This window comes from Pleurodeles waltl, chromosome 11, assembly GCF_031143425.1.
Source record: "Pleurodeles waltl isolate 20211129_DDA chromosome 11, aPleWal1.hap1.20221129, whole genome shotgun sequence".
NCBI classification, from domain to species: domain Eukaryota; kingdom Metazoa; phylum Chordata; class Amphibia; order Caudata; family Salamandridae; genus Pleurodeles; species Pleurodeles waltl.
In genome coordinates, this window is record NC_090450.1 from 982,145,449 (window position 1) to 982,217,537 (window position 72,089).

Here is a 72,089-nt window from a genome sequence, read left to right on the forward strand (position 1 = left end):
ATTGTGTCCTGACACCCGTTCTATTTTTACTATATATAAATGACCTAGAAAGGACCCTGGTGTCCACTGGGGCTGACGTGCCTCACATTGATAATAAAGCACTTTGCGCAAAGGAGGTAGAAAATTGGAAAAAACCTGTTGCACCGATTCTAGAAATTTATAAAAGAAAATGCCTCCCCACTGTTCCTTATGGTGTGGAGGTTTGGGGCCATAGAGAAGCTGGGGCTATCCAAGTGGAAGAGAATATCTTATGTCAACGTCTGTTGGGGGTTACCCATTTGACCCCACATTTTTCTTTGCATTTGGATTTAGGTTTAGAATATGTTCAAGATCTCATAAATGCAGCCCCACTGGTACTTTGGTGCTCGATTTGGATGAACAAGGAAGCAGAACTTAACCGGGCAGTTATTAGAGATGACCTTTCCTGTAAATATGGGCTGAATATACCTTGCTTAAAATATTTAAGAGAAACACCTATAGCCTTGGGATGTGCATGTCTGTATGAAAATCCAGAGGCCATCACCAAAAAAAGATAAAGATTGGGTTAGGAATTGCTTTGTTAAGCACAGACAAGCCACAAGGGAGGCCGCAGAAGTAATGAAACCATCTGTGAGAGAATATTGTCTGATCCAGATGTCAGCTGTGGCTGCTCCTTGTTTGCTTTGTGTGCAGAATGTCTGGGAGTGAACGTTATTATCTCGGTTCAGATTAGAGTTCATTCATTACCTGCTATGCTTCCCGCAAAGGCAATTTTCTAACGCAGCTATATGCATTTGCCCATGCGACGAGCAGTCACTCCAGACTCTTATGCACTTTTTTGCAAATACTCCCTCCCTTTTGCCAGAAGATTCTTATTACCTGGGTTACAAAGGCATGCGTTTACCAAATGTAGGGTTGCCTTGCTCTTCCTCCAACAGCTTGAAGGCTATGACACCTGTTACTCAGTTGGCTGCTTTTTTATGAATGTTTTAGTTGTTTTAAATGATGTACAGCACATGATTCTGTATCTTATATCTTGGTTTTAATTGATTTAACTTGTCTCTTTGACATAAATGTATTTTGGTATATTTATTGATGATATTGTTTTTAAATAGACGTGCACTGTGATATGCTTTTAACTGAATTAGTGAACGTTGTGGTAATGTTTGAAACTTTAAAAACCTTAAATACTCTATTTTTTATACTGGTTAATCTTTCATGATCTACTTATTGAATTGAATTGTTTTGGAAAGAAAGCTGCTGTTTTAAACTGTCTCCAATCCTATACTTACTTTTACAGCAGATAAAGAACTTAATACAGAGGAACATGGCAGAATATTATATCAATTATTTTGAAACTGATCCCAATTTATAAGATAAATTAAATTTGAACGTGGCAAGTACGCATTACAAAAAAATTGATCTCTGCTAGGAAACCACTAATATGTAATTCTATGTATATGAAATGTTGGTGGTAAATTGCATCTTATTTAATCTATTTCATTGGGCTTATCTTTTGGAATTAATAGATCAATTATACCTAATTGATATGGGAGAAAACACTGGCTGATTTTAAAAGATGCCATTTTACTTGAGGGATACAGTTTTATTTAAAGTGATTGGGAATGCAGTCAGATATCTTCAGTACTGTAACAATGAAACCTGACAGGTTTGTAAATGGTTTGGCTGATTGAACAAAGAATAGTAGTTTAACCAATAAGCTGTAATCTCAAAGGTGGTGTGTCTCCATTCCAGGAGTAAAAGAACACATGTCAGCTCCTCATTCCTATACACAGCACATTTTAAACTCTTTTTGTTTCCAATTGAGGGCCTCGTTAGGAGGCTGATGATCGGACCTCCGCAACTATGGCGGTCTGAACGCCACATTACAAACCTGGCGGGCAGACCCGCCAGGAGACCGCCACGGGGACATTGTTCCCGACGGGGTGACGGTGGTCCGAGTCGTTCTCAGCCAGGGCGGCGCTGAACTCTGCACCGCCTGGCTGATTATAACTCACCTTACCGCCAGCCTTTTCATTACGTTCACCCCACCATGGAAAGGCTGGCGGTAAAGGTGTGCTAGGGGCTACGGGGGCCCCTGCACTGCCCATGGCATATCCATGGCATGGGCAATGCAGGGGCCCCCCTACCCAGCACCCTCGGAAGGCGCACTGTCTGCTTTTCAGACAGTGCGCATTCCGAGGGTGCTGTGTGCTACGATATTGGCCTCGGCTCCCATAATGAGCAAAGGCCAATATAGTAGCTCTGTTCCCTCTGGTCACCCCAGCGGGAATGAGTATTACAATGTTCCCGCCGGTAAGACCTGCGGGAACACTGTAATACTTTTGGAGAGGGGGTGTGTAGTTTCACCGCCATGGCGGTAGCATCCTCCCAGCGAGTTTGGCAGTCCTACGTTGGGACAGCCAAACTCATAATTAGGCCCTAAGTCCTTTTTAGTTCCTGGTTGGTTAGCGGTTATTCCATTTATCTTCTTACACTTCATTAATTATGGTGAACAAAATATTTCATTGTATTTCCTTTATCAGCATAAGTTAGTATATAAGTGTTGTCTTTATTTTGAATAGCTGTCTCATGTGATTAAATGTGCATAGGCCTAAACTGATTTAGTTTAACCAGGAATCTAGGCACTTTGATTTTGGGTTGTTTCAAAAAATACCCCTCTTACTTTTTTGAAATATCACATTTAGGCCCATGTATATAAAAAAAATTGCGCCGCATTTGCACCGCTTTTTGACGCAAAAGTGACGCAAACTTACAAAATACAATTGTATTTTGTAACTTTGCGCCACTTTTGCGTCAAAAAATGACGCAAATGCGGTGCTAAAAAAGTATAAATATGGGCCTTACTCTCTTTACTTAAATTTTCACAAATGCTCTTTTATTTTAATTAATCTAGTGCCAATCTATTTCCAGTTCTCTGATTTTTGTATGCATCTGTGTGTATGTAAACCACAAAATGTGGAAGTACTGATAGTAATTTATAAAACAATCTCCAAATGAAAGGATTCGCAAAACCCGGTCCATAAATCAGGGGGTGTCTACAATATAAAATAATTAGAATAAGTAATTAAGAGACTGATTTAGATCTCAACGGATGTGTTACTCCATCACAATTGTGTCAGATATCCCGTTCGCCGAAATATAAATCCCATTATCTCCTAAGGGATTTATTTTTCTGCGGATGGATATCCATCACCGTTGTGACGGAATAACCCATCCGCCCAGATCCAAATCGGCTCCTAGATATTTGTGAGAAATTTTAAGATAATCTTGTGCAATTTTTAGCATCCCAGCTCTTGACACTATGCTTTTTTTTGTTTGTTTTTTTTTTGTTTTTTTTAGTAAGTCTCCTGCCTAATTAAGAATCCAGGCACCAGCATTACTTTGGACAGTTCTTCGTTCCTGGGTTCAGGATTTTGGGCTAGTGCAATATTATGAGAACGACACACATCTTTGTTCATTATTATTATTCCTCCTAGAAGAGTTTTCGGAAGCACGTTGATTTTGATGTGCTATTTCACATTTTCCAGCGGGTTATTAGCTTAAAACTAACATAAAATGGTTCTTTTTCGTGGCGATTACTAAAATCGCCTAGTTCATGGCACAAATGCTTTCTCTAGTTTGATTGTCATATCTGCTTCTGCACCAGGAGGTTGCCAAAGGCACCGTTGAGATGAGGTTACGTTCTCCTAACACTTTTCTCGACCTGTATGAAGGTTCTTGACTGACAACAAGCTGCATCATCCAATATGGCTGCCAACGTGATCTCAGTTCTTCAACCTACCATTGTGCAAGGGTGCATGCGTTGTAAGATTGTGTTGCGTGAAAAGTGACACCTTCCTGCACAAAAACAATCCCCTGAGGCATATTTCTCTTATTCCATATTCTTCTGTGCAGAATGCAGCACACGTAGAAAGAGGAAATCACAAGGAAGAATAAGGATATTTCTCCTAATTACGCCTGACCTGGGGAGGCATAGCATTTTGAAGCATTCCCAGGTTTACCAGAGATGGTAAATCTGGGAATGCGCCAAAATCCATAAGTGGATCCATGGGAACACCCATGCTCCACCCATGGAACGCCTGCCCAGGGCAGAGTAATGCAATGCAGCAATTTGCACTGTGTTGTATTACTCTAGATTTATCAAGCCAGGCAAGGCCATAAAAGGTGGTCTTGCCTGGCTTGATCAATCTAAAGAAAGAGTTGCGTAGTTCTTGCACCACGTTGCGTGGTGCATGGGTGACGCAACTATTACATAAATATGACCCCGATTTATTTCAAAACACACTCTGGGCTATCAATGAGGACTCCATTTTAGGAAGAATACCATTTCCAGTGAATCCAACCAGTGCATCGGCTGAAAAGCTTATCTTGCCACTTGGTCATGTCATGGCAGTTACATGTATATAGCACCTCCGTTCAGCCACTTTAAGGTGCTAAACCCCTAATTAAGAGAGCTTAGAGAGGCAACAAGGAGTATGATGTTATGTCATGTTGAGTAGGTACTTCTGCAACAGCAGGCCATGTAAAAGTGCTGTAGGAACAAAGGAGATGGGCAGGAGGGGAATCGAGAGGGAAGTCTCTCTGAGATGGAGAGGAGATCTGGCCAAGAGAACACTGTTTGTTGTTGACGACAGTTCCTATACAAAGCAGAGCGTTGCAGTGTCATATTAAGGATGTTGGGGGCCGCAGGCAAGACACATTTTAGGGGCCCCGGTATGGGACAAATTTGATCTCTTTTGACCACTCCCCTGATAATTCAGGTCCCCATGATTCCAAACAATTCTAAATAACATATTAAACTTCAACAGGGGCCACACAAAAACAGTTGAAATATGCCTTGCCCAGGACCCTAGAATCCTTAAAATGACACTGGCATGAACAACGGAGTCACAGGAAGCTGACATCAGAGAGGGAGAGACGTGTAAATAGAGAATTAGAATAGACAGATGTAAAATGGAGAGAAAACTCATTTCCCTTGGAGGCCCTTTGATAGATGGGCGCCCTGGGCAATAGTCCACTTTGCCCATGCGTAAAAAAGTCCCTGTGGGTTTGGAATGTATGCCCTGGGACGACGAGAAATGGAGTCACTCCATTACTGAATTACACCTCATCATTTTAAGCTGTCCACCCCTTCCTCTAGGGCCTGGGACTGGTGTAAAGCTCCAGAGAGGGTGGGGGCTGCCTGCAGCGAGCCCCCCGGTTTCCATAGATGCAGGCACCACCTGCCCACAGACAAAGGATGAGAGAAACAGAAGGCGGACTTCAGCCAAGACCCGCTCCCGACAGCGAGGGCGCAGAGTGTCTGGGGAGCAGATGGAAGATTGCTTTAATTACCTGAAGAGGGACCCTTATCGAGCCAGAGATAAGCTGTCCGATTAAACCCTTGTCTGGCTGGGCTCGCATGCTTCCCAAGCTGCACTTCTCGTACTGCGGATGGGGCTCTGTGACCGAGTCAAGGAGGAATGAAGTCATCCGGAGGGGATGTGGGTACCACCAAATCCAGTGACGCCAGGCAAGGGGATTAGGTGACCTGGGCCCAGGTTTGGGGTGGCGTTGAATGATGCACAATAGTGGAAGCGGCTGCTCTGATCTTTCCACAGCTACAGGCGCAAATTTATGAGCGACACTCTTGTAGGACGCCATGTGGGCGTTTCTGGGACTGCAGAAAATATTTTGGGGGGCACGGCCTCCCAGCAAAGACATATCCCCTCATTATTATGACAGCGGGATACCCTGCCGCCAACCGTGCAGACGGTCGACAGAAGACCGCCAGCGCAACGTAGCCTCCGCTGGCCCTATAATGATGTTCGCGCCGGCCCAGCGGGAAACAGGGCCTTTACATTGACACCAGTGCCAATGTGGCAATGCAGCAGGTGCAGCAGCACCCGTCGTGCATTTCACTGCCCGTAATTCGGGCAGTAAAATGCACGACGGGGCTGTGCATGGGGGTCCTGTACTGCCCATACCATGCATGGGCAATGCAGGGGGCCCCAGGACTCCCCGAGTCACCCATTCCACCAGCCTGGTGTAAGCCGCCAGGAAAAGGCTGGCGGAATGGGACTCAGCCCTGTCGGATCTGAAACGCCACGGCCATCCGGGTGCCTGGTAGCAGGAGCCAGGGGATGGAGGCGTTTCGCCGCGGTCATAATAGGGCGGGCGGACCGCCACTACAGCGGTGGTTTGACCACCACCGTGAGTCTGGCGGTCCATGGACCGCCAGATTCATAATGAGGGCAATAGAAGTGTATGTGAAGAGCAGAGGCAGGCTGGAAGTGGTAGTGTTTGGAACACTGCTATATTGACGAGATATTTTAAAGCACAAAATTATTTTTAATGCCGTTCTTTCTTCTCAGAAGTGAAAAAGAGTGACAAATGGCACATTTTGAAGAATGTTAGTCAAAACTGAACATAGTTCAAAAACATCCATACAGGAGAGGTAGAACGTACCCTCATGGAACAGGTGGGAACCTTAGTCTCAAGTGCTGCACACCGGGCCTGTAAACTTGGTCAAAACTTGATGAGATTTAAATGTATGGCGGTTTGGAGTTTCTCCTGCAATTGACTCTTATCATGCGTTAGCAAATCAAATGGAATCAATTATATTAGTCAAATTGGGACCCAATTTAAATACAGTTTTGTAGAGGATTTGGTGATTCTCCCCTCAAGGATAGTTTGAGAAAATTGGTGCCAATGACACATTTCAAAGTATAATTATCAGCAACATTAATATTAAAGAAAACTGGGTAGCATTAACAAAACCTTCACAGGTCTGGGTTAGAGTTAGAACTTTAAGGTATCAGAGGGTAACGTAGATGTAAAATTGTGTGGGTTAAGGTAATTGAGGACAAAACCTTCATTGTTAAGTACAGTGTTTGCGATTCCTAATTGGGTTGCAAACGGCCTACCTCATCAATATTCATGAGGTAGGTCGCAATTTGCGACCCCATTGGGAATGGCCGCACTCACAGGGATGGTGGCCTGCTGAGGTCAGAAGACCACCATGTTTGTGACCGTTTTTTCAAATCAAATAAAATCATAAACATTTATAAAGCGCGCTACTCACCCGTGAGGGTCTCAAGGCGCTCGGGGGAAGGGGGTTACTGCTGCTCGAAGAGCCAGGTCTTGAGTCGTTTCCGGAATGCGGAGTGGTCCTGGGTGGTCCTGAGGTTGGTGGGGAGGGAGTTCCATGTCTTGGCCGCCAGGTAGGAGAAGGACCTCCCACCCGCCGTGGTGCGGCAGATGCGAGGGACTGCGGCGAGAGCGAGGTTGGCGGAGCGAAGATGACGGGTGGGTGTGTAGAAACTGAGGCGGCGGTTGAGGTATTCGGGTCCCTTGTTGTGGAGGGCTTTGTGTGCGTGGGTGAGGAGTCGGAAGGTGATCCTTTTGTTGACGGGAAGCCAGTGTAGGTGTCTCAGGTGGGCGGAGATGTGGCTTTTGCGGGGTATGTCGAGGATGAGGCGGGCGGAGGCGTTTTGAATTCGCTGCAGACGTTTCTGGAGTTTAGCGGTGGTTCCTGCGTAAAGGGTGTTGCCGTAGTCCAGGCGGCTCGTGATGAGGGCGTGGGTCACGGTCTTTCTGGTGTCGGCGGGATCCAACGGAAGATCTTTCGGAGCATGCGGAGGGTGAGGAAGCAGGAGGGGGAGGAAGCAGGAGGATGATACGGCGTTGACTTGTTTGGTCCTGGTGAGAAGTGGGTCCAGGATGAATCCGAGGTTGCGTGCGTGGTCTGAGGGGGTTGGTGCGGTGCCAAGGGCCGTGGGACACCAGGAGTCGTCCCAGGCGGTCGGAGTGTTTCCGAGGATGAGGACTTCCGTTTTGTCTGAGTTTAGTTTCAGACGGCTGTGTTTCATCCAATCTGCGACGTCTTTCATTCCATCTTGCAGGTTGGTCTTGGCGTTGGTGGGGTCCTTGGTGAGGGAAAGTATCAGCTGAGTGTCGTCAGCGTAGGAGGTGATGATGATGCTGTGTTTGCGTACGATGTCGGCGAGGGGGCTCATGTAGACATTGAAGAGAGTCGGGCTGAGCGAGGAGCCTTGTGGGACGCCGCAGATGATCTCGGTGGGGTCTGAGCGGAAAGGTGGGAGGTATACTCTTTGGGAGTGGTTGGAGAGGAAGGAGGTGATCTAGTCCAGGGCCTGTCCTTGGATCCCGATGGAGCGGAGGCGGGTTATTAGGGTGCGGTGGCAGACGGTGTCGAAGGCAGCCGAGAGGAGGATGAGGGAGACTGTTTCTCCGTTGTCCATCAGGGTTCTGATGTCATCTGTGACTGAGATGAGGGCGGTTTCTGTGCTGTGATTGGCTCGGAATCCGGACTGAGAGGGGTCGAGTAGGTTGTTGTCTTCAAGGAAGTTGGTAAGTTGCTTGTTGACGGTCTTCTCTATGACTTTGGCCGGGAAGGGGAGGAGCGAGATGGGGCGGAAGTTCTTCAGGTCGCTTGGGTCCGCCGTGGGTTTCTTCAGTAGGGCGTTGACTTCAGCGTGTTTCCAGCTCTCGGGGAAGGTAGCAGAAGAAAACGAGCTGTTGATGATGGTCTGGAGGTGCGGGGCGATGATGTCGCCGGCTTTGTTGAAGATGAAGTGTGGGCAGGAGTCCGAGGGGGCACCGGAGTGGATGGAGTTCATGGTGGCTTTGGTCTCTTCGGTGTTGATGTGAGTCCAGGCGTTGAGGGTGATGGTTGGGGTTGGAGGTTCTGTGGTGGTTGGCTGGGTCTGGTGTCCGAAGCTGTCGTGTAGGTCGGTGATCTTACGATGGAAGAAGGTGGCGAGGGAGTTGCAGAGGTCTTGTGAGGGTGTGATGGCGTTGGCGTTGGGGTTGGAGAGCTCTTTGACGATGTTGAAGAGTTCTTTGCTGTTGTGAGTGTTCTTGTCCAGTCTGTCTGTGAAGGAATTTCTTTTGGCGGCGCGGATCAGTTGGTGGTGTTCGCGGGTAGCGTTCTTGAGGGCAGTCATGTTATCTGCGGTGTGGTCCTTGCGCCAGGCTTTCTCGAGGGTGCGGCAGTTTTTTTTTTATTCCTTAAGGGTGTCAGTGAACCAGAGAGGCTTTTTGGTGCTGGTCTGTCTTGGGAAGCGTCTGAGGGGAGCGAGGTTGTCTGCGCAGTTGCTGATCCAATTTGTGAGGCTGAGGGCTGCGTCGTTGGGGTCGGAGGAGAAGGTGGGTTGGTTGTCACTGAGAGTGGAGAGAAGCTGTTCCTCCGGGATTTTGTTCCACTGTCGGCGTGGGATGGGTTGTGTGCGGATGTGGCGAGTCTCGCGTTGGAAGGTGAAGTGGACACATCTGTGGTCGGTCCAGTGTATAGCGGAGGAGTGGCTGAAGGATACGTGGTTGCTGGCGGAGAAGATGTGGTCGAGCGTGTGTCCGGCGATGTGGGTGGGGGTGTTCACCAGTTGCTTGAGACCGAGGTTGGCGAGGTTGTCGAGCAGGGCGGTGGTGTTGGGGTCGTTGTTCTGTTCCAGGTGGAAGTTGAGGTCACTGAGGAGGATGTAGTCCGGCGAGGCAAGGGCGTGCGGGGAGATGAAGTCAGTGATAGAGTCGCTGAAGAGGGTGCGTGGTCCAGGGGGTCGGTAGATGAGAGTTCCTCTGAGGGTGGACATGGGGTCGGTGTGGATCTGGAAGTGCAGGTGTTCGGCGGCGAGGGGGTGTCTTCGGTGGAGGTGGTGACGTTGATGGAGTCCTTGAAGACGGTGGCGATACCTCCACCTACTTGGTTGGTGCGGTCTCTCCTGGAAATCTTGTAGCCGTCGGGGATGGCTATGGCGATGTCGGGGGCCGAGGAGGCGTTCATCCAGGTCTCAGTGATGAAGGCGACGTCCGGTGCTGTGGAGTCCAGGAGGTCCCATAGTTCAGCGGCGTGCTTGTGGACGGAGCGTGCGTTGATCAGGATGCATTTGAGGTGGTTGTTTGCGCATGGGCTGGCGGGCGTGGTAGTTTCGCGGTGGAAGGTGAGTTTGCAGGTGCGACATACGAAGGGTCCGTGGGTACGTTTCGGGTTGGCTTGGAAGCAGGTGCTGGAGCGCCCTGGGTTGAGGGCGTGGAGGGTGGTGGGGTCATAGCGGTGTTGCGGGGTTTAGGAGTGCTGTGGGCCAGGGGTCGTGGTGCTGGGCGCGGTCCAGGCGCGGACGGGCACAGACGGGCTTGCCTTTGGCGCGCCTTCGACGCGCCAGCGGCGTGGCCGCACAGCAGCCGCCATAAGAGGGAGGAGGGGGAGAGGAGGGGTCAGCTGGGAGTGGGGGGTGGGAGGGGGGCGACGAATGGGAGCAGGGGGGGTGGGGCGAGCAGGAGGTGGCGGCGGGAAAGCGGAGGGTGGGGGGGTCAGGTAGAGGGGAGGGGAGAAAAGATAGGGGAGGGGGGTTAAAGGTGGCGGGGAGTAAGGAAGAAAGATAGGAAGATAGGGGAGGGGGGGGTTACAGAGGTGGAGGGGAGTGAGGCAGGTCAAAGAGAAGAGTCAGGAGCAGAAGAAACGAAGAGAGAAGAGCCAAGAAGAAGGTAAAGAAGAAGAGGAGCAAGGAGTCAGGAGCAGAAGAACCGAAGAGAGAAGAGCCAAGACGAAGGTAAAGAGGAAGAGGAGCCAGGAGTCAAGAGCAGAAGAGAGAAGAGCCAAGAAGAAAGGTAAAGAAGAAGAGGAGCGAAGAGTCAAGGAAGAGGAGTCAGGCAGAAGAGGAGAGACCTGAGAAGCAGAGGATACGAAGAACACAGATGAAGAACACAGATGAAGAAAGAAGAAAGCACACGCAGGTCGCGGTGCAGAAGAGAAGGAAGAAACACAGATGAAATACACAGAAGAAGAACACAGATGAAGAACACAGATGAAGAATACAGATGAAGAACACAGAAGAAGGACAGAGAAGAAGAAAGAACACGCAGGACGGGGTGCAGGGAAGAAAGAAGAGCACAGAAGAAGAACACAGATGAAGACAGAAGAGAGAACACGCAGGACGGGGTGCAGGGAAGAAAGAAGAGCACAGAAGAAGAACACAGATGAAGACAGAAGAAAGAACACGCAGGACGGGGTGCAGGGAAGAAAGAAGAACACAGATGAAGAATACAGATGGGGAGCACAGAGGAAGATCAAAGATGAAGAAAGAAGCAGGAGAAGAGGTGAGTAGCGCGGGGCAGGGCGAGGGGCTGGGCGGGGGGAGTACTTACTGCAGTTCCGCAGGACTTGCTTGGAGGTTTCAGGAGCCTGGGCTGGTGGAGCTGCAGCAGCAGGGGGAGCGACCTACCCTTGCTATATATTTTTTAAATATAGCAGTGTTTTTTAAAATGCACCCCATTTTCTTTAAAGGAAAACAGGATGCATTTCAAACAAAAAAAATGAAAATATTTTTTTTCATTTTTTCAGAGTAGGCAGTGGTCCTCAGAACCACTGCCTACTCTGAAAAAAAAATTGTGTTTCCATTCACAAAGATGAAGGGGTCCCTTGGGACCCCTTCCCGTTGTGAATGGGTTAACACCAATTTGAAATTGGTTTTAACTTTGATTCTTTTGCAGCCGCATTCACAGTCACAAAACAGTTATACACACCATTCAGATTCGGTGTTAGGAAGGGACACCCTGAACATGCCCCTTCATAATACCTAATCGCAAAACCCAAATTGCAATTTGGTAACAAATTACCTATTTGCAATTTGGGCTTTGTACATCCCAAAAAGCAGTTTTCTAGTCGCAAATGGGCCGATTCTGCAAATCAGCCCTTTTGCGACTAGAAAAATGCTGTGTACCTGTGGCCCTAAGATTGATAGACACAAATGTTTGGAAGTGATGCTCAGTAGTGCCAACACCAACTGAGGGCTCCACTGTAATTATTATAACCTAGTCAGCCACCATGCATTCCTACACAGATGATAAGCTCATGCTTGGGGGTGAAACGAACCTGGGTGATGGTTTGAACTACGAGGGCATTTCAATGTGGAAAGGATCAACAATGATAGATGGGGGAATCAATGCACGCATCTGTTTCCACATTTAGATATTTTGGGAGAGGGAGACACTGGATTGGAAACATTCTCAACTGCAAAAAGAATATTTGCCTGTGTGATATTCGGTTTTCTACCCTTTATATTACAGATAACCCAAAGTGTGTATATGAACAGGGACAAATGTACCTGGATACGCAGAGTAATACAAACCCTGATCCATGACAGGTAGGGGATAGAAATAACGGGGATCCGTTGAGGCCCTGATGAAGGCCGATTGACCCTGAGGGGCAGCAGAAAACGGTCGAAACATGTTGACTGGTGAATAGGTACTGGGGTGAACAGGTAATGGTATCCTGTAAGTCACCACCAGGGGTCCATTTTTAATCCTCTCCAAGGGGTCCTTTAATAAAATTGAGGAAGGGGACACCCTTGAGACAGTTTTATGTTCTGTTGTTTGTTCAGATCCCTGTTTTTGTTTGTGTTGTTGCGTAGTGTTTTCTGTTCCCCACCCTTACTGCTCCACTCCAATGTGGGTTTATATAGGAGTGTGGTAGCAGAAGCCCAATGATGAAGCATGCCACAATGAGTGGGTGAGGGCAGTTTTTCTTACTCGTAGTCGCCCGCCCACAGGGGTGGGGGACGTACTGGTTTTTCTTGTCCCTTTTGTGATAGTGGTAGATATATTGGGAGGTTGGACAAGGAGAGATTTTTCCTCTCACCCTTTGATAGGTGTATTGTTCCTACACAGATTGGCATATCTATGCCAGTACCCTTCACCAACATTTGTTATTTGTCTCAAGAGAGATGCACTTAATACATTACAGATCTAAATTTCCCCACGTCAGCACAGAATAGTTTCAACGTTGGTGAAAGTATACAAACCCAAATCATGAAGCCTGCTTCAAAATGTGCACAAACCTGGCAGAAGTCTCACATTTCACCTTGCAGATCTGCCCCAGTCTGACCACAATGATCAGTGCATCCCAAACTGGTAAACAAACTCCTTCACTGCACTAGATATAACAAGCTTCTGGACAAGATAGAATGAAGATTTAAGAGGCAGCTAAGCGAAACAAAATACCAAAAAACAGTAAATGTTGACATTCAAAATGCTAGATATGTGGCAACTGCTTATCTTCTAAACCATCGTGGTGTAAATAGTCTTGCCTTAGATAGCTCAGAGCGAGGGATGATGCCCAACACCCCCTCCTTGATCTCCCAATCCTGATGTGACCAAATAGCGCATTTTATAGATGCTTTACATGTAGTCCTAGGCTCTGAAGGAGAGCTCATGAAATATTATAATTATTCCATGGTGTGCTAAGCAAGCCTGGCCCCCCACCTGGGTGTTTTTAGTTTACTTGCACCAAAAAAACATGTAGAAAATGGAGGGAAACACATGCATTTTCCTGTCCAGTTTACATAACAAATTTCCAGAATGCTGCAAGGGGTAGATGCACTTTAGAAGCTGCACATTTAAACAGCATATTCATTGTTATAACATTATTCTTTGCTTCTGTTTTTCACTTACTTTCATTTTTTCATCTGCCCCGTCCACATCTACTACACAAATCTCACAACCTCATGCTGTAAAAAGCAGTTACACATGTGACACATGTTACAGAGTCAACCACACAACAGAGCTGCCGCTTAAGGCTACAGTGCACATATTACACCAATCATGCAAGCCACTGTCTCAAAAAGCAGTTATGGTTATTAATCTAATAAAAGTTGTAAATATATATTTAGATAATAAAACCTACATCTAAGCAGTGTATTTTATCATCAAGTAGACATATGTACTACTATAAAAACAAAAATATATTCTACTTTGCATGCCAATCTATCACTCCTCATGCAATGGATAACAATAATATATCAGGTTCAATATTATTCTAGATGGAGGAACTGTCATGCGTGCCCATAGTATAGCAAACATAATCATTACTATTCCAGGGTCATCATTGCATTAGAAGATGGCACCATCTTGCCGTCGAGGTCCACAGTAAATCAGGGTTAGCCAGCAGTATTATATGCCCAGAAATGTACAAGTAGCCATAATATGCCAGCAACAACTAACTTTGTTAGAGTCAGCTTTTTAACAGCAGCAGGCATCTTGAGGCCAAGGAGGATGGAACACCTCGCCAGATCTGATCCATGCACGCACACATGTGCAGACACACCAGGGTGTATTCACAAACTGCATTTTTTGTAGCACACTTATTAGTACTACAATAGAACTACTAACATCCTAGAAAATAATATTCAGTAACCTACATGCAGAGGTGAACGCCTCAGTCTCTCCTATCTTTTTGTGGGGAGATCTCTGCATGCGTAGGTATACATTTTAGTAGTAAATGTGGGAGAGACAGGTGGGAGTGGTTGGACAATGAGGAATAGTATTAGAGGGGAGTGGGTTTGGAAATGAGTGAGGAGGGATTCAGGAGAACTTGGAAGGAGTTTAGGGAGGGAATATCACTGCCACAAAAGGGTAGGCTAGTGGTATTCACAAACTGCACATCTATAGATACAATAGTCAAAAAGGACCCAAAACAGAAGTAAATGTACCCCAGCTCCGAGTTGGAATAAGTCCCGCACTACACATGGCCAGTCACTAGTACTCCAACACCCTCCCATAGAAAATAATGCAATCAGGGACATAAGATAAAAGCCTCCTCTCTGCCTCTTTGGCAGAGATCTCTGCCTATGGTTAAAAATACTAAAGTAGTAACTTTGCACTCATAAATTATGCTTCACCCTCGAATTCATGCCCTAGCAGGTCTCATCAAGGGCCATAAGAATTATGATCACATCGCCCCCATACTGATTGAACTCTAATAGTTTCCCATGCTGGCCCGCACCATCTTCAGCACCACCTGCTTAATATATGCAAAGCCATCATGTCCAGCACCCCTGCTTATCTTGCAGACAAGCTCACAATCTCTGGAAGCTCTTGGCAGATCCTCAGCTAGGACACCAAACTGCAGACTAAGAAGTGTAAAAAAGCAAAGGACAAAGCAGCAGGTATTTTCTATTTATGCAGACTGGATTTTGAGCAGTTTCCCTATAAACATAAGGCCATCCCAGCCCTGCTCCAATTCAGGGAAGAGCTGAAGATGTCCCTCTTTAAGAACAGTCCATCCTGTAACAAAGCACTAACTAGCTACCTCTTATCACTCGACTGTGTGGTCACGTTTGACTGTAAAATGTCCCGCTGTCTTTTTGGCTAAGTTATACATATTCATATATACATACATTCATACATATACACACACAAGTTGTGCTATTGGCTGTGGAGCCTTGTGAGAGCAGTGAAGCGTGTTTTTAGGCTCCTTGCCTTTTACCAGGAAGTCAGTGTTTAAGCAATGTCTCCTTTGGTTCTTTGTAATTTAGGAAGAAATCACAAAACATGAACATCAGTACTTGTTCAGAACACAGTGGCCTGTGGCGGGAATTGTTGGAGTGGTAGGGGATATTCAATTTTTTATTAATTGGTGATCTGTTTTGTAGGACACGGCTTGCCTTATGTTCACAGGGTCAGACTGACACCTTCCTTCCATATCAAAGGTCAGTAGTAAGGGCCAGATTTAAAGAAAAGTGGCGTAGCGCGATGATGTGCCAAAATTGGCAGCGCCGAGCTGTGTTACTTCAGAAACGCAGGGATGCGCCGTATTTAAGGGAATACGGCGCACCCTGTGTTGTCCCCTGCGCTGGCGCTAAATTTAGCTGCCAGCACCAACGCACGCATCCTTGCACCATCGTGCAAGGATGACTGTGTTGAGGGGTGTGATTGTTTTATGTGCAGGAAGGTTTACCTTCCTGCACATAAACAATCACTAATGGCACTTTGGCACTTCTGTGTGTGCTACACAATGCAGCAAACACGAAAGTGCCAAAGCGTCATTTTCAAATGATGTTTATGTGCATGAAGGGACACCTTCCTGCACATAAACTATAATTTCTGGCATTTTGCTTTTTCTATGCGTGTGGCAGAATGCAGCACGCATAGAAAAAGCATAAAAAGAGGAGGAATAAAAGTATTCCTCCTCATTGCACCCTGCTAACGCCACCCCTGGGGGTGGCGTTAGATTTTGTCGCTGACTCAGGTTTACGAAATTTCATAAATCTGAGGCAGCGTTAAAATGCAATGGGTGTTGCTGTGGCACGCCCACAACAAGACCCACTGCACGCCCCTTCCACGCACAGTGCTGTGTGGGAAGGGGTTGTGTTTAGAAGGTGGCATTGAGCCACAAAAGGTGGCTTAACGCCACCTTGTAAATACGGCGCAGTGCTTAGCGCCACAGGAGCGTCACAAAAAGTGATGCTCCTCTGGTGCTAGGGGCCTATAAATACGCCCCTAAATTCCAAAATGGGTTAATTTAAACAAGGGTTTTCGGACATTAAATTGGACACATATTTTGTGATAATGTTTCAGCATCGCTTACTCCTCCCCTATGAGTGGTGTACAATTTGTTTAAAAATTTAAAAAGAAGTGCCTGGGCTCAAAAATTTTGTAATGAGCCTGTCCATAGACCTGCCTGACACTGAGGTTGTCTAATGCCAAGAATGCGTAGTTTTGATTACACCTCACGCGCCTCCTTCTTCCACCACTCTATGCTCCCTGCCTCTTTATCTCACACTTTCAGGTTCTTTTCAACCTACGTTTTCCCTCTCCTTCTTCTCTCCCTTGCTCTGGGTTAAATTCTGAGGATGGAAAATAAGCCCCAATCCCCAAAACGTAATGCTGGTTATCACCAGTAGCATTAGTTAGGCGCTACTATCAGTAGTTGTCTTTAAAGGTTCTGCTGGTCCAAGAACATTGCTCAATGTAACACACATAAACAGCGGAACCATGTTCACGGGCTGGTCCCCCATGCTTAATACTGGGATTAATCAAAGAGGATATGTAGAGGGCGAGGAATAAAACAGACCATAGCCAGACTCAAAGACTCACAAGCACATCAAAGCTGGTAGTAAACAGTGAGACTTTACTTCACAGACCTCTCATTCCAGCTCCACCGGGCCTGGCTGTGGGAGCAGTTACTAGGCCATTTCATGCACTACATGGTGGCTCTGACTTCAGTCCAGGTGTACTGGCTGTTTCAGCTCCAGTCTCAATGCACAGATTCTGCTGAAAGCAGGGTGGGCAAGCCGTGGGAGTGAGAAGCCCCCTCCTGGGAGGTGGTGTTCAGGATCCATGAGCAGCCTGACTGCAGGCCCTTTGGTGTGTCCTTTCATGCTGTGTGGCTGGACAGCTGACAAGCAGATCAAGAAGGCCTGTTGCTGTGACAATTGGACTAGACTTGCTGCAGAGTGCAGATGGTCTGGCGGGGACGGCTGGCAGCACCAGGTCCCACAAGTGGGTGGCACTGGTCTATCACTGGGTACTAGACAAGCACAAACAAGCTTCTAGAGCAGCTGTGTAGCTGATTGGTTTTAGCATTAGGTGTTGCACCACCATCCTGCAGTGCAGAACAGTCTACAGAGGGCACCAAAGGCAGACCAGAAGCTGATGATGCCCCAGCATGGCATGCACGTAGCTGGCAACAGTGGCAAACTACACATGCACGTATACCCCACATTTCTGTGCCAGGGAGGGCAAGGGTGGCTCTTCTGGTGGGGAATGATCAAAACTGTCTGCAGATGCAAAGCCAGGCTGGGCCATGCTTGGACAGACACCTGCCTTAGCATCTAACCTCCACCTCTCTCTCTTGTCATTTATTTTCCAGATTGAAGGGTGCCCTTGGCTGACATGGCTTTCATAACATCATGTCTTGGCAGTCAGCTAGGCAAGGGAACCCAAATGTTTCCAGTGCATTTGGGAAGTCACCTCCAATCATACATTTGGTTCTGAAGATGGGATCCTTAAATTGACCAGCACTTTCATGGTGTGACAACCAAGGCTGACTCGCCCAATGGTTATCAGTGTTCAGTAGCCTCAAAGCATTTAGACAAAATGGTGGCAGAGTAGTGGGTTTTCCAGGATAAACTCTCTAATAAGGTCTAAGGTGCTATACGCACTTAAGGCAGCAGGGAAATTGACTGTCACATAACCCACCATTGTCTTATCATCTTTCATCACTTTTCCATTTGTATTAGTTCATGACATTTTGCCAACCTGCCCTTTTGGAGAGATTCTTAGTCACTTGTTATGACTGAAAAACTGATGTGAAGGTACAGACCACAGTACAACCAGAAATATACAAATCTCTCAATCTAAAGGCAGAGGGAAGAGCTACAGACATCAGTGGTCATTATTACACAAATTCTAGTTTTATATATATTTGTGTAAACATGTTAGGTTTTTGCCCAAACATCAGCTTTCAGTCTAAAAGAATGCATGAATGAATGTTGCTATTTAAAACAAGCTTTTCACTTTAGAATAATACACTTAACCTGATAAATGAGCAGGTTTCATGAAACAAAATGCAAATTTGTCATGCAATACCAGCTTTTCATTTCAATAAATGTTTGTTTGGTGTCTACATATCAGTTTGCCATTTTTATCAAATATCCACACGTACTACTGCTGCACATGGGATGGTTCTGTGTGCATCCCATGTACCACCACTGCACGCTATGGTAAAAAATATATGCCATAGATTACAAACGTTACATCAAGGCCATCATTGTATTGTGGTTTGTACATCAACCTTCCACACAAAGCAGGTTTTAATTAGGGTCCTCGTCTGACAATAAAATGTTTTTGTGCAGTGCTACAATTCTGCCACCTCTAAGCACTGCCCACATCAGCTGGCATATTAACTCAATTGATAGCTGCTCCTTGTACCGACCTCAGAAGGATATTTGGTGTGGTTAGCAGCCTGAGATTGCAATTTATGACTCTGAGCGCTTTAACAGATGTCAGAGTGAGCATTTAACTCACTAAGCTACGTTTAAAGCATGTGCACATTTTTTATAAAACTCTATTTCTGACGCACATAAACACTATGGCCCGTATTTATACTTTTTTTGCGCCGCATTTGCGTCGTTTTTTGGCGCAAACTTGCAAAATACCATTGTATTTTGTAGGTTTGCGCCGTTTTGCGTCAAAAAGCGGCGCAAATGCGTTGCTAAAAAAAGTATAAATACGGGCCTATGTATGGTTTTCCGTCACTGTGGACTTTTTGTGAAGTTAACCATTCTCATGTTTCATGAAGAATTGGTTTAAGTATTCTTTTACACAAAGTTCATCTATTTCTGTCATGAAATACGAAAACGGCAACCTTCTGAGAAACTGTATTACACTTCTGCAAAGCATCAGAAATACTGCTTCATTTAATGCGCACAGTGTGGTAAGACAGAAATCTGCAACCTGGTGCAGAGGTCTTCACTTGGCGTCAGACCACGCGCACCTGAGGCAAAATTGTTGCTTTCATCTCTTTCAAGACAAATATTTTCATTCTTGTGTTTTTGTAGCAGACAACATTTAAATCCAATGAGCATTACTTAACTTGGGTGTGCAGGTGACCGTATTTATTAGCGGAATGAACACATACGTCTCCCCAAGTTTGGAGACTCGTCACCCCAGCCCACTAAAAGCCCTGCTCCGCCCTTTCTGCCCCAGAAGCAATGCCTCACTGCCCCCCCTGTTGTTCAAAATGTAATTGCCAAGGCAGGGCTGTTGAGTGGAAGAGAGCTCAACCAATGTTGAATAGTATCCTCTGCCAACCGCGATGGGGGGGCTCGAAAGGGCAAGACAGAGAACAACACACAACAGGCACCTCCCAGTGTTATCCAGTAATTCTCCTCTCCACACACGGGGGAAGTAGCCTTCCACCTGCTCTCGGGGCCCACACCAGTGTGGTGTGTCGCCAGTGCTTAATTTGTAAATAAAAATGTGCCGGTGCCCAAAGCTCTCCTCTGAAACACGCGGCTGCTGCAATTAAATGTGCGAGCATGGAATACTGAGGCAGCGTAGTCCTGAAGCCATCTCGGGCCTCTTCAAATCATTTACAGCCACTCCCTGCCCATTCAGCTCAATCTTGCAGCTTTCTGCTTTCTCCCATTGTGACACGTTTTCGTTTTCCTCTTCCTCCGTCTTTCCCATATGGGTATTTTGCTCGCAGTAAATGATTGAGGCAGAAAAATAAGTGGCGGTGCGGTGCTCAGCACCGGAAACAACAAGCACAAATTAAGCGCTGGAGTGTCAAACGCTTACTCGTCAGGAGGGCCTGACTCTTGAATGGGCTGTTTATTGTGGGCATGGTACACATGCGCAACAATAGTATAAGAATCCAAAAGTAACATGCACAAAAAAATGCTGCAGAGGCCTGTTGTGATATAATACAGAGCCTCACTGTAACATTTTAATTGCTTGTTTTTTATGACCCTTTGGAGAGGGTGAGAGGAGCCGAAATCAGCATCTGTGCCTCTATTCAGCCAAGAAACCCCCTGATTTGGAAAGTGACAATCTGGCCCTGCTATTTAAATTCAAAAACATGACGTCTGTCATTTTTATTGGGGGGCACACACAAATACAGAGCGGCCCGGCCCCTCTGGGCCTCCCTGTGGCTACAACCCTGGGTGTTGCATGGGGCAAGAGCATGCAAGCCCAAAATCAGATTTATGAAGCCACACAAGGCCACTTTTCGTGGCCCTGCGTGGCTTCATAAATCTGGAGTAACACAGCACATATCGCTGCGTTGCGTAACTCTTCCCTGGGAAGGCATTCCATGGGCATTGTATGAGTGTTCCCACACAACTCCCATGGATTTTGCACCGAAACCTTATGCCTTCTCAGAAAAGGCGTAACCAGGGGAAGTATCTTTATTCTCCTAGTTACTTCCTCTTTCTATGAGTGCTGCAGACTGTTCTTGAGCAGGAAGGTGGCCCCTCCTGCACAAAAAAATAATCTTGCCAGCAACGCAGGAAGCCTTGGTGTAAGTAAGGGTGCCTGTTTGGCACTAGGCTGTCCATTGTCCGCCAGCGCAGGGGGAAAGGACAGGAATGCACCATATGCCATAGATACAGCACATTCCGGTCTTTTCTCAATGACGCATTCAAGGTACTTGCTGTGCTGCACAGCACCACTTTCTCGTAAATCTGCCCAGTGCTTAATTTGTAATTAATAACGTGCTGGTGCCCAAAGCCCTCCTCTTAAACACTCGGCTGCTGCAATTAAATGTGTAAACACGGAATCCTGAGGCAGCGTAAGCCTGAAGCCATCTCAGGCCTCTTTAATCCATTTACAGCCACTCCCTGCCCCTTGAGCTCACTCTTGCAGCTTTCTGCTTTCTCCCATTGTGACGCTTTTTCGTGTTTCTCTTCCTCCGTCTTTTCCATGTGTCTTTTGCTCACAGTAAATGCTTGAGGCAGAAAAATAAGTGCCGTCGGGAACAACAAGCACAAATTAAGCACTGAATCTGCCCCATCACCATCATGTTCAGCAGTGATGGTTGACCCAAGCACAGTACCAAAAACGTTCTGCACCACAAAGGGCAAATCCCCTGGTAATGTATACAGAGGGGGCATGCAATGCTCAATTTGTAATATAAAAAGTGCCGGTGCCCAACGTTTTGTTTAGAAACCCGCGGCCAGAGCTATTGGAGGTCGGGGTGCCGAATACCCAGGCTGCTTTTTTGATCCCAACTTATGCCTTTTTCATCCACCACCAGACACCCTCTTCCACTTTATCTCACTCTTTCAGGTTCCTTTTCACTGTCACTGTTTTTCTGTGTTTCTCTTCCTAATTATTTCCCGTGTGTGTTTTTCACTCTCTCGCTCTACGTGAAAGTTTGATGAGGAAAAATAAGTGCCAGTCCCCAAAAACAAGTGCTGGTGGCCCCCACTGGCAGCCACTGGGTCAAATTAAGCATTGGGGGCTTGTCTGTGGCTCAACAGCGCTAACACCCCTTGGCACTGCTTTATTTGTAGAATAAGAAGTGCCGGCGTCCAAAGCGCTGCTCAGACACCCGCGGTGCTTTAAAATGTCACAGCGCCAATAGCAAGGATGTGCAGTCCTGAATCCACTACGGGGCTCTTTAATTCACTGCCGGCACCCCCTGCCCCCTCACCTCACTCTTACAGATGTCTGCTTTCTCCCTTGGTGACGGTTTTTCCGTCGTTTCGTTTTTGTTCGTTTTTCCGTCTGTTGTTCTCAGGAAATGTCTGATGTGGAGAAATAGGTGCCAGTCCCCAAAAATATGAGCCAGTGCCCACCACCGGCAACCACCGGCTCAAATTAAGCACTGCCCCTAGGTTTTGGCAGAAGGCAGGATCAACTAAAAGAACCTTACCTATTTTTGCATCACAACCTTATGTCAAGTGAAATCAGGCGCAAACAAGAGGTGAAGCACTACATCACATGATGTACGTATGTGTAATGTGTGCTTTACATGAAGTCAGATATATTACACGGATGACCCTGAGTGGTTGGCTTTGTGTCTGAATTTGTATTCGAGGGTGTGCTTCAAGTACACATCCTCGCTAGACACCTCTGGCTTGCTATCACACCATAGCAAAAGGCTGAGAATCACACACAACAGCCTTTTGGGGGGCGAGCACAGCCGAGGGTGTAATCAGCAGACGAGTCTTTGTAAACCTGGCACTGCTAAGTCTTCTATCATTTGTGCAACACATGAAAACGAGTAGATCTGGACCATGGAAAGCAAACCTACTGTTGCCACAGTTTGTAGTTTTGTGGCTCTGACCCAGTGAAAGTTAAGACTAAGGGTGAAAGAGAAGTCTCACTGAATCTCAGTGTCACCTAACTGGGCAGTGTCTGGGCTCATTGATTTTTCACCAGACAAGCCCATGTATTACTAGCAGGTTTGATTAAATTGCCCGGATCTCAGTCACTGAACTCTAATGGAGTGATGAATTTGTGAACAACAACTGCTGTAGTTGCTTGAAAGTTGAATTTCATCTCCATGCTATCCTGTATTTTAGAGTCCCTCTATAATCCAATATCATCACTAAACAGACGCCACAGATCTTTGTCCAGTCTCAGTAAGTGGGAAGGCGGGTCAAGAGTCATGGACTTCAATTCAGCCAGTGGCAGTTGTAGGGGAAGTGACATCATGCACACCTTGAATCTTGAAGGTATCACCAGGTTCATCTCTTGTCCCATCCCGAGGGACTCCACAGCCACCTATCTGCTGCAGGGAGGGCAGAGGAGGACCAGGCAGAGGGAAAAACAGAATTTAAACAAAGTTTTTCGAGCCACTCTACTTTCTGTTTCTACCCATGAAATGACCCCGATGCCAAGGGTGGAGTGAGATTAACCTAAAGGTGTTGGTCTGCTTATGAAGACCATAGACCCTGTATTTTTCTCACAAGGTGGTTTTTATCTAGGGTGTTCAGGCCAGTCTTTCACTGTCTTTAGTGGGGAACAGTCAGCTCAAGTGCCCGACACTGCTGGAGACATTTGAATGAGAGAAAATTACATTTATTGTGCTGTGCTTGGTGCACGGTCCCTAGTGGGTATGCTACTATAGATGAGGGTAATCCTGGAGGACAGTATCCTCATTTCTACTCATTTTAGGGGCATATTTACAAACGCCTAGCGCCACCAGAGTGTCACAAAAAGTGACAAGTATACAGTGTGCCGTATTTACAAGTCAGTGTTATCCCACTTTTTGTGGCTTACCACCACCTTGCAAATATGGCCCCTTAACACGTAGCACTTTGCGTTGAAGGGGCGTGCGATGGGTGTTGCAGTGGGCGTGCCACAGCAACACCGATTGCATTTTGACATTGTCCCAGATTCACGAGATTTCGTAAACCTGACACAGCGCCAAATTCTACTGCCACCCCATGGTTGACGTTAGCATTGCACAGCGAGGAGAAGTGCTTTCATTTCTTGTCATTTTTTGCTCTTTTAATGCATGCTGTATTCTGCAGTACACATAGAAGGAGCAAATCGTCATTAAAGATAGTTTTTGTGCAGGAAGGTGTGCCTTCCTGCACAAAAACAATCTCCTCCTCAACGCAGCAATCCTTGCACCCTGGCGCAAGGTGGCTGTGTTGGCGCTCGGCTGCTAATTTAGTGCCAGCGCAGGGAGAAACACAGCGCATCTCTGCATTTTAGAAGTGAAGCGCTGCCGATTTTGTCGCAGCGGCCGCACTGCACCACTTCTAGTAAATATCTCCCTGAGTACTTCATCTGTAGTCAGGTTAGTGCCAGGTACCGCCAGAGGACAAACATGCTGCCATTCCTGGCAACCCCTAAATGATGCCTGTGAGAATTGCATGCCACTCAGGTGCAGGCGCTTCCCTAGCAGTATGTATGGCTCAAAGCTCCTACTCTGTAACTAACAAGGTAACTGAATTAAGTACAGCAAGAACAGTGAACAAGCACAAGAAACAAGAAGCAGTAACTAAGGCCCATATTTATACTTTTCTAGCACTGCATTTACGCAATTTTTTTAGGCAAAAGCGGCGCAAACTTTCAAAATACAATTATGGCCCATATTTATGCTTTTTTAGCGCCACATTTACGCCACTTTTTGATGCAAAAGCGACGCAAACTTACAAATTACAATTGTATATTGTAAATTTGCACTACTTTTGCATTAAAAAAATACGCAAATGCAGGACTAAAAAAGTATAAATATGGGCCTATATTTTGTACATTTGCGCAAAAAAAATTACACAAATGCGGCACTAAAAAAGTATAAATATGGGCCTATATTTTGTACATTTGCGCCGCTTTTGTGTAAAAAAATGACGCAAATGCGGCACTAAAAAAGTATAAATATGGGCCTAAGTCTTCCGTTCCAAAATGAAGAAAAAACTTTTATCAGACTTAACATCTTAAAATTCAGTCAAATGCCTAACTAGGGTGCCTTAAAACTTAGAATAAACGAAAGTAGGCCTTTCCATGACTCCACACAGGCAGGGGACCTGGGATGAGTGTACCACTGGTAGAAAGAGGGAGGACGTGTATAAGGCTGAATGAGGATGTGAACTGGTACAATCTGCAGGCCCCTGACCTGCCTCTGTCTGGCAGATAAGAGTCTCTCTCCTCTTACAGAGTCTGCCTAAGTGAGTAGACGGTGTTGACTCCAAAGCCCTCGCCTTTTCCTAGAGTCCTCTTTCCGTGTAAATGTTCGCAGTCAGTGTAAGTTAGATTTGTCATTCACTTTCTAGTTACAACTGGTCAACTGGTTTGCTGCACATGAAGAGTCTCCATGATGCACTAGATGAGATAACTGGGGAATAGTCGACACTGGCCCTTTTGTAGAACAAAACACACAAGGATTGGTAGGGGCACCCTCTGTCTATTTGCAAGTCCTGCACTACGCAAGCATGCTAACCTCTGCAGCACATGGATCCCAGGTACTCCCCAGCACATGCAGGGCCAGCACCTGTGAGCCTTAGGCCATCTCTGTGGCAGGTATACCACGGCCCTCCCCAGCACCGCCACGTCCAGTAGCTGTTAGTCTTGGAACCTCTGTGGCACAGGGTTGACACACACCTCTCCAGCACATGCAGGATGAATAATTGTGAGCCTTTCAAGCTCTCCGGCGCAGAGATCTTTGGACCATCCCCAGCACTGGAGGGGCCAGCAGATGTTAGCCTTAGAACCTCTGTGGCACAGGGATTCCGGGGCCCTCCCCAGCAGTGGTAGGTACAGCAGATGTGAGCCTGAGAACCTCTGTGGCACAGGGATTCCGGGGCCCTCCCCAGCAGTGGTAGGTACAGCAGATGTGAGCCTGAGAACCTCTGTGGCCCAGGGATTCCACGGCCCTCCCCAGCAGTGGTAGGTACAGCAGATGTGAGCCTGAGAACCTCTGTGGCACAGGGATTCCACGGCCCTCCCCAGCAGTGGTAGGTACAGCAGATGTGAGCCTTAGAACCTCTGTGGCACAGGGATTCCGGGGCCCTCCCCAGCAGTGGTAGGTACAGCTGATGTGAGCCTTAGAACCTCTGGGGCACAGGGATTCCAGCTCCCCCCCAGCAGTGGTAGGTACAGCAGATGTGAGCCTTAGAATCTCTGTGGCACAGGGATTCTGGGGCCCTCCCCAGCAGTGGTAGGTACAGCAGATGTGAGCCTTAGAACCTCTGTGGCATAGGGATTCCGGGGCCCTCCCCAGCAGTGGTAGGTACAGCAGATGTGAGCCTTAGAACCTCTCTGGCACAGGGGTTCCAGCCCCCCCCCAGCACTGGAGGGGCCAGCAGATGTGAGCCTTAGAACCTCTGTGGCACAGGGATTCCGGGGCCCTCCCCAGCAGTGGTAGGTACAGCAGATGTGAGCCTGAGAACCTCTGTGCACAGGGATTCCACGGCCCTCCCCAGCAGTGGTAGGTACAGCAGATGTGAGCCTGAGAACCTCTCACCACACAGGTGTCCCGTGGCCATCCCCAGCACTGGAGGGGACAGCAGATGTGAGCCTTAGAACCTCTGTGGCACAGGGATTCCGTGGCCCTCCCCAGCAGTGGTAGGTACAGCTGATGTGAGCCTTAGAACCTCTGGGGCACAGGGATTCCAGGCCCCCCCCAGCAGTGGTAGGTACAGCAGATGTGAGCCTTAGAACCTCTGTGGCACAGGGATTCCACGGCCCTCCCCAGCAGTGGTAGGTACAGCAGATGTGAGCCTTAGAACCTCTGTGGCACAGGGATTCCGGGGCCCTCCCCAGCAGTGGTAGGTACAGCAGATGTGAGCCTTAGAACCTCTGTTGCACGGGGATTCCACGGCCCTCCCCAGCAGTGGTAGGTACAGCAGATGTGATTCTGAGAACCTCTCACCACACAGGTGTCCCGTGGCCATCCCCAGCACTGGGAGGGCCAGCAGATGTGAGCCTTAGAACCTCTGTGGCACGGGGATTCCGAGGCCCTCCCCAGCAGTGGTAGGTACAGCAGATGTGAGCTTTAGAGCCTCTGTGGCACAGGGATTCCACGGCCCTCCCCAGCAGTGGTAGGTACAGCAGATGTGAGCCTGAGAACCTCTGTGGCACAGGGATTCCAGCCCCCCCCCCCAGCAGTGGTAGGTACTGCAGATGTGAGCCTTAGAACCTCTGTGGCACAGGGATTCCGGGGCCCTCCCCAGCAGTGGTAGGTACAGCAGATGTGAGCCTTAGAACCTCTGTGGCACAGGGATACCGGGGCCCTCCCCAGCAGTGGTAGGTACTGCAGATGTGAGCCTTAGAACCTCTGTTGCACGGGGATTCCACGGCCCTCCCCAGCAGTGGTAGGTACAGCAGATGTGATTCTGAGAACCTCTCACCACACAGGTGTCCCGTGGCCCTCCCCAGCAGTGGTAGGTACAGCAGATGTGAGCCTTAGAACCTCTGGGGTACGGGGATTCCGGGGCCCTCCCCAGCAGTGGTAGGTCAGCAGATGTGAGCTTTAGAGCCTCTGTGGCACAGGGATTCCACGGCCCTCCCCAGCAGTGGTAGGTACAGCAGATGTGAGCCTTAGAACCTCTGTGGCACAGGGATTCCGGGGCCCCCCCCAGCAGTGGTAGGTCAGCAGATGTGAGCCTGAGAACCTCTGTGGCACAGGGATTCCGGGCCCCCCCCCAGCAGTGGTAGGTCAGCAGATGTGAGCCTGAGAACCTCTGTGGCACAGGGATTCCAGCCCCCCCCCCCCCAGCAGTGGTAGGTACAGCAGATGTGAGCCTTAGAACCTCTCAGGTACAGGAATCCCAGGACCCTTTGTTGTGTTTTAATTAAAATAATGTCTGTTAAGAATAAGAGCGGATAGAAATTCCAGGGAGTGAGAGTTGCAGCTCTCCCCTCGGAGTGGCTTGACGCCAGCTCGTGTTCCTGAAATAAACTTAGTGTGATTAACACTACAACGGTGTTGATTATACTTACAACACTTTGGCAACGAGTTCCAGTTCACACATGACCTGGGTCATCCGTGTGAGCGCGCTGCCGGCATGTTGCTGCAGGGGGCCATCGGGGGTCACTGAGTTTTTCAGCCTGTGCACTCGGCTTAGGGAGGAGAGATTCTGCGTTGCTGTCCAGGTGTTGGTTTCCGTCCCCTGCGGAGACCTGTCGGAGCATTGGGGGACGGAGTATGGATCCTTTATGCTGCAAGGGGTCATTTTGAGGCACTGGATTTTCCCGGCCCGCTCGGACATCCTGCATTCAATTTTGAGGAGAGATTTTGCGTTGCTGTCTGGGTGTGTTTCCGCGTCCCTGTCGAGGAGTGCAGACCGTGCGCGTAACTTCGCAGAAGAGGCTTACGCGTCACTGACAGGCAGCGTACTGGGAGTGTCAGTGTGGCACATCTTTACGCAGCGTTGGGGAGGTCCGCTGCATGTCTGCACTTGTGACGCTGCGAGGATCAAGCAAACATGCAATGTGTGAAGCAACATGGCAAAGTGCAGGCAGGGCGGTGATCTGCACACCAACAAGGAACGTGGTAGAAATTGAAAATACAATGAGTCCTGTTTTTTGGGTGAACGTTTAAAAAGAAAAAACATATTTTATTTGTCTAATTTTGTGTTTTACTTTGTGGCTGTCATTAGTCGTTAGTGTGTTCCATTCATGCTCACGGCGGCTCCAGGTAATATTTCGCCACCACCCTTGTTTTTATCGCAACCTGGGCCACCTGTTATTCCCTGGGAAGATTGGGTAGAAATGTTGGAAAATTATTTATTAGCTGTTAATAGCCAAAATATTTCTTCATTACGCAAAAAAAGCTATTTTATTGAATGCACTGGGCTGTGAGGGTCAAAGTGTTTTTTTTAATCTTTACCCACTGTTTTAGGTCCCAATGGTCAACCGATGGATGATGTATTCAAAGAGGCCATCAAAAGGTTGGACAATAGATTTGCTAAAGAGACCAATTTAGTAATGGGCAGATATAGGTTTTACACTCAGCCTCAAAACACCATGAAACTATTGATGAATTTGTAGCGAGATTAACAGAGTTTTCTGTCAAATGTCGGTTTGGGACTTTGACGGAAGAGTTGATACGTGATCAACTTACTGTACAGTGTCGGGATAGAAAAATTTAGGAGAGGTTATGGGCAGCCAAAGATCCTACACTAAGAGAGGCCATAGAAATGGTGAAAGTTATTGAGGAATCACAGCGTTGTATTAAAGAACATGGAAGGAAAGATAAGTCAAGTGATGGCAATGATTGATAACAATCCCATTGTTGAACAAGAGGTTAATGTGTTATCCAGAAGGCTGGGAAATGCTGCCGTCCCATCCAAGTCTAAACGAAGAGAATGTGCCCTGTGTGGAAGTATGCATCATGTGGCTGATTCAAAGAAGTGTTTCTCAATGAATAAAGAGTGTAGGAAATGTGGTCACAGGAATCATTATACGCGAATGTGTAAGGCAAACGGCAAAATTAGCCAAGATGTTAGATCCAGTCAACATGGTTGAGGAGGTTAATGACAGTTCTAGTGATTATAGGATATTAGTTGTTAATCTAGAGGAATTAGCAGCTGCAGCAGGAGGGAAGAACTTCTAGGCCCACAGCTGTCTTCAAAATAAATGATCACAAAGTCAAGTTTATGGTTGATTCCGGTTCGTTGTATACAATAATCCCTGAAACATTATTCAAAAATCATTGGAAAGATGTAACTTTGTTTTAAAAAGATATCACTCCAGGTGGATACGAAGGAGAAAAGATTCACTTACTAGGGTATATGCTGGGACATATACAATTTGGGGACAGATGTATTGAAGGGAAAGTTTATGTGGCGTCAGATGGGCCTCCTAGTTTGTGGCGGATGCATCAATTTGATCTAGACATTGCAATCAATCCCAGGGCACCTAATCAAATATTAGTAGTGGAAGATCCACAACTACAAGAGATACTAAAGGGTGCCCAATATGCGTGTAAAGAGACATTGGGATGCTTGAAGGGATATGTGCACAAAATTGTACTTAAAGAGGATGGCTTGCCAAGGCAACATACATTGTGAAAGGTTCCCTTTGTGGTGAGAGATGAAGTGAAAACAGTAGTTGAGAATATGTTGTCTGAAGGTATCATTGAACCGGTGGAGGTGTCTTCATGGATATCTCCAGTGGTAATTACTCGGAAATCCGATGGTCGTGTGAGGTTGTGTGTTGATTTGACATCATTAAACCAGAACATCGTGGTTGACACCTATCCTCTTCCTAACATCAATGAATTACTTTGTTCTGTTAAACGGGGAAGGTATTTCTCAAAACTTGACTTGAGAAGTACTTACCATCAGGTTAAGTTACATGTAGATTGTAAACATTTGATGGCATTTGTGACCTCTGAGGGCACTTTTCAGTTCACTTGCATGCCGTTTGGACTAGCGTCGGCTGCAAGTGTATTTCAACGAATGATGACAAATATTTTCGCCAATATGAAGAATGTAATATTTTTTCAGGATGACATATTGGTCATGGGTGAAACTGTGCAGGAGCATAATGTCATCTTAAAAGATGTACTAAAAGATAGATTTAGGAGAAGCTGGTTTGTGCTTAAATCAGGAAAAATTTACATTTTTAACAGAGGAAATTGAGTACTTGGGGTGTACTATATCCAAAGGAAATATTAAACCAAAGAGAAGTTTGTTGGAGGCGATTAGATCGACGCCTTCACCTACTGATAAGGATCAGTTAAGATCCTTCCTTGGTTTAATAGAATATTACTCTGAATTTGTTAATAGATTTGCTGACAAAACTGAGAATGTAAGAAAACTATTGTGGCGGGGGAGTACATTTATATGGGAAAAGGAACAACTGGATTGTTTTGTTAATAACAAGGAAGAAATTTGTAATACAGACATTATTACTGCTTTTGACATTAAGTTACAATCTGTATTGACAGTTGACGCCAGTGCGGCTGGATTGGGAGCCGTTCTGTCTCAAATGCATGGGAGCAAAAAAGGACGGTAGCGTTTGCTTCTCGCACTTTGACCCAAGCCGAGTGAAATTATTCAGTAATAGAGCGTGAAGCTTTAGCTGCGGTTTGCGGAGCTGAGTATTTCAGGGTATATTTGTGGGGGTTGCAATTTGTTTTACGCAGTGATCACAAACCTTTGTCGTGGATCTTATCATGGGGGGGCAGGCAAGGGGTCAGCGAGATTGGCTAGGTTGGCGTCAAGATTAAAAGAGTATCTTTACAGAGTTGAGTTTGTCCAAGGTTGGAAGGATGTACAAGCGGGCTGTTCGTCCAGACTGTCTCTTGATTGGGAAACCTTTGATGCGCAATCTGTTAAAAATTGTGACACAGAAGGAGCCGTAGCTTCGGTTATAGCTGTTGTTCGAGGCGGTTTGGGTGCTTTTACAAGGGATGAGTGGGAAAAAGAGACGAATACTGATAATCGTCTTAAGGAAGTTATGAAATTAATTTGAAGGGGAGCTAGGAGAGTGAGCCCACTACCTGTGTCAATGAGGCCTTATTGGAATGTTTTGGATGAGTTGTCGGTTTGTGGTGAGAATGTAATAATGAGGGGTGACCAGTATGTTTCACCTGTTGGATTAAGGTTTAGATTGTTCAATCTGGCACAAGAGGGTCATTTAGGTCAAGGACTAACTAGTAGGAGGTTAAAAGAGGTGTTTTGGTGGCCAGGTTTGGATGGACGTGTCAAAGAATGGGTGGAGTGATGCAGTTTATGCAAGGAGAGTGAGAAGAGATTAAAGGTAGGTGACAAGAGACGTTGTGGTCATTTAGAGGATCCGGGAAAACCATGGCATACCCTCTGTCTTGATTTTATTGGACCTATTTCTGAAGTACCATTTGAGTTGAGGTTTGCTGCAGTAACTGTTGATGTGCATTCAAGGTGGCTCATATTAAAGTTCAAGCGAGATATCACTACTAATACAGCAATAAAGGTGTTGGAGGAAGTCTTTGTGCAAGATGGTCTATCTTTGGTACCGGTTACAGATAATGGGACTCAGTTGACCTCTAATGAAATGGTTTCTTTTTTGAGGCGTTGTGGTGTGAGACATTCTCGTACTTCTTTATACAACCCACAAGGAAATGGTATTGTGGAGAGGGCCAACAGATTGGTCAAGGGAACTATTCAATTGGCTTTGAGCAATAATTATAATGTAACAATCTCTGAAATGGTTTGGGCCTATCATACTACAATACATAGTACCTCTAATAAGTGTCCCTTTCAGTTGATGAGAGGGCGTTCTCCAGGCTCTAAGTTAGTTCCTTCTTGGCTTAGAGAGTGGATTGTGTCTGGTGGAGAGAAGGTAGTGAAACCAATAGAAGTGTCTAGAATGAGAGTCGGTGATTGGGTTAAAATAAACTATTGAAGAATAAGAGGAGGTATTTCTAAGTTTAGAGGTCCTGTTCATGTTTGGAAAGTTAGTAAGTACTATGTGGTGGTGGAAGCTGGTGAGAGGTGGAGTGTTAGAAATGTGGCCCTGTATCAGAGGGGTGGTGAATGTGAAAAGAAAGATGATGAGTGATGTTCTGGAGCGATGTTGGTTGCGAATGAGAGAGACAAGGAGCTAACACATTCTACAAGTTTAGGTGAACATGGGAGACATTTGAAGGGCGCTCAGAACATTCTGGGAAAGGGTATGGGTGTGGATGTTTCCGAGGTTAACAGAAGTTCAAGAGTACATGGACCACCTGCCTATTTAAATGATTATGTTAGGTCTTGAAGTTTTATTTTCTGGTTGTTAAGTTTTTGTATTTCTCTTTTTATTCCTCTCTCACAGAGTTCTTCAATGTAGTTTTGTTCTTATGCTTTTATTAGGTTTTGGAAAACAGCTGTTTTTTATTTTACATGATGAAGGGGAAAGGATGTGTTGTGTTTTAATTAAAAGAATGTTCGGTTAAGAATGTGAGTGGAGAGAAATTCTTGGGAGTGACAGTTGCTGCTCTCTCCTCGGAGTGGATAGATGCCAGGTTGTGTTCCTGAAATAAACTTAGGCCCTCATTACAACCTCGACTGCCTTCTCAGAAGACCGCCGAGGCTGCGTGCCCCAGAATACCGCTGGTGCTGGCGGTATTTCTGGCCCCCTATTCAGACTTTTCCACTGGGCCAGCGGACGGTAACAGTGTTACCGTCCGCTGGCCCAGCGGAAAAGTCACATCAACATTGCTGCCGGCTCGTAATAGAGCTGGCGGCAATGCTGATGTGCAGCGGGTGCAGTAGCACACGTCGCGCATTGGCAGTGAAATGCGCGATAGGGCTATGCCTGGGGGCCCTTGCACTGCCCATGCCAAGTGCATGGGCAGTGCAGGGCACCCCAAGTCCCCCTTACCGCCAGCCTTTCCATGGCGGTGTTTACTGCCGTGGCCAGGCTGGCGGTCGGGGACTCATAATCTCCAGGGCAGCGGTGCTTGCACCGCTGCCCTGGGGATAGTGGAGGGGCCGGCAGTATGGTCGTGGCTATTGCGCCACGGTCATAATAGCTGGCGGAACACTGCTAGCCTGTTGGCGTGTTACCGTCAGCTTACCGCCGGCCGCCAGGGTCGTAAGGAGGCCCTTTGTGTGATTAACACTACACCTGTGTCGATTATACTTACAACATCCTTCCTAGCACTAGTAGGGCCAGCAGATGTGAGACCTATAACCTCCATGGTACAGGAATGCAAAAGCCCTCCCCATCACATGCAAGCCCTTCAAATGTGAAACTTAGAACCTCTTCACCACAGCCCTCCCAGCACATGTATGTGAGCTTTAGCAGCTCTCCTATAGAGGGATTTCAGGGATCACCCCAGTACATGCAAGACTGTGCTTCCAAGCATCTCCAGCAGGCAGGTGTGATATGTCTGCTCCTAGACAGGGCCGGCTTTAGGAGGTGCAAGAGGTGCAGCTGCACTGGGCGCCGACCTGGAGAGGGGGCACTGACCTCAGGGAGGGGGCAGTGTTTAACAATAATTTATGATTTAAAAGCAGCTGCTGCAGAGTTCTTTGTGTGTCCAGCTTCCAGGCAGCAATAAAAATGTCAAGATAACTCTTGTGACTAATGTTCTGCTAGATCGAGAGATGGATGTTTTCTGTAGAGGCAGTTGTGTCTCACCATAAGGTAGCGCAGAGTGTTAATACACCTGTTGCAAAGAACAGATCTGTATTTTATGTGGACAGTTGAGTGGATTAGTAAAGCCAACCTTTACCAGAGCAACTTAAATGCATGCGAGCGAGGGGGCTATGGAGAGGTGAGGGAATCATTTGCTAAGCATAGTGAGGAAATCCGAGGAGTAGGTCATAGGGGGAGGCAAAAAATATTGTCGCACCAGAGGCCACCAGCGCTAAATCCGGTCCTGCCCAAGCTGGGCTCCGTGATTGCCTGTGCTCTCCCCCAGTGCTTCATTTGTGCTTGTTGTTTCGGGTGTTGCCCGGCACTTTTTTTGAGGGCGGGGGCTTATTCTTCTGCCTCAAGCATTTACTGCGAGCAAAAGACACATTTGGGAAAGACGAAGGAAAAGAAAATAGAAAAAGCATCACTAAGGTAGAAAGCCGAAAGCTGCCAGAGTGAGCTGATGGGGCAGGGAGTGGCTGAAAATGGTTTGAAGAGGCCCGAGATGGCTTCAGGATTACGCTGCCCCAGTATTTCGTGCTCCCGCGTGCAGCCGCATGTTCAAGAGGAGGGTTTGGGCACCGGCACGTTTTTATTTACAAACTAAGCACTGCTCTCCCCTACACTGACACATTACTCAGCCCCTGCGGCATCATCCCTAGCTATCTCCCATTGACCTTGTAGAAAGCAGAGAAGGGCACAGCAGCCGACAAGGCGGTAAAACAATCTAGGCTCTCGAAGTCCTTGTGGCCTGCTGGGTGCGTTTTATCTGAGACGCAGCCTGAGGGCTTACAAAGAGTTTACAAGTGTGTGTGGGTGAGTGGGCCTGAGAGCTGGCAGCAGCAACCCGCTGGAAGCCACTACCTTGCCTTACACTGGAAGGAAGAACACCGCAGGCAGACTGAAAGACCAACAGCGCCACCATGTGTTCACTTCATGAACTGACATCAGACAATTAGAAGTGACAGCTCGGTGCCAATTTAAGTTTGTGAATGTCATAATGGATTTTAATGTTTCTGTAATCTACTGGGGCAGGCTTTAGGGCGCTACGACCGGTTGCTGACTTTGGCGGGGGTTGCTGTGTTTAAAAATAACTTTTGGTTTAAAAGCACGTGAACTATCTTGTGCTCCGGCAGTTTTCAGACAACAATTTAAAAAAAGTCAAGATACCTCTGGTGATAAATGTTCCTTCAGGTGAGAGGTCGAATTTTGTTTGGTTGCAGAGTTGACTCGTCATAAAGTAGTTCAGACGGTTAATGTGCCTGCTGCAAAGAAGATGCACCATGTAGATCACAGAACTGAGTGAACTATTGATTAGTGCTATAAAAAATGAAATGTATGTCAGCGAGAGGATATAGGGAGATGAGGGGCACTGTTGGAGAGTGGTAGTGAGGTCAATGGGGGGCGCCAAAAAATATGTCACACCAAGCGCCACCAGCACTAAAACTGACCCTGCACTGGGGCTTGAATTCCTAACAGTTTGCGCCGGCACTCGTGACACAAAGCAACACATGGTACCATGGAAAAGTGACCCTTTCACAACACCAAAACTGCTTTGCCTAGCTTTACGCCGCTTTGCATGCAGGGGCTCAGTAGGGCAGGATCAGTGCGCAATCCAATAGGTTTTGACAAAAAGCACAATCTACTAAAAAATCTAGACCTGGCTTTACATCATCAACTATCGCCTATTTAACCAGGATTAAGGGGGGTGAGAGATTGTGTTAATTTTCAGGCGTGGCTCCTCTGCAAGGCGGAGGAGAGTCACCCCTCCCCCTCCCAGCAGCAGCAGCTGCAAACCTTTTACTATAAAACTATAATAAACTATGATTATTATTGTTTTATAGTAAAAGGGTCAGGGTCCACAGGCTATGATGGGGACGGAGGGGGAGTGCACAGCACTTCCCCTCAGTGCGCATGTTTGTTTGGCCAGCCGTGTCGGGCCGGGCCAAACACACATGCGCACTGGGCTCTCTCCAACCCAGCACTGTGTTACCGGGTTGGAGAGAGCAGGCATAGACTTTCACTCTGGGCACTCCAGCCAATCCAAACACTGCTGTCATGCTGCCAGCAGCATGACAGGAGCATTCGGATTGGCCACAGGGCAGGCTGGGAGCCTGTGCCAGCGCGGTGATGGCAGTGGTGAGAAAGGTAAGGTTTTTTGTTTATTAATTCCCCTGCACGCGCCGTCCCACCCCTTCAAAGCACTGCGAGCCACTCCTGTTCATTTCTAAAAAAAAAAAAAAAAAGAAACACATTACACGTGGGTTACAACCAATGGCTCTGATTCTTTTGCTGATTTTTTTTCTGCAGTTTTATCTAGTGAGAACTCAACCCGGAGGTATTGGAGCTCTTTACATGAGCATCAGTTACATATTACACAAGGAGATGTTAAAGTTTTTTTGGCACAGGGAGATTTAAGTTATTTGCACAGAATCACAGGATGTTGAGTCAACGCCGAGACTGGAATGTGGTTCCCCAGTTCCAAAGTCAGCAGCTCTGGCCATAAGGCCACATCTTCTCCCCTGTTCTCCATGCATTGCAATATGTGCTGGAAGGGTATGTTTCCAGTACAAATCATAGACCAGCCTGCACATACTCACCTCTGCACATGGTGTGAGGCTGTGCGCAACGCAAGGCAGCTAGTTTGTGCTCCTGCATAAGGGATGACAGCAGCAGTAGGCCATTCTTAGTAGATACAGCTCTGCACTGTTTTCTCGTTTGCACAATGCAGCACAGCTAGATTGAATACTGCTCTGTATGAAAAATGTGTAACTCTGGACCTTTGATTAAGGCCTGCTTTGCTTTGCAAGGAGGTAAGCGAGGGACATATATAGCACTGTGCATTCACTGCATCAGCTTTTGGACCTCGGGCATGGAAAGTTTTTGTGTGGGCACTTGCGTGGCAGAGCATGAAGCATCAATTCCCTATACACAGGGCCAGTGGAATTATGTAGCACTGAAAGACCAAATTACGCAGGTTTGATTAAATTATGCGTCAAGAAAGGCAAATTATGCTGCACATTTCGTAAAAGTATTATTTCATTGTTTTGTACTTTTTATGCTGTGTAAAAGTTTCACCTCATTCCTAGTACCCCGCAACAGCCACATCTCCGCACACCTGAGACACCTGCATTGGCTCCCAGTCAGCAAAAGGATCACCTTCCGTCTTCTCACCCACGCACACAAAGCCCTCCACAACAAGGGACCGGAATACCTCAACAGACGCCTCAGCTTCTACGTCCCCACCCGCCCCCTCCGCTCCGCTGGCCTCGCACTTGCTGCCGTCCCTCGCACCCGCCGCTCCACGGCGGGTGGGAGATCTTTCTCCTTCCTGGCGGCCAAGACCTGGAACTCCCTCCCCACCAGCCTCAGGACCACCCAGGACCACTCCGCTTTCCGGAGACTCCTAAAGACTTGGCTGTTCGAGCAGCGATAACCCCCCCTTTCCCCCCTAGCGCCTTGAGACCCGCACGGGTGAGTAGCGCGCTTTATAAATGTTAATGTTAATGATAGTTCAGCACCCAAATACAGCAATAAACACCATCAGCAAACATTTGCAAGGGGCGTTCCACAGCACCACATTATTATTTTTTTTAAACTTAATTTATATTTTAACCAAAAACATATACAGTATCACAACAGTTTCATGTCCGTTTTCACCCTCCACCAGACCAGCCCGCTTCTTTAGGATGTGCATCAATATTTCCCCCCCCCCAACTTAGTAGGACATCTCTGTGTCCCCATATTTTATATCCGCGCATTTTCCCCCTTCAAATATACCCGGATCTTCTTCCTCACTATCTGAGGAGGTTAGGGTCGAGTCCAGATCCGTGAAAACTGCACATATCTCTTTCCATTCGGCTATGTCCTCGGGGGCCTTGTCATCATACCGATTTATTTTCATATGCATCTCTTCTGCTACAGCCCGTTCCAAGATATCCGCTTTCCAGCGGGCATAGTCCGAGCCCTTACAACCCATCCACGTTATGGCAACCCTACGTTTTGCTAACACCAATGAGAGATGCAAAAACGTATATTCCATCTTCCTACGCTTTGGACGAGGTATATTACCAAGGAGACAACTTTGGGGCGTCTGATCAAACTTCAAACCCACCACCCTTTGTATTTCTGTAGTCACTTGGGCCCAGAAGTCCCATACTGTCCTACAATGGCAAGCCAGATGCAAGAAGTCTGCCACCCCACTAGCCCATCTTGGGCAAGCATCAGACCGTGCAGGAGAAATCCTCAGCAGCCCTCCTGAAGTAACATGTTCTATGAAGGAGGTTATAATGGACTAATTTAAAATGGGCATTACAAGAGAACTTGTGTGTAAGAGCATTTATTCCGGCCCAGTCACTCCCTGACAACAGGGTAGTGAAGTCTTGATTCCAGGCCGCTCGGGCCGGCGGCGGTAGGCATGGCTTTATACAGTAAGGAGATCAGGTGCCTACCCGCGCCACAGGTAAGGAGGACACCCAGTGTGTGTGTTGCTTTTGGTGCATCAGGAAACGTTATCCATGTTTCACGTGCAACGCATGCCAGCCCTCCATATTGCAGGAATTGACCCCGACCCAGTGAGAATTCGTCCCGAGCCTCCTCGAAGGAGAGAAACCTTTCATTTCGGTATAAGTCACCTAGCACCTCACAGCCGCCCTCACGCCATTGCTGAAAGGACATATTGTTCATCATGTGATGGTCTGGTTAAAGAATCCACACGAGAGCTCACGATGGAAGGGGGCGCACTAAAGAGCAATGCGCACAAACCTATGTTAAATAATAGCAGTTTACCGAACTAGATATGGGGCCGATTGCTCCATGTTCTGTCCCTCGATCAGTAACACTGGCAGCTTTCCCATGTCCACCACGCCAGTCAGAAGGCGTTTTTCCCAGTTCTCGGCCAGGTCCAGCCAGCGTGCAGCATGTTGAATATGTGCCGCAAAGTAAAACAAATCCAACCTCGGAGCTTCTAACCCACCCTCTTCATATTGTCTTGTTAGGATTGACAAGGCAACCCTAGGCCTTTTGCCCGCCCATAATAATGAGACAAGAATAGAGTCTAATTGTCGGAAATACCTCTGTGGTATTATAGTCAGAGAATTCTGCAGGGTGTATAGACACCTGTGAAGAAGGACCATCTTGGCGATCGCCAGCCGGCCCATTAGTGAAAGTGGCAATGTGTTCCAAAATGTGACAGATTTTTCGAGGCCCTCAATTACTTTCTCCAGGTTTAGCGCAATCTGCAACTTACTTGTAAGTGCAATTCTAATTCCCAGGTAGCAAAAATCAGAGGTCTCCCAACAGAGTCCCACTTCCGGAAGCTGGTCAGGGGGAATGGAGGCCAAACCTGCGAGCAGGAACACCAGTGATTTAGTTTTATTCAGGCGCAGTCCCGATATGCCACCAAACTCTTCCAGGATGTGCAGGAGAGCCGGAACAGCCTCTCTAGGGGAGGGGAAATAAAGCAAAGCATTGTCCGCGTATAAGTAGACAACATGGCGGTTAGCCCCTGTCGGTATCCCCCAGGGTTGCAGCTCACGCCTCGTCCTGAGCACAATGGGTTCTAACGCAGGTGCGAATAGAAGCGGAGAAACTGGGCATCCTTGTCGTGTACCCCTGCCCAACGACCATGCACCAGAGAGATGTCTCCCAACCCGTACACGGGTGCGTGGGTCCTCATACAATATGCGCACCCAACCACAAAACTGAGGGCCAAACCCCATCACACACAAAACCTCAAGTCGATAGCCCCAGTCCAGCATGTCAAATGCCTTCTCCAAATCAATGGCCACCAGCGCCATCTCATCCTGCCGGTATCGGACCTCATGCATCACATGTGCCAGTCTGCGTAAATTCAGACTAGTACTGCGGCAGGGGATGAAGCCGCATTGGTCTTTATGAACCAGTGTGGCCATATGTCCTGCAAGACGCATAGCAAGGGCCTTTTGGTGTCTGTATTTTGGTGTCTGTATTAATCATTGTTAGTGGCCTGTAGGCTGATGGGTTAGTGGTAGCTCCGCCCAGTTTAAGAAGCATGCATATTTACCCATCCCTCATAGACTGAGGCAACCTGCCCAGCCTGAACGCCTCCTCCAAGACATCCAATAGTCATGGTGCCAATATTTCAGAAAAGGCCTGGTAATATTCAGGTGGGAGGCCATCACCCCCTGGGGCCTTGGAGTGTGGTAGGGCCAGCAAGGCCTCTCGAATCTCCCCCAGAGTCAGTGGGCCATGTAGCTGTTCAGACACGACTGGAGACAGTCTCTGCAGTCATCAAGTAAGGAACATATCCAAGCCTGTTGACACTTGGATCCGCCGTATAGACCTTTTTAAAATGCGGTTGTAACTTGTACATTATGCCCATCCTAGATGTGACCCTATCTCCGTTTAAGTTGACCAGCCAATTAATGGGTGGCAGGGATTGCTCTCTACGCAGAATCCAGGCCAACAACTTACCGGACTTGTCCCCCTCCCTATGGAGTCTTTGTCGAAACGTTTGCAGGGTATATTTGTCTAATCGGTCCCAGAGGTCACCTAATCTTCTACGACTTTGGACCATTGAAGCTCTCTGCAATGCTGCAAGGGCTGCCTCCTCCTTCTGAATGTCAGTTTGCAACTGCAGTCGTACTCTGCATTGCAGGCCCATATGTGCACCCCTCATAACTGCTTTTGAAGCTTCCCATTCTAAGGATCTAGTACAGGCGGATCCAGTACAGGTAGATCCCAAATTCCCTTCCATATAAACACCAAGAGCTTTACCTAGAGTTTCCCGACCCAGTACATCATCCAGAATGTCTGAAGGCATCCTCCATGTCTTCCCAAATTGTGAGTCGTCTCCCCAGACCACTGTACAGACTACCGGGGAGCGGTCAGTCAAATAGCAGGCCAAATGTGTAATTTCTAGATCCTCTAGCCAGTGTGGTCCCCCTACCAGTATTCTATCCAGCCTACTATAGGTGTTGTGTGTGGGAGAGTGGCAAGTGTATATCCGACTTTTGGGATGTGACATTCTCCACACATCCCTTAAGTCCAGATTGTGCATCACCTCGTGAGGGCTTTAGACTTGGCTGATTTCGACCCTGTTCTTGGAGGCATCCCGTCAAGGCAGGGGTCCAGTACACAATTATGATCCCCTAACCAAAATATGGGTGTGTCAGTGGTGGGAGTAAGAAGGTCCTGCATGGCATTAAAAAAGACTGAGTCGTCCGTATTGGGAGCGTAAGTATTCAGTAAAGATACCTCCCTACCATCTAGTGTGCCCTGCAGGAAAACATATCTACCATTTATGTCAGCCTCCATAAAAGTTAGGGAAAATGGGACCCCTGTTGCAACCCACACAAGCGTACCTCGAGCATATGTGGAGTATGAAGAGTGTTATATTTGTCACCCCCATTTTTCTGCTAGTTTAGATACCCCAGCATCATCAAGGTGTGTTTCCTGGAGACAAGCAATGTCAATATGGTGTCTTTTAAGTAGGGATAAAACTCTATACCGCTTTACGTAGGTTCCCAGGCCACAGGCATTCCAGGTTACTATCTTTTAGTCAGTACGAACATTTTTATGACCAGAGCGGCCCTCCGCACTATTGCGGTAACCCATCACAGTCTGCCAAAGTGTCTGGTACCACGTTCACTGGTATACTGGAAGTCAGTAGGGGCGAGCCCTCCATGGTTGCTAGTAGAGGAGGAGTCACTGCACTGGGCAATCGAGTCTCTGTGGTAAGATGCATGGCTCAATCCTCCCAATATGCACTTGTTGCTATCCTAGAGGAGTGAGATTTGGATTCTTTGTACCTAAACGAGGCAAACCCCTTCCAGTTTGCGTGCCACATGACTTCTTTCCAGGGCCATCTGGTCCACCCGCAGTGGAAATATCTCTTATATTCAGCCATTCCCATACTTCCTCCGGCCTATCAAAAAAATGAGCCTTATCATGCAGTATAACTTTCAGCCGTGCCGTATACAGGAACATGTAGCGCAGATGCAGTGCTCTTATTTTTCATTCAACAGCGAGAAAGGACTTGCGGCATTCTTGAACCTGCTTCGTAAAATCTGGATAAATGGCGATCTTACAATTTTCGTATTGGGGTATCTCCTGCTCCCTTGCCGCCCGCTGGAGGCAGTCACGATCTCAGTAGTTCAGTATTTTCATTATGATAGCCCTGGGGGGGGGCCCTGGCTGGGGCTGGGGCAACAGCGCTCTGTGTGCCCTTTCGATTGCAAACAGACTGGAACGGGCTGGTGGTTTTAGGACAGTCCGTACCCACTTTTCAACGAATTCTCTACAGAGGCCCTCTCCGATCTTTCTGGGAAGTCTAGCAGCCGAACATTTTTATGACAAGAGCGGCCCTCCGCATCCTCCGCCCTCCTCTCCAGCTCAGCTGCCGCTACCTTCACCTCCACCATCTGACGTTTCAATGTGGAGACCTCACCCTGCAAAGTTTCAGTGTTTGACTCCGCAGTTGTGACTTTCTCTGCCACTCTGCGAAGGTCAGTGCGTAGTAGATTAACATCAATGGACACAGAGTCAATACGTTGTTGTAAGGCGGTGCGGGTGCCATGTATCACAGCTAAAATCTCCACCATGATGGGTTCCGCTCCTGCCTCAAGCTGATCGCCCTCCTCCGGGGGCCCAGCCTGCCTCGTTATTCGCTGTGTGGGCTGGCAAGGCATTGTATATTGCAGGATAGTGTTTGAAACGTGCAAGCGGGCTGACATCCCACGCTGCCTGTTAGATTGCAACGAGCAGGCGGTATCGTGGGTTGTTGGGCCTCTCCCTGGCCTGAGAGTTCCCCAATAATTCCAGCCGATCACATTCAATGACAGTTGCTTTACAGACAGGACTTAATTACATTGCCCATAAGGGGTGTCGATAGTGTCACGGGGATGAGGACTTTAGTGGCATCGCACATAAACCATAGCACACAGTTCTGTTTCTCACCTGCAATAACCTGCAGGTTACTCTATGACTGCTGGGCCCAGCGCAATACCGCCAGCAGGGCCCGAGCTGCCGATGGCATAGAGCATGTGACCCAGCGGCCCGCCCGCTTAGAGCAAGAAGGGCCAGGCGCCACGTTCAGGTCCCCCACGGCAGCGGCAGGGAATGGGAATAGCAAGCATTCAGCCCACCAGCCGCATCAGAGGTGAGCGATCAGAAGTCTGTAGATAGTGGTGCCCCCCTCAGGGTATCAGTAGGGACTCGTGTCCGGCGCAAGCGATCCAGAGCCGGAGCCCAGAGGTACCTCACAGTGCCCCCTAGGCTCTATGAGTCTTCTGCTCCACCGCCCCTAGGTGCCCTCGATTTTACCCCGGCTCGGCCCGGGCCTCCGATCACATGTGCCATTGTTGAATGACAGGACGCGGCACCAGCTTGCTCCGGCAGTGGCCTTCCCCGTCACGCACCCAAGCGTCCGGCCGTCCACCGGTTCCCAGGTTCTGTGCTCACCGTCACTGGAGCACGAGGCAGCAATCAGAGGGTTGCCGCATCGGGGCCACGTCGGCAGAAGACAGCGTTGATGTGAGCACAAGCAGCTACCGGGCAGGACTACGCTTAATCCAAGCCACACGGCGTGGCCCCTACATCCCGAGCCACAAAAGCCCACCGCCGGCCCGGACCTCCTTCCACGCGGGTCACCACAGGCCACAGGTCCCGCAATCGGTTTTCGTGGTGCCCATGGACCAGAAAACAGTCCGTGGGTGCTACGTCCCTCGTAGGTTCCATTTCAGTGTCGGAGAGACAGGATAACACAGGATTTTTGCAGAATTCAAGTGAATTTTACCGCCCGGCTGGCGGGAGCTCACGTCCTGGCGGCCATGTTGTCAGGCCACGCCCCTCAATACATCACCACATTTCTAGTAATTTTTGGTAACTTCTTATCTTATTTTTTTTGTTAAAATCTGCAGATTATGCAACAGATGAGGCGTTATGTCGCAAATATGTCGAATCCATAATTATGCAAAAAACGTCACAGCTGCAGGATCATATAATTCTACTGGCCCTGACTACATGTTATCAAAAGATTGGTGTACGTAGCATTACATTGCGCGGCACTATACCACTGCCTGTGTAAATGTTAATAAATCTCCCAACGCACATTGTAATGGTGTCTTTCCAATGCCAGCTGTATGGCCTAGGGTAGTTTGAAACATTAGCAATAATGGGCAATGCGCCTGTTTTCAAGCCTCTTGCAACCCCCGTTGTTCCCTTGCAGCCTCTTGACATTCCCCCCATATCACAAACAGGAGTGGTGGGGTTGCTGTTGCAACTTTATTAATGCGCTGCCATCTGCATTGTAGTTGATTGAGATGTTCCCAATTACAGGCACTTGGGCAGCAGTTGCCCGTGTGCCATTAAGTGAAAAAAAGTTAAAATAACTGGAAACGTTTTCTAACCTGTCCATACTTCTTAAAGTGCGCCATAGGTGAAACAACTCATATTCAAAACAACCAGCAGTGGTTTTAGGGAGCCCATACTTCTTAATTAATATCAGCGCCGGCTGCTGCATAACACAAGAGGAGGGGTGGGGCCAAAAACAAGGTAAACATTCAACAACAACAAAAATTACCTTGCCTCTGTCCCTGCCGCCTCGTGCTCCTCCTCGTCTGGTGTCCCAGCATTCACTGGGACACCAGCACAGGCTCCCCAGCAATCCTGGTGCTGCTTTCATGCAAAATCCTGCAAGAAAGCAGCGTCAGGATTGGTCTCAGCAGCAGAGACTAGTCACAGCCGGGCTGAAGAAATCTAAGTGCGCATGTGTGTTTGGCCGGCCCGAGACAGCTGGCCAAACACAAGTGCGCACTTAGTACACTCTCCCCTCTTCCCCCCTCCCACCTCCTGTGGCCCAGCCCTGCCCCTCCCTGCATACTCCATATTAAATGGGAGCACAGTGCTCCTCTGTTTATTGTACTCTGGCACTAGAATAATGCACATTCATTAATTTAGTGCCAGACTGCCACACACCTGGTACAAGGCTGCATTGCCAAGGAAAAGAACAGCATAGTGTTAGTTGTGAATACATGTCCCTTCCTGCACATAATAATCTATAATGGCGATTTGTTACTTCTATGTGTGCTGCAGGATGCAGCACCCATACAAGTAGCAAATCGTCATTATTTAATGTACGTTTATGTGCAGGAAGTGTGCAGGAATGCAGCACACATAGAAAAAGCAAAAACGAGAAGGAATAAAAGTATTTCTCTTTGTTGCTCCACTCCAACGCCACCCCTGGGGTGGCATTCGTTTCTGGTGCTGCCTAAGGCTTACAATTTCTTATAAATATGGGCAGTGTCAAAAGATATGGGTGTCGCATGGAAACACCCACAGCAACACCCTTTGCACACCTCTCTGCCGCATAAAACTGCATTGGGGGGGACATATTTACAAGGTGGAGCTAAACCATGCAAAGTGTATATTTTGGAAAGGGCACAGTGCCAACGGAACACTGCTAAAAGTGACGCTCGAGTGGCGCAAGGGCCTCGTACATTAGGCCCTAGGTTGCTACTGGTCACCCCATTGCTCAGACAAGGCTGCCCTGCATGATGCACAGCCTTGTACCAGGTGCACAGGTGAGTGTGCACTGTCTAACAAAGGCACCCACCCAGTACAAATTCCTATGTGTAGGTAAATTCAGAAGGTTCCCACGTATCGGATGTGTGCTGTGGGCTCATGTGAATCACAATACATTTGTGTACTCAACGGGACACACCTGGCACGAGATGAATATCTCCTGTTGTGATAGTGTGTTCCCCAATGCATGGTACTATTTAGAAGTTGTGATTTGGCGAGAAGCCTGTGATAATCTTGTCCGCTGTGGTGAGTAATTCGTTTTCATACACCGATGTTGCTCAGGTCCACACAATTTCACAGATAAAACCCCATAAATCCGAAGTCCACCTGAGCATGGGTCCAGGTCTCTGCAGGCGTCAGTGCCCTCAGGAATGTTATTTTTACAAGGTTGTGCTTGGCTGGCATACTTACCGTCAGTGCCAGACACCTCATCTCATGACTTACGTACTTTACGTGCTGTTGTACCTTTGTGGAAGATGCAGCACTCAACAATTACTCTGAAACTCTTCAAGGATCATACATGACGCTGCACCCAGAGATAATCAAGTGTAAACAGCTGCTTTTGAGCAAAACAAACATTATTATGCAGTGTGCCTCGTCTTGCTGATCGACACAATATATTCATCATCACTATCCATTCTTCCCTTCATCCTTCGATCCACCTGCTGCTATCCACAATTTCACCTTTACATTCTGTCACCCATTCATTCTTTCATCTATTGTTCAGACTTCCACCATTCCATCTGCCCACCCATCCATAGCCAGACCTATGCATCATCTCCAAATCTACCAAACCATCTATCTATCCATCCAAATGCGACCTTTCACTCATCAATCTCTCTAGCCACCCTTTCACTCACCCATTCATAATTTCACTCATCAATCTATCCATCCACTCTTTCACTCCGTCCATCCTCTATTTCAGTCAGTCATCTATCTACCCTTTCAACCATCCTTCCGCTCTTCCACCTATCCAGTCATCCATCCATCCACTCACCCATCCATCCACTCACTCACTCACCCATCCATCCATCCATCCACTCACTCATCCATCCACTCACTCTTCTGTTCATCTGTTTAGCCTCTGTTTCACTTATCCATCCACCCTTTCATCCATTATTTATCCACCCACCCCCTTTCACTCATCCACCCATTCATCTTTTCACTCTTCCATCCATTCATCTTTTCACTCATCCATCCATTCACCCTTTCATCCTATCCATCCATCCATCCTTTCAATCAATCCATCTGTCCATCCTCCCTTTCACTTATCTTATCCATTCATCCACCCCGTTTCACTCAGCAATTCATCCTTTCACACACTCATCCACTGACCCATCAGCTCATCATCCAACCTCCCTTTCACTCAGCCCTCCTCCCTTTAACTCACTCATCCATCATTTCTCTCATCATTCATCCACCCTATCACTCATCCATCATTTCTTTCACTCATCCATTCATCCATCCATCCACTATCCATTTTCCTCATTAATCCATTCTTTCACTTATCCATCCTTACATACACCCATTCACTCATTCATCCATCCACTCACTCATCCATTCACCCTCACACTCACACATCCATCCATCTTTTCATTCACTCATTTGCCTTTGTCTGCCAAGTTGCAGACCGAAGATACCCATCAAGAAATCCAGCCTGCTTGCCTTTGTCTGCCAAGTTGCAGACCGAAGATACCCATCAAGAAATGCAGCCTGCTGTAGCTGCTGAAGTTGGGAGTTCATGACGCCCCAGCTCCATCCTTTCACTCATCCATCCATCCTTTTGCTCATCCATCTACCCACCCTTTCATGCTGTCCCTCCATTCACCCCTTTGCCCCAATATACACCCTTTCACTCATCCATCCATTCACCCTTTCATCCACCCAGCCTGCTTTTTGCTCAGCCACTCATTGTTTCACATATCCATCCACCCTTTCGTCCATCCACCCATCCTTTCAATCATCCATCCATTCTTTCTAAATCAAATCAAATCATTAACATTTATAAAGCGCGCTACTCACCCGTGCGGGTCTCAAGGCGCTAGGGGAAAGGGGGGGGTTACTGCTGCTCGAAAAGCCAGGTTTTTAGGAGTCTCCGGAATGCGGAGTGGTCCTGGGTGGTCCTGAGGTTAGTGGGGAGGGAGTTCCAGGTCTTGGCTGCCAGGAAGGAGAAGGACCTCCCACCCGCCGTGGAGCGGCGGATGCGAGGGACGGCAGCAAGCGCGAGGCCAGAGGAACGGAGGAGACGGGTGGGGGCGTAGAAGCTGAGGCGACGGTTGAGGTATTCCGGTCCCTTGTTGTGGAGGGCTTTGTGTGCGGGGTGAGAAGTCGGAAGGTGATCCTTTTGCTGACTGGGAGCCAATGCAGGTGTCTCAGGTGTGCGGAGATGTGGCTGTTGCGGGGTACGTCGAGGATGAGGCGGGCCGAGGCGTTTTGAATACGTTGCAGACGTTTTTGGAGTTTGGCGGTGGTCCCAGCGTAGAGGGTGTTGCCGTAGTCCAGGCGGCTCGTGACGAGGGCGTGGGTCACGGTTTTTCGAGTGTCGGCGTGGATCCAGCGGAAGATCTTGCGGAGCATGCGGAGGGTGAGGAAGCAGGCGGAGGACACGGCGTTGACTTGCTTGGTCATGGTGAGAAGAGGGTCCAAGATGAAGCCGAGGTTGCGGGCGTGGTCTGCGGGGGTCGGTGCGGTGCCGAGGGCCGTGGGCCACCAGGAGTCGTCCCAAGCGGATGGGGTGTTGCCGAGGATGAGGACTTCCGTTTTGTCAGAGTTCAGCTTTAGGCGGCTGAGCCTCATCCAATCTGCGACGTCCTTCATGCCCTCTTGTAGGTTGGTCTTGGCGCTGGCGGGGTCCTTGGTGAGGGAGAGTATAAGTTGGGTGTCGTCGGCGTAGGAGGTGATGATGATGTCGTGCTTGCGTACAATGTCGGAGAGGGGGCTCATTCATCCTTTCACTCATTCGTCCGTTCATCCATTCATCTTTCAATCATCCATCCATCCATCTACCACCCACCCTTTCACTCACACATCCACTCTTTCACTCACACATCCATCCATCCATCCGTTAAGTAACTCAAACCTTTCAAATTATGTATGAGTCTTTGTCTGCCAGCTACAGACAGAAGGAGCACATTACGAACTCCACCCCTGCTGTAGCTGCTAAAGCGGGGCAGGGGGGATTGGGGGGGTTGAGGATGCCCAGGACTAGATTCCTGCAGCCAGGTTTACTAACATTTGACTCAGTGCAATGGAGCAAGACAACGTGCGCTGCATAAAATGGAGGGGCAGGAGCGCCCTACATTACTAAGATACAGCACATTCGTGCTCTCTGTGTGGCTGGCACACTCTTGGCTGCCTAGAACCAACGGAGCACCCTTGTGCGCTGGTGCAAAGGTGGCTGCATTACATGCAGGATTGTTTTTGTGCAGAAAGAAACACCTTCATGCACACAAACAATCCTCTGAAACATTTTCCTCTTTCTATGTGAGCTGCATCCTGTAGCGCACACATAAAGGACAAAAAATCAAGGAGGAATGATCATATTTCTACTTGTTACGCCTCTGTTCGGATGGCGTAGCATTTTGACGCAGTTACAGGTTTTCTACCCTTAGTAAATCTGGGAATGCATCAACATCCATGGGTGGATGCCATGGGAACCCCCACACTCCACCCTATGAACACCTTCCTAATGCAGAGTAATGCAATGCATCGATTTGTGGAAAGGTGGCTTTGCCTGGCTTAGTAATTATAACTGAAGCCCTTGCTTTGCCTTGCGTGACACAATGGCAAACCAAGGCCCATATTTATATTTCTTTAGCGCTGCATTTGCGCCACTTTTTGACGCAAAAGCGGTGCAGACTTACGAAATACAATTGTATTTTGAAAGTTTGCACCGCTTCTGTGTAAAAAAATGACGCAAATGCGGTGCTAAAAAAGTATAAATATGGGCCCAAGTGTTTAGTACATCTGGGCCTTGTAACCAATTTCACTTGTAAAGTAAACTTGTCACTCGGGGTACGTTGCTGATTCTAGAGATTTATTCTTCAAACAAATCCAGGAGAACATGCACAACAAGGTGTCATTATGAGGTCTGCGTCATGCATCATCTGCACATCCACAGAAGACACAATCTTACTGTTCTCTTGCCTTTGATGCTACAATTCTGACATGGGTGTACTCCACATAACCAACAACGCTGATGATAATTAAAACTATTAAATATAAAATTGCAGTTCTGTACATAAGTGCATTTAAAAACAAATCTATGGTAGTGCCACAATAAAACTCCATTACAGTAACATATTTTTAGAAAAATTCAATTGGTGTTTTGTTAAAACTAAGTGGCACGAATATACAATTTAAACAAAGAGTTGCTCATCTGGCCTGGCTTGATAAATTTTGAGTACCGCAATGCAGCACAAATCACTGCGTTGCAATACTCTGCTCTCGGAAGGCGCTCCATGAGTGGAGCATGGATTTAGCACAATCCCAGATTTACCTTTACTGATAGACCTGGGAATGCTTCACAATGCTACGCCTCCCTAGGTGAGGGGTAAAGAGGAGAAATATCTTTACTTCTCTTCGTTACCTCCTCTTTTTATGTGCGCTACATACTGCAAAAGGAAAAGGCCTCTCAGGCAGTGCTTAATTTGTAAATAAAAAAGTGCAGGTGCCCACAGCCCTCCTCTTTAACATGCACCTGATGCAATTAAATGTGCGAACTCGGAATAAAGAGACAGCGTAATCCTGAAGCCATATCAGGACTCTTTAAACCATTTACAGCCACACCGTGCCCCTTCACCTCACTCTTGCAGCTTTCTGCTTTCTCTCTTTCTGACGCTTTTTCGTTTTTCTCTTCCTCCGTCTTTCCCTTATGTCTCTTTTGCTCACAGTAAATGCTTGAGGCAGAAAAATAAGTGTCGGCCCTCAAAAATAAGTGCTGGTGCTCTGCACCGGAAACAACAAGCACAAATTAAGCACTGCTCTCAGCTACCTCTTCCTGCACAAAACAATCCTGTCTGCAACGCAGACACTGCTGCCCCATGATGCAAGTGTGCTTGGGTTGGCGCTGGGCAGTACATTGTGCGCCGACATAGGTAAAATCCAGGAATGCACCGTACAGTGTTAAGTAAAGTGCATTCGTGCCCTTTCCCTATCACTAAGCGCAGCAAGGCGACTCACTGCACTGCGTCATTTGTTGTTAAATATGCTCCTTGATTTTTGTTTGCCATGCAAGTGGGAGGTTCAAATAGATTTTTTGGGCCAGATGAATGTATTTGCCCCATACTAGTTGGGCACGTTGTTTTGCCCCAACTCCCATCACATCCCTTTCTCTTGTTTTGTAATCATCTCTCTCCTGAGAATCACTTTCAATGTTTTGTAGCATAGATGTCATCCCCATGTGGTAACATTGGAATTATGTTCAGAAGAGACTCAATTCCGCGCCTCTGTGTGTAATTTCAATTGTGCACAGTTGTTAGAATAGAGCAGAATGATTGCATTTAGTAGTTTTATTGGGAATACCCCACCTGGCCAGTTTGGCCCATTGGAGCCCTCTGTCTATGCTGTCAAAAGGTTTTTGAAAGTATTAAAACATAAATGAAGCACTTTACCTGTCGACAAGGTCAAAATGTCTATTGATTTTAGAAATCATGGCTCCTATCCTATTTGGACCTGGGGCTGCATCTTTGCAGCTTTTCTTTATTTTTTTCAAGCTCTTTCTTTTTGAGCCACCTGGGACACAGTGGAAGTTTCATTTGCTCCCGAGGAGCTCAGAGGATTATTATCATCGTTCTGTGAGTAATCGATGTGATGATGGCAGAAGTAGCACTCTTTCTCCTTCGGTTGCTTTTCCCTTTGTTGAATACAAGGCTTCCATGAATTCTTCTCACTCGAAGGGGGTTATTGGACTTTGTGTGGACTGGTATGTTCCAGTGACTGTGCTATTTACCTACCTCCAGAATATGCTTGTGTTTGATCCCATACAGGCTTTATGAAGGAATATCCAGGGCTTTTCATTGGCTAATCGTTTCAACCTCCTACATGAGTTTTATAGCGCCTCTGATAGAGGATTACTTCATTTTTTTTTATTAATCATCCGCCCTCTCTTTCACCGTTATTCTACTAGCATGTTTGTCTGACAATTTGTTGCAGTTTCCTGTTTTCCATCCTTACGCTCAGTGATGTAACAAAGGCCCCCGCAGCGCGAAGAGGCCCCAAGCTCCAGGGGGCCCCTCCGTACAGTACACTGTGTACAGACAGCAGGCACCTTACTGGGTCCAAGGGGGAGGGCCCCCCCCCTTCAGGTACCTTGCAGGGGGGCTCCTTTAACTTTTGTTAGCCACTGCTTAGGTTGGTTGTGTACCATGAATTGTGGTTGTGGAAGATTTTAGCTCTGTTGCACAGTTTATCTGTAATGATTGAAACAAAAGAGAGGGGCCGCACAAACCAAGGGGACGGAGCATAATAGAGTCTCCCCGTGGGAAAACAATATTCCACACTCTTATATTCCTCAAGCGCTAATTCGGACACCCGTCAGACTTGCATCACAACTCAACATCTACAAGCACAACCAATACCACAGCAGTATAGAAATGCACAGAGGTTTAATGGCGTCTTCCCAGATGCTATACCCAATCACAAATCATTCATAAAAATTTATATCAATCAATAAGTATTTGTAAAGCGCAGCTACTCACCCGTGAGGGTCTAAAGGCGCTGGGGGGAGGGGAGGGACCTCATCCAAAGAGCCACGTTTTGAGGTTCTTCCTGAAGATGGTGACCAACGTGCTTTTTGCTGCGATGTCGGTGAAGGATCGTCCTCCGGCTGTGGTTTTGCAGATGCAAGGGATGGTGGCCAGGGCTATCTAGGCGGACTGGTGGGATCTGGCGAGGGTGTGGAAGGAGACGCAATGGTTCAGGTAGGCTGGTCCTGCGTTGTGTATGGCCTTGCACGTGTGGGTGAGAAGCTTGAAGGTGATTCGCTTCTCGATCGGTAGCCAGTGGAGGGTCCTCAGGTGTTGGGAGATGTGTTCTCAGCAGGGGAGATCCAGAATGAGTCTGGCGGTGGTGTTCTGGATGAGTTGAGGTTTTTTGATGTTCCTAGTTGAGGTGCCGGTGTAGAGGGTATTGCCGTAGTCGAGCTTGCTAGTGACTAAGGCGATGGGTGACTATCCTGTGACAGTCTGCTGGGATCCATCTGAAGATCTTCCGAAGTTTGCAGAGTGTGTGCGAGCAGGAGGAGGCGACAGAGTTTACCTGGCGGGTCTTGGATAGGGGGGAGTCGAGGATGATTCCCATGTTGCGGGCATGCTGGGTCGGTGCAGGGGGGGGGGGAGCTGAGGGATGTGGGCCTCCAGGAGTCGTCCCAAGCTGAGGTGACGTTTCAGAAGATGATGAGCTCTGTCTTGTCACAGTTGAGCTTGAGGCAGCTTTCTCTCATCCAGGTGGGGAAAGTTCCTTTTGGCCGTGTCCGGGTCTTTGGTGAGGGAAATGATGAGTTGTATGTCATCGGCATATGACACGATGTTCATACCATGGCTTCTGACGATGCCAGCAAAAGGGGCCATGTATACTACAATAATTGAATAGTCTTTTCAATATAGAAAAGGTTAAAAACAGTTGACAAAATAAAAGTTCAAATAGTAAAATAAAAACATACTGCGCAAAAATATAACAAATTACTTAAGAAACTAAAAAAAGTGAAAAGGGAGAAACAAGCAAGACAGTTATCATTTGTCTATTCAACTGATACTAATCTGTTATAATCTTTGACCAAGATACATGATGCTACAAGAAATTTATCATCTATTGTATCACAATGTTAGACAGATCAAGGACACAAATACGTCTTAATCTGCACAGGAAAAGTTGTCCAATTCTCCTAGTGTTTCAGTCCAGTAGCTTATATCACCAGCTCAGCCAGCAGGCCAAGGGATCTTCAATTTTAGTATTCATCCACTCCATGAGTTGTTCCCCCCGCTCTTGCAGATCAGTTTATGTGCATTGCTTTGTTGTCTGTAATGTAACTTCCCAACACTTGAGCTTGGGGCACAAGGTAGTTTATCGATTGTCAGTCATTCTGTGGGCTGAATGGTCGCTTTCTAGTTTTAAATGGATTAAGAAGATGTGTTGAAACTCGCGTGTAGTCGATGACTGCCTTCCGATTGGTTGTAATATGTCTTTATGCTGCAGGTTTGTCAGACATCATGCAGACATTCAGTGCTCTCAGGCTCATAGAGTGCAGTGTTTCTGTTGGGATTTTGCCATGAGTGTTTGCTCTTTGTGTATTCTATTGGGATGCTAGTATGTCCCATATAACTTCTTATTCTTTTGTCTTCTCATTCCAAGAGTCAAAATGAGACAAGTTAAGATTAAATTTGCCTGTAATTATAAAGTAGGAGTTTGAATTTAAGGCGAGTAGATCCGATAGGTAAGATATGAGCGTATCCACCGTGGTCTTTAGTTTGTTCTCTTTAGGATTGATATATGCATTAAGTAATAAAAGTTTCTGCAATCCCTTTACTGGAAAGGTCATTTTTATCCCAGTATCCATGTATTCAGCTAGTTTTCAGGTTTTTAATTCTAACATTTAGGCTTTTCCTCACAAAGATCACAAAGTCCCCCACCATTGGCCGGCCCATTTGGGGTGAACTCCCTGCAGGAGCATCAAAGGCATCACATCAAGTAATTCTGGTGTTCTTACTTTCCATGTCTCCCAGAGGCATATGACATCAAAGCGAGTTGAATAGGACATTGCAGCATCTTGCGAGTGTAGTTGTAGCCATCCCGCAATTATCCAGGAGTAAATTTTGAGGGTATTAATTAGACGGATCACATGTTATACTTCACTCCTCTGTGCATCCGGTCTAGAGGTAGAGTTTTGAAAACCTACTGCTGATTGGGAATAGGTTGTTATTTTTAGGGCTTCTGGAAGCCCAAACCAATCTTTGTTTATATCAGGCTTCTCCAACGAGTGGCTCGTGAGCTATTGGTATCTCTAGCTACCAGTAGGTGGCTCCCCTGCATCCAGTCCAGCCTACTATAGTGAAAGCTTTTGCTAGGGTAAAAAAAATATATGTATAACAACATTTAAAAGAGTGTATCTGTGCTGACGTGTGCATTTTTAGAACTAACAAGCTGATGTTTTGAGAAGAACAATAGACTTTGTAAAATATATTTAAAGACAATATTTGAGTGATAAATCGTGCAGCATCAGGGACACCCATGACTCATATAATTACCTAGGTAGCAAGGGTATTACACCTATGGCTGATATGTATCACCAATGTAGAAGCATTCTAAATCGAAAAAAAAACTTTTTACATTACTGGTGGCGACCCCATCTGTGTCACTGAGGTGATCGCCGCTGGTAATCTTGCATGGGATATCACTGATGTCATCTTGTCTGATATTCTCACTATTACAATAGTAATAACATTAGCTCGGGTTGATATTCATTGAACATAAGTAGCTCTTATTACAGAAAAGGTTGGAGACCCTGGTTTGTGTGTTTTTTTTAAATTGCAGAGTCTATAACCTCTAATAGTGACGTATATTGTTATCTCCTTTATTCACTTGTGCTAGTGACTCAAATCCAGTGGCTAGTGATTGGGGGTCTGGGTTGCAAGAGCCAGCGATTGATGAGGATCTATTCATGGCCGCTGACAGAGTATTGCTGGGGCCTTTACTGGTTCTGCTGATGTGTTTAGAGGATTTGGCTCGAGGTTTGGAGGTGCTAAGAATATTGTTGGGGTAGCGCTCGGGCTCAGGAAGTGAAATCAGGACACCCTAATCTGCAAAGGTTGGTATTTGCAACATGATTTATCCAAACACATTCTTGTATTTTAGAACCAATGTACAACCTACTCTCTTCATTCCTTGGAGGTAGAAAGGCTCTATTAATAAATCAATTGGTCGGAGAACATCATTTGGTCATTTTGAGGTGACTTTAAAAAATTTCAAAATATTGGCTCGATTCAAGTGGCCCTCTAGAATTGTATTGTGGCTCCGGTAAGATCATGCAAGTATCTTGCTCTTTATTGTACTTGGTAGGATGACTTGAAGAGTCCTGGACAACTTCAAGGCTGGATTAACCATTAAGCAAAATAAGCATGTGCTTAGAGCATCAAGGGAAGGGGGCACCACAGACATTTTCCATTGCCAGTGAGGAAATGGCAAATTAGTTATTACAGTACTTACTTGAAGTTTGTAAGCTAAACTTTTCAGAATGTAGGAGTCAATCTTACGACAAGGCTGCTAAAACGTCTGGGTGATATAAGGGGATGCAGCAAAACATTTTAGTGTTGCTGTTGAGAGCTGTCAAGAGTCAGTTAATTTATTCTATACAGTGCAATTGCTCTATACCTTTTTTCAGCCTCAACCAGCCGGTGGAAAATTCTTAAAGGTTGTATTGGAAATGAAAGTGTCTTATATCCCTCTCTGACACTAGATGGGAGGCACATGCTATGCTAACAACAGCAATTTTGACATATTTCCTTAAAATGTCAGAAGCTTTAGAATATATAGCTGAAGACCAGTCACAAAAGGGGGACCCCAGAAGAGAAGCAAATAATATTGCAAATAAGATGCAAGAGCTAGAATTCATTTTTATGTTGAATTTCTGGGATGAGATGTTGAAAAATCTTCATAGAGTAAGACAAGTTCTACAGAATGAGGATGTGAACTTAAAAACGTGCAGATCTGTATGGATCATTTGCTGACCAACTGTGCATTTCACGAGATTAATTTGAAAGGTATGAAGCAGCTACACAGGAAATGCAACCTGCTGTTGATTACAAGGCAGCTCAAACTCCCAAATGTATCAGAAAGAAGTTACCAAATGACGGAGGTGTTGCACCAGAAGTATATCTGATGCCAGAGATAAATTTCGTATCACCACCTATTACACAATTGTTGACAAACTTGAAACTGAGATGAGAAGAAGAGGACAGATATACAAAGAAATAGCAATTTCTTTTCTAAGTGATGTGCTACATAATGTCACTTCATCATCTACTGAAATTGGAAGGTATCCTCAGTGTTGTCAAAAGCTGGCTCTTGCTTACCCAGATGACTTGAACACTAAGGACCATATTTACAAGCGGCCTGCGCGTCACGTTTTGTGACGCACCTGCGGCGCAGGCTACACACCCACATCTACATCTACATGGCTACACAAAGCCACTTTACGTGGCTTTACATGACCTTTTAGATATGGAGTAAGGCAACACAGCGCAAGTCGCTGCGTTGCCTTACTTTGCACCCGGAGGCATTTCCATGGGTGTTGTGCGAGTGTTCCCATGCAAAACCGTGAATTTTTACGCATTCCCAGATTTACAAGGTTTCTTCAATCTGGGAATGCGTCAAAAGCCTATGCCTCCCCAGGGCTACATAAGAGTGGCGCAACGGGGAGAAATAACATTATTTCTCCACGTTTTGTTCCTCTTTCTACATGTGCTGCATTCTGCAGTCACCTCCATTGATTGTTTTTGTGCAGGAAGGTGCTCAAAAACAATCATCCCCACAAGACAGCCTTGCACCATGGTGCAAGGGTGCCTGCATTGGCGTATGGAAGCAATTTGTGTGCCAGAGCAGGGGGAGAGGACAGAAATGTGCCATATCTGCCCTTTCCCGGTGGCGTAGGGCGGCACAGCAACGCACATGCTGCACCTCCCTGCGACATGGGCCTTGTAAATATGACTCTAATTTCTCAGCTGAGCCTCAGCAGTTTCACTCATGTGCGTCATAAGTTCAGTGCAACAAAATCTGTAAAAACAAGATTCAGTCATGCTGAACTTTATAAAATAATTGTTGAAGACAATATTGAGTGTTCCTTTCCAAATGCAGACATTTGCTTTTGTATATTTTTAACATTAATGGTCACAAAGTACTCAGCTGAGTGTTCATTTTCTCAGCTGAAGTATGTTAAAAATCCCAACAGAACAACTATGCATCAAGGCAGGCTGGTATCCTTATCTCTACTAAGTATAGAAGCAGATGTGTTACATAAGATTAGTTTTGAGGATCTGCTCAAAGACTTTGCAATTAGAAAAAGTAGGGGAAAACTTTTCAAATATATAGTGGAAGTATGCAAAAATAAGCATTATTTTCCATCTTACTGTAAGTTTTGTTTCATTTCGAAAAAATAAGTTTTTATTTTACGGTTTATTATTGTTTATATTTTGAATTAGATATATATGGAGGCACCAAAGTCTTTTAAGCGCTTAGGGCCTCTAAAGCTCCTAACCCAGCCCTGGACAACTTCGTTTTCTTCCACTGGATGTATCAGAGCCGGAGTATTCATGCAGTGTGACTCCCTTACAGGTAGTGTGAGTGTGTCCTGCTGACTGATGGTTTGTGTTGCACTTTCCCTCGGTGGATAAGAGATATAGGTGTTCAGCATATATGGAAACGTCTCTCCCTTGGATGTGACTTGCATTGTTTGGTAGAATGGCAGCATGGGGGGGGGGTATTGCAGTGGTGTTTTGTTGAGAATATCACATAATAAAGTGGGATAAACTGAGCAATGGCCCAGCGCTCTCACCCACAGAAGTCATTTTATCCCCCTGACTAAATATTGCACATAGCTACATAGTTGTGGGGAGAAGAACTAAATATTAACACATTTGCACAGAAAACCAAAAACACCCCATATAATAGATCATTGAGAAAGAATTGTGTTATTCAGTTGATACAAATCCATCATATCATAAGAAAGTACAAGTCACTGTACATGTCACGTGATCATGAAAGTCATTTTTGAGACTAAGGCCCATATTTATACTTTTTTTAGCGCTGCATTTGTGTAATTTTTTGACGCAAAAGCGGCGCAAACTTACAAAATACAATTGTATTTTGTAAGTTTGCTCCGCTTTGGCATTAAAAAGCGGCGCAAATGCGGTGCTACAAAAAGTAGAAATATGGGCCTATGTTTGCAGTATTTCTTTGGCTTTTTGGTAACTTATTGAAGGGTTACACTGCGGACCCACTGGATAATCATAGAAAATTCAGTTGCTTCGATTTTCTGTTGGCAGTTTGGTTCTTCAACCCCCCAAGTCTTTTTGTAGGTTTCAGTCATGCTTAGGCCCAGGTGCCTCTGTTGGACTGGGACAATGCATTGTGAGGGAAGTTATGTGGGGATTTAGGTGATATTGCCCCTCAGACATCTAAGATTGCTGAGTCACAACTTTCAGTATGTTGAATGTATTGCTTAATTTGTGGCCCGGTTCGTGATTTAGTTGATTTTGAAACAAGGAGATATAGTTTTGCTTCTGGCTTGGGGCCTGATATTGCTTGGTTTGATAATGAAATGGTATTGTTTTCTTTATTAAGTCATCTGAGCCTTTTGTGATTCTTTTTTAAATAAAGGGCCTGAAATCTTCTTTTGTTTTGTCATTCTTAAACTGCTTTTCTTGGTTGTCTTTTGCAACAGAGTCCCCTGATTTATTATCCAGTTTTTTGTTGAACTTGATCTATTTCCATTTTGCTTAGTATACGCTTGGGCGTATTTACAATAGATTGGTGTTGGGCAGCGCTGCAAATCATTCTGCTGCGCTGCCCTACGCCAACGTGAAAGGGCAGGAATGCACCGTATTTATGAAATGCGGTGCACTCCTCTCCTTTCACCCAGCGCAAGCACACAGTTTGGTGCCTAGGCACCCTTGCACCGTGCATGCAGCACACGTAGAAAGAGGAAAAAAACAAGGAGAGATAAAAATATTTCTGTAAATCTGGGGCAGCGTCAAAATCAATGGGTGTTGCGTGGGAAAACTCACCGCTATGCCCATGGAGCACCCGCCTGACAGAGTAAATCAACGCATCACCTTGTGCTGCCTTCCCTTGCTCCATATCTATGAGGCCATGAAAAGCCACGCAAACTAGCTTTGCGTGACCTCATAAATATGGTTCTGCAGTCTGCGCCACTGGAGTGTAAAAAAAGAAAAAGTGACACTTTGGCGGCGCACTGGGCTTGTAAATATGCAGCTCAGTCATCAAAAGGTCTGGATCCATTGTTAAAGTTGCTGAGGGAAAACCTGGCCATTTTGGCAGTGGTTGATTTGTGATGTTTACTTTGTTGGCTGAGGGTAAAATTGGGTGTTAAGTAGTCAAAGTTCATATTACATGTTGGCTCGTCGGGGCGTTTGGAATAAGCTACGAGTAGGCACCTCTTCCCTATTCATTGTTCTCTTAGGGCCTCATTTACAAGAATCTGACGCATCAGCTCTGATGCGTCAGCTTTCTTGTGCTTCCCTCCACCCCCTAACATCGCCATGAATCAACTGTATTTACAATACAGAGTTCCATGGTGCACGTTTCTACAGATAAGTCCGAAATTCTGACGCATCTGTGGCACATTTAAATGCATTCAGTTCTGCGGACCCTCATATAGGCCGAGATTTATTAAGTTTTGCTCCAGATTTGTGTTACTTTTATAACACAAACCCTTTGCAAGATGTTATGCTTTGATTCACTAGACAAAGCAAACCTCAATTTGTGTTGTTAGGCCCATATTTATTGAAGGTTTGCGTCACCTTAGCAGCATTTATTTTGGCGCTAAAGCACCACAAACCTAACTCCATATTTATAATTGGACGCTAGACCTGTCTAGGGTCACAGTTTTGGAGTTAGAGCCATTTCTAGGAACCCCCAACCCACCTTGCGTCAATGAGATGCAAGGTAGGCATTCCCTTCCTAAAAATGACACTAGCCCCCCAACGCCATATCTAACTCCCAGCGCAGAAAAGACGCACGGGTGGGAGGTGGACCTAAATAATGGCACTAAGCCCCTTTAGTGACATTATTTAACACCTGGTCAGACCAGGCGTTAAAGAGCAGGTAGGCCTATTTCCATGGGGAAACACCATGGAATGTGCAAAAGATGCCCACCGCAACCCCCAGCAATACCACCATCCACACCACAGGGAGCCCATCCCAGGTAAGTTGCAGGTAAGTGTGTGTGTGTGTGTGTGTGTGTATGTATGGTGTGCCTTTACATGGGGCCCGCTGCCTGCCACTGAGTATGTAGGGCTTGCCCAGGGGACACTGGTCCCCTGGCTGGGCAATGGAGTGGTGGTAATGACTCCTGTCTATACTTAGACAGGAGCCATTTTTTGGTTGCTTGTGCATTAAAAAAATGACAGTAGGCTGACTAGTGGCAGAAATTTTGCCCCTAACCAGCCTAACCTCATTTCTGACCCACTAGCGCCATTTCCCCTAACCCCATCCCCCACCAGCTAGCGTCTCTTTTGTGTGACACTAGCCATTCCTTAGCGTCATTGTGCGTCATTTTATAAATATGGCGCACGGATGGCTTTAAGGAATGGGGTTAAACTTTTTTTGCACAACTGCGTTAGTGCAGTTGTGCACAATTTTTCTTAATTATGGGCCTTCGTTTCCAAAAGTAACACAAAGTTGTGTTAAGCGCTGCTTTGTGTGTCTTTGCATCAAGGGAACATTCCATGGATAGGACATGGGCGTTCCCATGCAACCACCTTTAGGTTTTGACGCAAATCCATACCTACAGGCATTTGTAAAAAGGGATTTGTTCCAAAATCGTACGCTTCCTCGAAGCAGGCTAAACATGGAGAAATGCTTTAATTTCTCCTTGTTTTTCCAACTTTGCTTGTGTCCTGAATCATACACACACAGAGGATTGTTTTTGTACTCAAAGAGTACCCTGGATACATCGTTTCCAAAATGGCCCCTGACAACTGGCCTAAAGGCAAGAGCCTAAATGATTTACTACTTTCTTATGCAAAGCAGCAACCAAATTTGTTACAGTGCTTTTTACTAGATTGAAAAGACAGCAGGGATCCAAATTTACCAAGACTGACCCTCTGCTGCTTTCATTCACTGAGCTGGGGAGGTACCCTAGTGCGGCTCACAGCCTTGCACTTTCTAGCATAGGATTTGTACTAGAAGCATACTCTTTCAGTACAAAATTCAGTACGAAATTCTATGCTGAGACAAACTCAGAAGCATCCCTTGCTAGGATTGTTTGATGTACGCTGCAGCACACATGCAAAGCAAGTTTTTGTGTTTTAAGAATGCACACATTTCTCCTTGTGTACACCCGCTTTATTTTTGATGCAAAGCCCAGTTTGGCTATCTTAGTAGAATGTGGTTTGCATCAAAACGTATAAGTATTTCTGCTGATCCACCCAGTTATGTCCCTGCTGATGCAACGCAGTGCAAATGTTTTTGCTGTGCAAAGATAAGCGCCTTTCCAGCAGAAAAACACTTTTTGTGCTAGATAGTAATTACTCTTGTGGGAATTAGCTTTGCGTCAGTGTAAATTTGGGCCAACCTTAGTAAATCTGGAATTGCATGAAATCCATGCGCGGTAATACCCATGCTCCACTCATGGAATGCCTTTCACTAAGAATTGTAACGCAACGCAGCATAGGCTGCTGCGTTGCGTTTCTTTATAAAACCACGCAAGGCTGCACAAATCACGCCTTGCATGGCTTTGTAAATCCCAAATAAGCCTTTGTGTTGCCCTGCGTTGCCTTGCGCGATGCAGACTTAGTAAATCTGGGCCCTAATCGCCACTACTCTGTCCAGTTTCAGAGACTCCTCCTGCAGTATTGTGTCCGTTCTGGAGGTCATGTCCGGAGTTTTATGTCTAATTTCGGATATTTCGTCTGGAATATTTTATCTACTTCTAGAGACCTCATCTGCCCTAATGTGTCAAATTCTGAAGGCTGCCTCTGCAAAATTGTGCCCCATTAGGGTAGTCACACATACAGTATTATGTTCAATTCAGGAGGTCGCCTGGAACATTGTATGTAGTTCTATTGAAATATGTGATTGATTGCAATTCTTAAAAATATAGGTTAGGCAGTAGGCTAAATGCAGTGTTTTTAGGTAGAAAAATATTCTTTATATGTTTGGTGTATAAATGTATATGTTTTTAGAGTAATTGGAGTTTTATTTTACATAGTATGGTGTACTTTTTATCCATATGTTTATGAAATGTTTGTATTGCCTTATTGGCATTATATCAAACTGCTAATAAAATAAAATCAGTAATGACTCAGTGGGGTGGGGAGGTCCCCTGATTCGAATAATGATTCAGTGGGGGTAATTTGGTTCAATTAATGATAAAGTGGGAGTCCACAGAAATCCAAAGGTTGGAAACCGCTGGAGTAGAGCACAATGGTGTAGATTGCTGTGGCATAGACTGTTGCAGAGTAGAGTATAGTGGCAGAGTGCAGTGGTGCAGAGTAGACTGGCATTGAGTGCAGTGACGTGGAGTGCATTGCTTCTGAGTAAAGTGGTGTAGAGCGCATTGGCACAATGTTCAGTCAGTAGAGTGCAGAGGCATAGTGTAGAGTGGTACAGAGTAGAGTGAAGTGGTGTAGAGTGGCATGGTGAACAGTGGAGTGGTGCAGGCTAGAGTGCAGTGGCAGAGAGTGTAGTGGTGTAGAGTAGCTTAGAGTGGCATAGAGTGCATTGGCATAGAATGCAGTGGTATAGACTGCAGGGTTGCAGAGTGGAGTGGCAAAGAGTGGAGTGGCTTAGACTGGAGTGGTGGAGAGAGTGCAGTGGCAAAGAGTGCAGTGGCAAAGAGCACAGTGGCAAAGAGTAGAGTAGGACAGAGTGCATTGGGGCACAGTGATGCAAAGTAGAGAGGCATAGACTGAAGTGGCGAAGAGTGGAGTGGTGCAGGCTAGAGTGCAGTGGCAGAGAGTGCAGTGGTGTAGAGTAGATTAGAGTGGCATATAGTGCATTGGCATAGAGTGCAGTGGTATAGACTGCAGGGTTGCAGAGTGGAGTGGCAAAGAGTGGAGTGGCTTAGACTGGAGTGGTGTAGAGTGCGGTGGCAAAGAGTAAAGTAGGACAGAGTGCATTGGGGCACAGTGATGCAAAGTAGAGAGGCATAGACTGAAGTGGCGAAGAGTGGAATGGTGCAGATTAGAGTGCACTGACACACAATAGAGTGGCATAGTGTGATTGGTGCAGTGTAGAGTCCACTAGAGTGGAGAGGTGCAGAGTAGAGTGGAGTGAGGTAAAGTGGAGTATGCAGCACACTTGCAATACACACTACACATCTTCAATTGAAATGACCATTACATTTAAAGAGACACAATTTTACTGATAAAAATATACAGCACACAAACTACATTGTGTGGAAATGTCATCACCGAGTGCACTGATTTATTTTGATGGTATTAAAATATGTGTTTCCACCACACTTTTGAATTACCGTCACAAGCCAGCATGATTCTCACAGAAATCCTCTCACTGAAGTCGGAAAAAGAAAAGTAAACACCAAGATCCTTTGACAGTCAGCGCCTGATATTTGACCTCTGTTTTTGAATGCACAGTAAATGTGACAAGATAAGAACAAGATTTAAAGGCCTGTTTACAGAAAAGGAGCACTCTGAACGATACTGTAAATAAGGTTTGAGCAAGAGAAGGGACCAACTCAAGCTGAACAGCTTAAAACAAATAAAGGCAGCAAATGGCAAGAAAATGTGAGTTACAAACCAAAAAGCCGATGGTAAGCAACAGGTGGAATACATTCCCAGGGCAGCTTCCTGAATGTCTCCAAGATGTTGGTAGCAAACCTGCGCTGTCTGGTGGGTTTCGATCTAAAAAGTTCATGATTTCAAGTGGCAGAGCGACATCAAGCAACACAGTGCACAGTGACCTACGTCCAGTACACGCATAAAATGACGTCCCTGCACTCATGAAGTCCATGAAAAATGGCACTGGAGTTCGTGGGGGCACCTCTGCTGGTGCAGGGGTGCCCTCGCACACAGGTACTTGCACCCTGCCCTTTGGGCTAGGAGGGCCTGCCATAGGGGTGACTTATACTGACCTGGTGCAGTGACATCAGGTGAAAAAGGGTGCATGCACCCTTTCAAACAGGCTGCAATGGCAGGCCTGCAGAACACTTTGCATGGGCTCCCCATGGGTGGCATAATACATACTGCAGCCCATGGGGATCCTCTGGTACCCCAATGCCCTGGCTACCTATGTACCATATGCTAGGGACTTACATGGGGGTACCAGTATGCCAAATGTGGGGTCAAAATGGTACAATTTACCAAGTTAGAAGGGAGAGAGCATAATCACTGGGGTCTGGTTAGCAGGATCCCAGTGAACACAAACACACTGACAACAGGCAGAAAAGGGGGGTAACATGCTGAGAAAGGTGTGAAAGGAGTGAAATCCTCAGTGGGAGTGTGGACAGGAGGTAATCTTGTATCCTGCCTGTCTGAGATTTCAGGAGTGTCCTGGGCCATTATTCCAGGCTCCCTTCCCTACTTTGCTGTTTAGCCTGTTTTGAGGTTAAAGTGAGCAAATGTTTTGGGATGCCCAGCATGGCCGCATGGGCAAAGAACTCTTCTTCAGCCCAATCGGAGGTCTGCAGGTCATTGCCTAGGAGGCACTCACCAGGTAGGTTAGAAGAGACCACCACCTGTTTAGGGCCAGTAACCCCACCCCAGCTAAAGTCTACCACAGCAATGGGGAGGGACTGAGTGGAGTTATTCACATCAGTGCCTTGGGCCCATATTTATACTTTTTTAGCGCTGCATTTGCGTCATTTTTTTACACAAATGCGGCACAAACTTGCAAAATACAATGTTTTTTTGTAAGCTTGTGCCGTTTTTGAATCAAAAAGTGGCGCAAATGCAGCGCTACAAAAGTATAAATATGGGCCTTGGTACTTGTGACCAAGTAGGTGTTGTGCAGGTGACACTAACTCTCCAGTTACTATGGTGACACTGGCATCTGTGTCCCTGTAGGCCTCAGCCTCAACACCATTTACCTGGATGTGCTGCTTGTGCTTACCCATATTAAGGGGACAAGCAGCTAGGCTGGCAAGGCCACCGCCACCCCTGGAGACAAAGCTGCCTCAGGGGTTTGTTTGTATGTCTAACCCAGGGCCCACTACAGTGCCAAAGGTGAACCTGGCTACACACTACTGCCACCACTGTTGTTGCTGCTACTAGGCGTAACAGTGTTACTAGTGGTAGTAGTAGTGGTAGCAGGTTTGGTGCTATTTGTAGGGCAAGTGTTCTCATCTGCCCTGTTTGCCTACATAGGCAGCACCAAGGTTTCTTGTTTTTAGAGGGCGGAGAAGAGGACTTAGACCCATCCCCAGAAGAGTTTTGTGGGCCTGAGGAGGAATCTTTTTGTTTGTCTCTTCCCCCATCCTTGTCCTGATACCTGTATCCTTCTTTTTGTCCTTGTCACCCCCTGTATGAGCTTTTCTGCTCACCCTAGTTCTGACCCATTTGTCTGCATTCTTTCCCAATTCTTGGGGGGAGGTCAGATCTGAGTCAACTACGTACTGGTGCAACAAATCAGACACAGTTATTGTGAATGTGCTCTCTTAGAATTAGATTATACAAGCCCTCATACTCACTGACGTTGCTGCCATGTAACCAGCCTTCCAAAGCTTTAACAGAGCAGTCCACAAAATCAACCCAATCCTGAGAGGACTCTTTCCTGGTCTCCCTGAACATATTCCTATATTATCCAGCTAGATATCATTTCAGCACTCCCTCTGTAGTTCTTTTTACAACGAGGTTGAGTCCGCCCAGGCAGTACCATCTTACCTGGGTGGGGCTAGGTGGTCATATGATGAAGCATGACACTATAATGTGTGTGAGACCAACTAGTCTGTAAAGGGAACTCCCTCCAAGGTACAGCCACTCTTCAGACCCTTTCCTTGCCCGGAGAATACACGCCTAACTTGCGATTCCTGAACAGGGCCTAATAGTCCAGTTCCCATCAGCATCACCCCATACCTTTTATGTGTGTAAAGCAATTTCTTCTCTGACCATGAGAAGTCTATCTCTCCCCTTGTCAGAGAAGGGGTGCCAGAGGATAGCAGCCCACTGTCTCTGGTGGACCCTTTGTACCTTACAGGCCATCTCCAGAGCAGTGAACCACTTGTGGATATCATCCTCCACCTTGTAGGGGGGGGGGGGGAACAATCTTGATGACGTTTCTGGAGTCAGAAGAGTCCTCCCTGACCCTAGACTCCCTGAAACTCAAGTTACTGCCACCATGGGGTACTAACCCCAACCCCTGCCCATCCCTTTCCACTGCCAAGGCCTCCCTAGCTGCTGCAGTTTCAGACTGGCCTCCTCCACTCTCAGTGTCCTGAGTTCCATGTCTAGAGAATCTTCCTCTGGGGTTGTGGAGTGTGTCCCCTCAAATACTGAGGTGACATGAGAGTGGGCAGAGGAGGATCTGTCCCTATTCTCAGTAACCCTTTCCACTATCCCTCTGGGCACAAAGGGGGCCCTACTATTATGGCCTCCCTTGCTACTTCCTGAGGTGCTCCCAGATAGGCTAGAGGATTTACTACGGACCCTGCTGACCCTTCTCAGTGTCTAGATTCTGTCTCTCCAACACGAGGGGCTAGAGTCTACAACCTCCTCCTCGTGGCTACCAGCTTGGTCCTGGTCATCCTGGAGGAGTAGGCCCAGGAGCAGACTCTTATTAGGGTTCCTCCCTGTCTTCAGGTTCCTTTCTGAGTACATCTTCCGCAACTCTTGGAAAGTGAGGCTCACATAAGGTGAGTCCATAGCCTGAGATGTGCCCTTTTCTGAAGACGTTAGCTAGCTAGAGTGGTGAAGGAACCCTAAATACTTCTCTCTTAAGAAGTTTGGAGCAAGGGCTATGCCTAGACCCGTAGCTTACCCAAACCCAGGAGACTATTTCCCTGATACTAGGTACAGTGTGTACCCCTAGCTAGTAAGTGGTCTTTCCTGTGGAAAGTACCAAGTGACAGAGTGGAGTGATAAGGCAATTGCAAGTGCTTATCTCACCGCTGCACCGCCAACGTAGGAAGCTGGCATGGTGTGTGGTGGGTACCTAAGGTACTCACACCTTATACCAGGTATCCCCTATTAGTGTAGTGTAGGCAGTGTCTAGATGCCAGGCCCTCTAGAGGGAGCTGTGGGTGAGCAGCCAAGGCTTATCTAGGAGACATGCAAAGCTTATGCAATACCTCTGCAGTTCCACAGCACTTACACACATGAAATAAAACACTTAGGCCATATTTATACTTTTTTAGCGCCGCATTTGCATCACTTTTTGACGCAAAAGCTGCGCAAACTTACAAAATACAATTGTATTTTGCAAGTTTCTACGCTTTTGCGACAAAAAATTACACAAGTGCGGTGCTAAAAAAGTATAAATATGGGCCTAAGTGTTACAAAAATAAAGGTACTTTATTTTAGTGACACAATACCAACAAGTACTAGAGAGGTACCCTCCAATAGGAGGTAAGTAACACAGTATATATATATAGTGTATATAGTGATAGAAAACAGTCCAAATGCAGTTAGACAGTAGTGACAGTAGTGACCTTAGGGGGAGCCTAACCCATATGCCAAAAAATTGGAATGCGAAAACAGGATTCCCACCTAGGTAAGTGGAATGTGTAGAGGGAAGCTGGGGGTACTAGAAAACACCAAAGGTAAGTACATCAGTGCCCCCTAGCGACCAGGAGAAAAGGAGTAAGTTTGTGGATTTTCCTCAAACCACCCAAAAGGAAGGAAAAGAAGAAAATGCAACACCCAGGCAAGACTGCAAGAACCCAGCAATAGATTCCTGAAGAGGAAGACCTGCGGAAGAAGGGGACCAAGTCCAGAAGTCACAGAAGAGTCCAGGTGGAGTAGGAGCTACTACCAACCCAGCTGTGGATGCAGGAGTTGGTTGACGGCGATGTTTAGAACGTCAGCACTGCAGCCCTGGAGTCGGTGAAGAGTTCCTGAGGGATGCGGATGAGGTCCCACGATGGAAGAAGAATTGCAGTTGGGTGTTGGTGCAGGAATTCCAGCAACAAGCCTTGGCACAGGCAAATGTCACGGTTGGCGAAAACTGCAGCTGCCGGGGACCAGCAAGGCCCAGGAGGACTCAACCCAGGAGGGAGAGTCAGAAGGGACCCTCAGCGACACAGAAGGAGAGTTAGCACCTACAGGAGTCCCACAGGAAGGGGACACAGGAGTTGCAGAAGAGCCCACACAGCACGACTGAAGAAGGGTCCCACGCCACAGAAGAACCATGCAGAAGGCTGTGCATCACAGGAAGGAGTGCTAGGGGCTGGGGCTACAAACGGCCTGAAGATCCCTTGGAGGAGATGCAAACAAGCCTTGAAAGCTACAAGAGACGTGGTGCACAAGGGTATTGTCCTGCGTGGGAAGGCAAGGGCCTACCTCCACCAAAGTTGGACAGCTGGCAGAAAGGACCAAGAGGACTACTCCAATCCACTACCAGTGATGCAGGATCCATGCAGCTCAGGATGAGAGGAGATCCACGCAGCCAATCGTCATTGCAGTAGGTGCCTGCGGATGCAGAGGAGTGACTCCTTCACTCCAAGGGAGATTCCTTCTTCCTTCACATGCAGACTGAAGACTTGCCACCCTCAGAGGATGCACAGCCGGGGAAATGTTGCAGAAGCTGGAAGGAGCCATGGAAACAATGTTGCAAGAAGAGTCTTCTTCATGGATGCAGATTTTCGGTTCCTGGAGTGTCCAGTCGCGGTTCCAGTGGCTAGAAATCAAAGTGGAGGTTGCAGAGGAGTCCTGCTGGAATCTTGCAAGCCGAATCTGAGGACCCACCCAAGAGAGAGACCATAAATAGCCTTGAAAGGGGGATTGGTCACCTAGCCAGGTGACCACATATCAGGAGAGGGCTCGGACATCACCTGCCTGGCCTGGCCACTCAGGTGCTCCCAGAGGTCCCTGCCAACCTTGGATTCAAGATGGCAGAACCCAGGGACCCTCTGGAGGAGCTCTTAACACCACCCATGGGGTGGTGATGGATTGGGAAGTGGTCACTCCCCTTTCCATTGTCCAGTTTCATGCCAGAGCAAGGACTGGGGGTCTCTGAACTGGTGTAGAGTGGTTTATGCATGGAGTGCACCAAATGTGCTCTTCAAAGCATACCAGTGGCTTGGGGAGGATACCCTCCTAAGCCATGTAACACCTATTTCTAAAGGGAAAGGAAGTTCTTTGTTCTGCCTTCCTGGGCATGAGCTGTTCAAGCAGCAACCTGTCTGAGGGGGGGCAGCAGCTGGGGCTGCCCAGAAAACTCTGGAAGACTGGCAGGAGCATTGTTCGGGGTCCTCTAGGAGCCCCCAGAGTGCATGGAATTATACTTCCAATACTGGCAACAGTATTGTGGTATATTTCCGACATGTTTGATACCAAATATGCCTATGTTTGGAGTAACCATTATGTAGCTGGACATAGGTAGTGACCTATGTCCAGTACATGAATAAAATGACGTCCCTGCACTCACGAAGTCCATGAAAAATGGCACTGGAGTTCATGGGGGCACCTCTGCTAGTGCAGGGGTGCCCTCACACACAGGTACTTGCACCCAGCCCTCTGGGCTAGGAGGGCCTGCCATAGGGGTGACTTATAGTGACCTGGTGCAGTGACCTAGGTGAAAAAGGGTGCATGCATCCTTTCACGCAGGTTGCAATGGCAGGCCTGCAGAACATTTGGATTGGCTCCCCATGGGTGGCATAATACATGCTGCAGCCCATGGGGATCCCCCGGTACCCCAATGGCCTGGGTACCCATGTACCATATACTAGGGACTTTCATGGGTGTACCAGTATGCCAAATGTGGGGTGAAAATGGTACAAGTTACCAAGTTAGAAGGGAGAGAGCATAAGCACTGGGGACCTGGTTAGCAGGATCCCAGTGAACACAAACACACTGACAACAGGCAGAAAATGGGGGTAACTAGTGTGGTAGTGGGAGGCGTGTTTTGTGCATGTAAAAGGTTAATATCAGCAGTGCAAGTGTGGGGTGTGTCTGGCAGCAGTACTGATTCTGTAGCATGAGTGAAGTCTGTGGACAGTTAGGCTAATATTAAACTTTTTGACACAAATCAGCGCTAGAGCAGATTTGCGTCAAAAAGTTTACCGCCAGCTAACGCCATTCCAACGCGCCAGCCGGGCGCCTTATTTATGGAATGACATTAGCCGGCGCTGCGGCCTGGTTAGCGTCAAAATAAATGCCGGTAACCAGGCAGCAGAGGCGAAGGGAAGACTGGGGGTTGTGCGCCAAAGAATGGTGCAAGTCAGGTTAGACTCAAAAATATTGGCTCTAACCTGACTTGCGCCATTTTTTGATGCACAACCCCCATAGAAATGACTCCTGTCTTAGCAAAGCCAGGAGTCATGCCCCCCTGCCCAATGGCCATGCCCAGGGAACCTCTGTCCCCTGGGCATGGCCACTGGGCACAGTGGCATGTAGGGGGGCCCAAGTTAGGGCCCCCTATGCCACTTAAAAAAAATATATATATATACTTACCTGCACTCACCATGGATGTGTTCCCCCATCCATGGGTGTCCTCCAGGGGTGGGCGAGGGTGGCAGTGGGTGCCCCTGGGTGAAGGGAAGGACACCTGTGGATTGCTTCCATGGTCTCCCACCATGGAAATGAGCCCACAGGTCCCTTGACGCCTGCCCTGACCCAGGCGTTAAAAAACATTGCAAATCCGGCTGGGCGCCATGTTTTAAGGCCCGCCTCCTCCTGTGCGTCATTTTGACACCAGAGGACAAATTAGGCACACATGCCTTTTAGTAATTTTTTGCACCGGAACGCCTACCTTGCATGTCCTTAGTGCAAGGTAGGTTTACACGTACAAAAAATGACTCAAACTCCATAACTTTGGCGCGAGACGGGTCTAGCACCAAAGTATAAATATGGAGTTAAGTTTGCACCGAATGTGCGTCCAAAAAATGATGCAAATCCGTTGCAAACAGAGTATAAATATGGGCCTTAGTTTATGTAGCATGAGTGAGTGAAGGTCTTGCACAGGACACTGATAATTAGCCTGACGGACTAATTATCTGTGTCCTGTGCAAGAAGGTAATTTGTCCTCTTTATTTCAAATCATCTTAAACTCAGAAGCATGGATTTTTAAATTCAAAGTTGAAAACTCAAGGTCTTTACTATTTAGGAGTTATTTTGGATCACTTTAAAATGTATTTGTAAGATGATGCACTGGAAATGAAGGAATGGGAGTTCAAAAAAGATTACAAAATAATTTGACAAACGATTAAACAATTTTACTGAGTGTATTGGCTTTTTTTAAAATTTTTATAATACACCCCCTTTTCTTTTTTGCTTGACAGAATTTTTTTGAAAAAAACTCCCCGAGAGTACCTTTTGTTTTTCAATAATTACATATCAGTGGCGCCCGGCTGCAGGTGACTCCTATTTAAAGGCACAACCTTTCTTCAGTGCGCTTGTTTAATATATTCGATCTATCTTGTTCAAAGCAAATATTTTGGGTTCAATTCTCTCTTGTTTGTGGATTAAAATCATCGATCACAGTGTTCGTAATAAAGGCGATGAGGTTTTTTTAAAAATAAAAAGTGTGTATTTTTGACAATTCCGTTTCTAATTTTATTCCCAAAGAGGTCTCATCATCATTTAGAAGTATGGCCACTGATATGGAAAATTCTGTGTTGTATTCCATTACAAGCTCTTTGTTAATTCCCGCAGGTGGCAGGTCACATTCCCAGCAAGGTGAATTATGTAGCCATGGTGCAAAAAAGGCCAATTTCGTTTACCCTAATGAAATGAAATTAAATTATATGAAATGATATAAATTTGTAAAGCGTAACAATGCCCAAAGGCTTCAAGGCGCTGAAAGCTAATCCGGAGACAACACCTGCCCATTGCCCTCGCCAGGTTACAAAGGCCTTGCTAGAAGGAGCGTGCAGCTTCATATCAGTTAGATGA